Source organism: Salvelinus namaycush, chromosome 13, assembly GCF_016432855.1.
Source record: "Salvelinus namaycush isolate Seneca chromosome 13, SaNama_1.0, whole genome shotgun sequence".
Taxonomy (NCBI): Eukaryota; Metazoa; Chordata; class Actinopteri; order Salmoniformes; family Salmonidae; genus Salvelinus; species Salvelinus namaycush.
The window spans coordinates 42,287,002-42,359,090 of NC_052319.1; the positions used below are offsets into that span (position 1 = coordinate 42,287,002).

At 47.0% G+C, this 72,089-nt stretch overlaps 2 protein-coding genes across 53 annotated transcripts; both read left to right on the forward strand.

The window, feature by feature from the left end:
* Positions 1-21,155: 21,155 nt before the first annotated feature.
* Positions 21,156-49,237, forward strand: LOC120058538 (speckle-type POZ protein-like A). 3 transcript variants are annotated; one of them, XM_039007267.1, is made up of 12 exons: positions 21,156-21,388; positions 22,680-22,838; positions 33,539-33,659; positions 35,077-35,198; positions 35,345-35,496; positions 35,628-35,755; positions 40,952-41,129; positions 44,135-44,190; positions 44,288-44,410; positions 46,293-46,435; positions 46,523-46,576; positions 48,615-49,237. In XM_039007267.1, the coding sequence occupies exons 3-12, from the start codon at positions 33,582-33,584 to the stop codon at positions 48,757-48,759; spliced, it is 1,179 nt and encodes a 392-aa protein (XP_038863195.1). In that variant the 5' UTR covers positions 21,156-21,388; positions 22,680-22,838; positions 33,539-33,581; the 3' UTR covers positions 48,760-49,237. The 3 variants fall into 3 exon arrangements, with proteins under 3 accessions (XP_038863195.1, XP_038863194.1, XP_038863196.1); XM_039007266.1 differs by having other exon boundaries at positions 22,680-22,777; XM_039007268.1 differs by lacking the exon at positions 22,680-22,838.
* Positions 49,238-51,736: 2,499 nt separating this feature from the next.
* On the forward strand, positions 51,737-54,639 carry LOC120058539 (galaxin-like). 50 transcript variants are annotated; one of them, XM_039007315.1, is made up of 10 exons: positions 51,737-52,430; positions 52,496-52,648; positions 52,714-52,830; positions 52,896-53,129; positions 53,234-53,344; positions 53,410-53,520; positions 53,583-53,757; positions 53,882-54,005; positions 54,071-54,366; positions 54,470-54,639. In XM_039007315.1, exons 1-10 carry the CDS (start codon positions 52,363-52,365, stop codon positions 54,578-54,580), a joined length of 1,500 nt encoding a protein of 499 aa, XP_038863243.1. In that variant the 5' UTR covers positions 51,737-52,362; the 3' UTR covers positions 54,581-54,639. The 50 variants fall into 50 exon arrangements, with proteins under 50 accessions (XP_038863243.1, XP_038863223.1, XP_038863237.1 ...); XM_039007295.1 differs by having other exon boundaries at positions 51,737-52,469; positions 52,535-52,609; positions 52,675-52,830; positions 53,583-54,005; XM_039007309.1 differs by having other exon boundaries at positions 51,737-52,469; positions 52,574-52,648; positions 53,583-54,005.
* Positions 54,640-72,089: the final 17,450 nt, after the last annotated feature.

Here is a 72,089-nt window from a genome sequence, read left to right on the forward strand (position 1 = left end):
TAATGTACAGTCGCTAGATAATAAGATGGAGGACCTCTGATCGTCCCTCCATTCTACTGGCTAATGTACAGTCACTAGATAATAAGACGGAGGACCTCTGATCGTCCCTCCATTCTACTGGCTAATGTACAGTCACTAGATAATAAGATGGAGGACCTCTGATCGTCCCTCCATTCTACTGGCTAATGTACAGTCACTAGATAATAAGATGGAGGACCTCTGATCGTCCCTCCATTCTACTGGCTAATGTACAGTCACTAGATAATAAGATGGAGGACCTCTGATCGTCCCTCCATTCTACTGGCTAGTGTACAGTCACTAGATAATAAGATGGAGGACCTCTGATCGTCCCTCCATTCTACTGGCTAGTGTACAGTCACTAGATAATAAGATGGAGGACCTCTGATCATCCCTCCATTCTACTGACTAATGTAGAGTCACTAGATAATAAGACGGAGGACCTCTGATCGTCCCTCCATTCTACTGGCTAATATACAGTCACTAGATAATAAGATGGAGGACCTCTGATCATCCCTCCATTCTACTGGCTAATGTACAGTCACTTGATAATAAGATGGAGGACCTCTGATCGTCCCTCCATTCTACTGGCTAGTGTACAGTCACTAGATAATAAGATGGATGTACCTCTGATCGTCCCTCCATTCTACTGACTAATGTACAGTCACTAGATAATAAGACGGAGGACCTCTGATCGTCCCTCCATTCTACTGACTAATGTACAGTCACTAGATAATAAGATGGAGGACCTCTGATCGTCCCTCCATTCTACTGACTAATGTACAGTCACTAGATAATAAGATGGAGGACCTCTGATCGTTCCTCCATTCTACTGGCTAATGTACAGTCACTAGATAATAAGATGGAGGACCTCTGATCGTCCCTCCATTCTACTGGCTAATGTACAGTCACTAGATAATAAGATGGAGGACCTCTGATCGTCCCTCCATTCTACTGGCTAATGTACAGTCACTAGATAATAAGATGGAGGACCTCTGATCGTCCCTCCATTCTACTGGCTAATGTACAGTCACTAGATAATAAGATGGAGGACCTCTGATCATCCCTCCATTCTACTGGCTAATGTACAATCACTAGATAATAAGACGGAGGACCTCTGATCGTCCCTCCATTCTACTGACTAATGTACAGTCACTAGATAATAAGATGGAGGACCTCTGATCGTCCCTCCATTCTACTGGCTAATGTACAGTCACTAGATAATAAGATGGAGGACCTCTGATCGTCCCTCCATTCTACTGGCTAGTGTACAGTCACTAGATAATAAGATGGAGGACCTCTGATCGTCCCTCCATTCTACTGGCTAATGTACAGTCACTTGATAATAAGATGGAGGACCTCTGATCGTCCCTCCATTCTACTGGCTAATGTACAGTCACTAGATAATAAGATGGAGGACCTCTGATCGTCCCTCCATTCTACTGGCTAATGTACAGTCACTAGATAATAAGATGGAGGACCTCTGATCGTCCCTCCATTCTACTGGCTAATGTACAGTCACTAGATAATAAGATGGAGGACCTCTGATCGTCCCTCCATTCTACTGGCTAATGTACAGTCACTAGATAATAAGATGGAGGACCTCTGATCGTCCCTCCATTCTACTGGCTAATGTACAGTCACTAGATAATAAGATGGAGGACCTCTGATCGTCCCTCCATTCTACTGGCTAATGTACAGTCACTAGATAATAAGATGGAGGACCTCTGATCGTCCCTCCATTCTACTGGCTAATGTACAGTCACTAGATAATAAGATGGAGGACCTCTGATCGTCCTTCCATTCTACTGGCTAATGTACAGTCACTTGATAATAAGATGGAGGACCTCTGATCGTCCTTCCATTCTACTGGCTAATGTACAGTCACTAGATAATAAGATGGAGGACCTCTGATCGTCCCTCCATTCTACTGGCTAGTGTACAGTCACTAGATAATAAGATGGAGGACCTCTGATCGTCCCTCCATTCTACTGGCTAATGTACAATCACTAGATAATAAGACGGAGGACCTCTGATCGTCCCTCCATTCTACTGACTAATGTACAGTCACTAGATAATAAGATGGAGGACCTCTGATCGTCCCTCCATTCTACTGGCTAATGTACAGTCACTAGATAATAAGATGGAGGACCTCTGATCGTCCCTCCATTCTACTGGCTAATGTACAGTCACTAGATAATAAGACGGAGGACCTCTGATCGTCCCTCCATTCTACTGGCTAATGTACAGTCACTAGATAATAAGACGGAGGACCTCTGATCGTCCCTCCATTCTACTGGCTAATGTACAGTCACTAGATAATAAGATGGAGGACCTCTGATCGTCCCTCCATTCTACTGGCTAATGTACAGTCACTAGATAATAAGATGGAGGACCTCTGATCGTCCCTCCATTCTACTGGCTAATGTACAGTCACTTGATAATAAGATGGAGGACCTCTGATCGTCCCTCCATTCTACTGGCTAGTGTACAGTCACTAGATAATAAGATGGAGGACCTCTGATCGTCCCTCCATTCTACTGGCTAATGTACAGTCACTAGATAATAAGATGGAGGACCTCTGATCGTCCCCCCATTCTACTGGCTAATGTACAGTCACTAGATAAGATGGAGGACCTCTGATCGTCCCTCCGTTCTACTGGCTAATGTACAGTCACTTGATAATAAGATGGAGGACCTCTGATCGTCCCTCCATTCTACTGGCTAATGTACAGTCACTAGATAATAAGATGGAGGACCTCTGATCGTCCCTCCATTCTACTGGCTAGTGTACAATCACTAGATAATAAGACGGAGGACCTCTGATCGTCCCTCCATTCTACTGACTAATGTACAGTCACTAGATAATAAGATGGAGGACCTCTGATCGTCCCTCCATTCTACTGGCTAATGTACAGTCACTAGATAATAAGATGGAGGACCTCTGATCGTCCCTCCATTCTACTGGCTAATGTACAGTCACTAGATAATAAGATGGAGGACCTCTGATCGTCCCTCCATTCTACTGGCTAATGTACAGTCACTAGATAATAAGACGGAGGACCTCTGATCGTCCCTCCATTCTACTGGCTAGTGTACAGTCACTAGATAATAAGACGGAGGACCTCTGATCGTCCCTCCATTCTACTGGCTAATGTACAGTCACTAGATAATAAGATGGAGGACCTCTGATCGTCCTTCCATTCTACTGGCTAATGTACAGTCACTTGATAATAAGATGGAGGACCTCTGATCGTCCTTCCATTCTACTGGCTAATGTACAGTCACTAGATAATAAGATGGAGGACCTCTGATCGTCCCTCCATTCTACTGGCTAATGTACAGTCACTAGATAATAAGATGGAGGACCTCTGATCGTCCCTCCATTCTACTGGCTAATGTACAGTCACTAGATAATAAGACGGAGGACCTCTGATCGTCCCTCCATTCTACTGGCTAATGTACAGTCACTAGATAATAAGACGGAGGACCTCTGATCGTCCCTCCATTCTACTGGCTAATGTACAGTCACTAGATAATAAGATGGAGGACCTCTGATCGTCCCTCCATTCTACTGGCTAATGTACAGTCACTAGATAATAAGATGGAGGACCTCTGATCGTCCCTCCATTCTACTGGCTAATGTACAGTCACTTGATAATAAGATGGAGGACCTCTGATCGTCCCTCCATTCTACTGGCTAGTGTACAGTCACTAGATAATAAGATGGAGGACCTCTGATCGTCCCTCCATTCTACTGGCTAATGTACAGTCACTAGATAATAAGATGGAGGACCTCTGATCGTCCCCCCATTCTACTGGCTAATGTACAGTCACTAGATAAGATGGAGGACCTCTGATCGTCCCTCCGTTCTACTGGCTAATGTACAGTCACTTGATAATAAGATGGAGGACCTCTGATCGTCCCTCCATTCTACTGGCTAATGTACAGTCACTAGATAATAAGATGGAGGACCTCTGATCGTCCCTCCATTCTACTGGCTAGTGTACAATCACTAGATAATAAGACGGAGGACCTCTGATCGTCCCTCCATTCTACTGACTAATGTACAGTCACTAGATAATAAGATGGAGGACCTCTGATCGTCCCTCCATTCTACTGGCTAATGTACAGTCACTAGATAATAAGATGGAGGACCTCTGATCGTCCCTCCATTCTACTGGCTAATGTACAGTCACTAGATAATAAGACGGAGGACCTCTGATCGTCCCTCCATTCTACTGGCTAATGTACAGTCACTAGATAATAAGATGGAGGACCTCTGATCGTCCCTCCATTCTACTGACTAATGTAGAGTCACTAGATAATAAGATGGAGGACCTCTGATCGTCCCTCCATTCTACTGGCTAATGTACAGTCACTAGATAATAAGATGGAGGACCTCTGATCGTCCCTCCATTCTACTGGCTAATGTACAGTCACTAGATAATAAGATGGAGGACCTCTGATCGTCCCTCCATTCTACTGACTAATGTACAGTCACTAGATAATAAGATGGAGGACCTCTGATCGTTCCTCCATTCTACTGGCTAATGTACAGTCACTAGATAATAAGATGGAGGACCTCTGATCGTCCCTCCATTCTACTGGCTAATGTACAGTCACTAGATAATAAGATGGAGGACCTCTGATCGTCCCTCCATTCTACTGGCTAATGTACAGTCACTAGATAATAAGACGGAGGACCTCTGATCTCGGATTTGCTACCAATGGGACTCTCGAAACTGCAATATTCTCTGAAACATGGAACTCGAACAAAATACCCCCCATGGCTATCCAACTCAATGGATTCTCCATTCAAAGTGTGGACAGACCAGTGGAATTAGGGAAATCGAGAGAGGGAGTGGTTTGCCTCTTCATCAACAACAACTGGTGTGCTGACTCGAGAGCGGTGGAAGTGTCGACCAATTGTTCACCCGTCTTGGGTTACATGATGGTCAAATGCTGATCTTTCTACCTCCTGAGGGAGTTTTCAGCTGTTATCGTGACTGTTTTATACATTCCACCTCAGGACAAGAAAAATAACAAGCTGGCTCTTAACAAACTGTATGAGGCTATAAACAATCAGGAAATCTTACATCCAGAGGCTGCTTTTTACACATATCTACCTCCATCACTCCAGTATCCCTGTCCCCTTCCCCTATACATATCTACCTCCATCACTCCAGTATCCCTGTCCCCTTCCCCCTATACATATCTGCCTCCATCACTCCAGTATCCCTGTCTCCCTCCCCCTATACATATCTACCTCCATCACTCCAGTATCCCTGTCCCCTTCCCCCTATACATATCTACCTCCATCACTCCAGTATCCCTGTCTCCTTCCCCCTATACATATCTACCTCCATCACTCCAGTATCCCTGTCCCCTTCCCCTATACATATCTACCTCCATCACTCCAGTATCCCTGTCCCCTTCCCCCTATACATATCTACCTCCATCACTCCAGTATCCCCTTCCCCCTATACATATCTACCTCCATCACTCCAGTATCCCTGTCCCCTTCCCCCTATACATATCTACCTCCATCACTCCAGTATCCCCTTCCCCCTATACATATCTACCTCCATCACTCCAGTATCCCTGTCTCCTTCCCCCTATACATATCAACCTCCATCACTCCAGTATCCCTGTCTCCTTCCCCCTATACATATCTACCTCCATCACTCCATTATACCTGTCACCTTCCCCCTATACATATCTACCTCCATCACTCCAGTATCCCTGACCCCTTCCCCTATACATATCTACCTCCATCACTCCAGTATCCCTGTCTCCCTCCCCCTATACATATCTACCCCCATCTCTCCAGTATCCCTGTCTCCTTCTCCCTATACATATCTACCTCCATCACTCCAGTATCCCTGTCTCCTTCCCCCTATACATATCTACCTCCATCACTCCAGTATCCCTGTCCCCTTCCCCTATACATATCTACCTCCATCACTCCAGTATCCCTGTCTCCTTCCCCCTATACATATATACCTCCATCACTCCAGTATCCCTGTCTCCTTCTCCCTATACATATCTACCTCCATCACTCCAGTATCCCTGTCCCTTTCCCCCTATACATATCTACCTCCATCACTCCAGTATCCCTGTCCCCTTCCCCCTATACATATCTACCTCCATCACTCCAGTATCCCTGTCTCCTTCCCCCTATACATATCTACCTCCATCACTCCAGTATCCCTGTCCCCTTCCCCCTATACATATCTACCTCCATCACTCCAGTATCCCTGTCTCCTTCCCCCTATACATATCTACCTCCATCACTCCAGTATCCCTGTCTCCTTCCCCCTATACATATCTACCTCCATCACTCCAGTATCCCTGTCTCCTTCCCCCTATACATATCTACCTCCATCACTCCAGTATCCCTGTCTCCTTCCCCCTATACATATCTACCTCCATCACTCCAGTATCCCTGTCCCCTTCCCCTATACATATCTACCTCCATCACTCCAGTATCCCTGTCTCCTTCCCCCTATACATATATACCTCCATCACTCCAGTATCCCTGTCTCCTTCCCCCTATACATATCTACCTCCATCACTCCAGTATCCCTGTCCCTTTCCCCCTATACATATCTACCTCCATCACTCCAGTATCCCTGTCCCCTTCCCCCTATACATATCTACCTCCATCACTCCAGTATACCTCCCCCTTCCCCCTATACATATCTACCTCCATCACTCCAGTATCCCTCCCCCTTCCCCCTATACATATCTACCTCCATCACTCCAGTATCCCTGTCTCCTTCCCCCTATACATATCTACCTCCATCACTCCAGTATCCCTGTCTCCTTCCCCCTATACATATCTACCTCCATCACTCCAGTATCCCTGTCTCCTTCCCCCTATACATATCTACCTCCATCACTCCAGTATCCCTGTCCCCCTGTACATATCTACCTCCATCACTCCAGTATCCCTGTCTCCTTCCCCCTATACATATCTACCTCCATCACTCCAGTATCCCTGTCCCCTTCCCCCTATACATATCTGCCTCCATCACTCCAGTATCCCTGTCTCCCTCCCCCTATACATATCTACCTCCATCACTCCAGTATCCCTGTCCCCTTCCCCCTATACATATCTACCTCCATCACTCCAGTATCCCTGTCTCCTTCCCCCTATACATATCTACCTCCATCACTCCAGTATCCCTGTCCCCTTCCCCTATACATATCTACCTCCATCACTCCAGTATCCCTGTCCCCTTCCCCCTATACATATCTACCTCCATCACTCCAGTATCCCCTTCCCCCTATACATATCTACCTCCATCACTCCAGTATCCCTGTCTCCTTCCCCCTATACATATCAACCTCCATCACTCCAGTATCCCTGTCTCCTTCCCCCTATACATATCTACCTCCATCACTCCATTATACCTGTCACCTTCCCCCTATACATATCTACCTCCATCACTCCAGTATCCCTGTCCCCTTCCCCTATACATATCTACCTCCATCACTCCAGTATCCCTGTCTCCCTCCCCCTATACATATCTACCCCCATCTCTCCAGTATCCCTGTCTCCTTCTCCCTATACATATCTACCTCCATCACTCCAGTATCCCTGTCTCCTTCCCCCTATACATATCTACCTCCATCACTCCAGTATCCCTGTCCCCTTCCCCTATACATATCTACCTCCATCACTCCAGTATCCCTGTCTCCTTCCCCCTATACATATATACCTCCATCACTCCAGTATCCCTGTCTCCTTCTCCCTATACATATCTACCTCCATCACTCCAGTATCCCTGTCCCTTTCCCCCTATACATATCTACCTCCATCACTCCAGTATCCCTGTCCCCTTCCCCCTATACATATCTACCTCCATCACTCCAGTATCCCTGTCTCCTTCCCCCTATACATATCTACCTCCATCACTCCAGTATCCCTGTCCCCTTCCCCCTATACATACCTACCTCCATCACTCCAGTATCCCTGTCTCCTTCCCCCTATACATATCTACCTCCATCACTCCAGTATCCCTGTCTCCTTCCCCCTATACATATCTACCTCCATCACTCCAGTATCCCTGTCTCCTTCCCCCTATACATATCTACCTCCATCACTCCAGTATCCCTGTCTCCTTCCCCCTATACATATCTACCTCCATCACTCCAGTATCCCTGTCCCCTTCCCCTATACATATCTACCTCCATCACTCCAGTATCCCTGTCTCCTTCCCCCTATACATATATACCTCCATCACTCCAGTATCCCTGTCTCCTTCCCCCTATACATATCTACCTCCATCACTCCAGTATCCCTGTCCCTTTCCCCCTATACATATCTACCTCCATCACTCCAGTATCCCTGTCTCCTTCCCCCTATACATATCTACCTCCATCACTCCAGTATCCCTGTCTCCTTCCCCCTATACATATCTACCTCCATCACTCCAGTATCCCTGTCTCCTTCCCCCTATACATATCTACCTCCATCACTCCAGTATCCCTGTCCCCCTGTACATATCTACCTCCATCACTCCAGTATCCCTGTCTCCTTCCCCCTATACATATCTACCTCCATCACTCCAGTATCCCTGTCCCCTTCCCCCTATACATATCTACCTCCATCACTCCAGTATCCCTCCCCCTTCCCCCTATACATATCTACCTCCATCACTCCAGTATCCCTGTCCCCTTCCCCCTATACATATCTACCTCCATCACTCCAGTATCCCTGTCTCCTTCCCCCTATACATATCTACCTCCATCACTCCAGTATCCCTGTCTCCTTCCCCCTGTACATATCTACCTCCATCACTCCAGTATCCCTGTCTCCTTCCCCCTATACATATCTACCTCCATCACTCCAGTATCCCTGTCTCCTTCTCCCTATACATATCTACCTCCATCACTCCAGTATCCCCTTCCCCCTATACATATCTACCTCCATCACTCCAGTATCCCTGTCTCCTTCTCCCTATACATATCTACCTCCATCACTCCAGTATCCCCTTCCCCCTATACATATCTACCTCCATCACTCCAGTATCCCTGTCTCCTTCTCCCTATACATATCTACCTCCATCACTCCAGTGTCCCTGCACATTGTAAATATAGTATTGAACTGATCCTGTATATAGCTTACTTACTTCTCATGTTCTTCTTATTTCTTAGTTTTATTTTTTTGTATGTTTTTGTTCTACCTTGTAATTTTTAGTGCTACATTGATATTGATTGCTGCATTGTTGGGTTTGGAGCTTGCAAGAAAGGCATTTCCTTATACTTATGCATGTGACATTAAACTTGAAACTGAAAACCCCATGTCTGTTAAAGCACTGTTTTTCCTGTAGATATAGGCCAATCCCCTCAGACTTAATTTATATTCATAACAGCCTGTGAGTTCCCAGAAACAGAACAGCAGAGGCAGACTGATCTCACAATGAAGCCATGTTTATCATCTAACCAATCCCCAGTAATATTACCTGTGATACTACATTGAAAAAATATAATTGGAAGTTACAGTAATGTATTCTATACTAATTTACTGTAAGAACCCTTGGACCATAACTTATGGTACAAGCATGTTCTCCAGACTACCATGAATTAGAGGTCTTCACAGGTTGAAGTTGGACCCATTCCGAAATAGACCTGAGGCTTTCCCACCCGGACCGGATATGCATAAATTAATTGTTTTAATATAAAGACCCTTTCCGAACGCGAAGACAACTAGACCAGTTCCGTATAGACCTAGTCAGATCCAGACCCAGTCCGATCTGAGTGGGGGAAGCAGCAGAAAGGTCCTTTATTAACCGGAGCTGATAAAACACGAAAGGAGGGAGAGAGGTGAGCAGGCGGGGGAGGGGCCATACTGGGAGTGAGTGACACTGGGAGCAACCATCCAAGCCAACTCACGCTATAATGGACTAATAACTGCCATACTTAGGTTTTTTATTGTCAAATATAATTATGTAGTACCTGTCTTGACTGCATCAAACTGGGAGACGCTAACATTAGCTAGCTAGGCTAATTGAAGCTGCAGTGCATTCGCTTTCTCATCCGACAGTTACGAACAACAACTCCATTCAGAATTTCAAGTAGCAGCCCTGTTGGCTCTTGGTCGTTGTAGTCTTTCCTTGTCCTTTAAAAGTTAATTCTGTCATTTTAATTCCATCTTCCATTGTTTAGATTTCTCCTAACTTTTGACTGACCCACGGAGGCTCTATGATTGTAGCCTATTGCCGCTTTGTTGACTTCTGATTGGCTAACAACAACAAGCTACAAGCGCTACGCTCCACTATGAGCTGCAAGAGCAGCGTCATCATTTCTCTCTCCCTTTAGTGCAGCAATCGCGTTCAGATCTGTACGGGCTCATCCGGACAAGCCATTTAATATTACACATACCGAGACCCGTGACATTCAGATCAGATCCAGACACATGACATTATTTAGAATTCTGAATCCGTTCCGGATTCCACTCAGGTCCCGGATCTGGTCTCGATTTGAGGTGAATCCTTGAAGACCTCTACCATGAATGCCAGCCGATTGGGGCAGATTTGCCATTCTAGCTAATTCTGAGGAGAATCCATCCAGTAAGAAGTGAATGGGCAAATTCGATTATACTGAGCCGTGAGGCACTGGTCAAAGGTCTGTTACATCATCGGGCAAAAGGGGGAGGGAGGAGTAGGTGCACCCTTCTCAAATGGAACAGTAATCTGTGCCGCTCGGTCATTTACTTCATTTTTTTATTGACCTTTTTTTAAAAATTGTTAACATGCATTGGTCAAAACTGAAGCCACATTGTCAAAACTCTTCACACAGTCAGAAGAACAGAAGTGTATGGGGCCAAAAGGTGAATAATTTTTCATTGCTTTCACACAAAATGCATTCAATGACCACATTCTCTGAAATCCATTAACTCTTTTCTCATTCATACTCCACCACCTGCTAAACTATGTATTTGCAGCACATGTTTTCAAATGCTAACACACATTTTCCAAAACTGTTACAGTTTTTCCCAATTGTTTACACACTAAAATTGGAACTTGAAACACAATCACCAAAACCTGAAATTCATGTACCAAATCCCTAAACCAAGTCTGCAAAATTGCAAGCACAATACCTGCTTTACACTCAGTTTTCAATTCTATATCACACTTTTTGCAAAACACTACACACATTTCTCTACATTAGGCACAACATTCAAAATTAAAATCTCTTTAGTCCCTTTGGAAAGCAACGCCAATCACAATGCCAAGCTCTATACACCAATTGGCAACACCCACTCCTCACAGGTGTAAACACTAGTTGCTGAATTGTTCACTTTGAAATCAGAGCTTTAGCCTTATAAAAGGCCACAGATGAGCTTTCCTGTTCTGGAGGAAAATGGAGGTCAATGGTGAAGCAAGAGCTAGAGGTGAAGGAGTGAGAGGAAGAGGAGGAACAGGAGGGTGAGGAAGGACAGTCATCTCAGATTAGATCAGGGCCACATTGGTTGACCATGTGCTCAACCATGGATTGAGTATGAGGGAGGCTGGGCAGAGTTCAGCCCAACCTGAGCCGCTACCTATCCGGTTGCATCTATCATCCGTACATTCAGAAATGAGAACCGGTAAGTTACCTACCATCTACACTATGCTCTTTATGTATATATACTGCAGTCCGACATATCAGGAGGCCTATGTTACTCAGTGATTGTTGGCCAATGTTACAGTAACGTCATTTATTCCTGCCTTTTTAAAATAGATTATTTTAGTTTACTGTAACCGATCATATCATATTTGTGGATCATCTGCAGAACAGGAGACGGTCAGGCCATGGTAGAAGACACTGGCTGTCCACACCAGAACAGGAGACGGCCAGGCCATGGTGGAAGACACTGGCTGTCCACACCAGAACAGGAGACGGTCAGGCCATGGTGGAAGACACTGGCTGTCCACACCAGAACAGGAGACCTCCAGGCCATGGTGGAAGACACTGGCTGTCCACACCAGAACAGGAGACCTCCAGGCCATGGTGGAAGACACTGGCTGTCCACACCAGAACAGGAGACGGCCAGGCCATGGTGGAAGACACTGGCTGTCCACACCAGAACAGGAGACGGCCAGGCCATGGTGGAAGACACTGGCTGTCCACACCAGAACAGGAGACGGCCAGGCCATGGTGGAAGACACTGGCTGTCCACACCAGAACAGGAGACGGTCAGGCCATGGTGGAAGACACTGGCTGTCCACACCAGAACAGGAGACGGCCAGGCCATGGTAGAAGACACTGGCTGTCCACACCAGAACAGGAGACGGCCAGGCCATGGTAGAAGACACTGGCTGTCCACACCAGAACAGGAGACGGCCAGGCCATGGTAGAAGACACTGGCTGTCCACACCAGAACAGGAGACCTCCAGGCCATGGTGGAAGACACTGGCTGTCCACACCAGAACAGGAGACCTCCAGGCCATGGTGGAAGACACTGGCTGTCCACACCAGAACAGGAGACCTCCAGGCCATGGTGGAAGACACTGGCTGTCCACACCAGAACAGGAGACGGCCAGGCCATGGTAGAAGACACTGGCTGTCCACACCAGAACAGGAGACGGCCAGGCCATGGTGGAAGATACTGGCTGTCCACACCAGAACAGGAGACGGCCAGGCCATGGTAGAAGACACTGGCTGTCCACACCAGAACAGGAGACGGCCAGGCCATGGTAGAAGACACTGGCTGTCCACACCAGAACAGGAGACGGCCAGGCCATGGTAGAAGACACTGGCTGTCCACACCAGAACAGGAGACCTCCAGGCCATGGTGGAAGACACTGGCTGTCCACACCAGAACAGGAGACCTCCAGGCCATGGTGGAAGACACTGGCTGTCCACACCAGAACAGGAGACCTCCAGGCCATGGTGGAAGACACTGGCTGTCCACACCAGAACAGGAGACGGTCAGGCCATGGTGGAAGACACTGGCTGTCCACACCAGAACAGGAGACCTCCAGGCCATGGTGGAAGACACTGGCTGTCCACACCAGAACAGGAGACGGCCAGGCCATGGTAGAAGACACTGGCTGTCCACACCAGAACAGGAGACCTCCAGGCCATGGTGGAAGACACTGGCTGTCCACACCAGAACAGGAGACGGCCAGGCCATGGTGGAAGATACTGGCTGTCCACACCAGAACAGGAGACGGCCAGGCCATGGTGGAAGACACTGGCTGTCCACACCAGAACAGGAGACGGCCAGGCCATGGTGGAAGATACTGGCTGTCCACACCAGAACAGGAGACGGCCAGGCCATGGTGGAAGACACTGGCTGTCCACACCAGAACAGGAGACCTCCAGGCCATGGTGGAAGACACTGGCTGTCCACACCAGAACAGGAGACGGCCAGGCCATGGTGGAAGATACTGGCTGTCCACACCAGAACAGGAGACGGCCAGGCCATGGTGGAAGACACCGTCTGTCCACACCAGAACAGGAGACGGCCAGGCCATGGTGGAAGATACTGGTTGTCCACACCAGAACAGGAGACGGTCAGGCCATGGTGGAAGACACTGGCTGTCCACACCAGAACAGGAGACAGTCAGGCCATGGTGGAAGACACTGGCTGTCCACACCAGAACAGGAGACGGTCAGGCCATGGTGGAAGACACTGGCTGTCCACACCAGAACAAGAGACGGTCAGGCCATGGTGGAAGACACTGGCTGTCCACACCAGAACAGGAGACGGTCAGGCCATGGTGGAAGACACTGGCTGTCCACACCAGAACAGGAGACGGTCAGGCCATGGTGGAACCATGCAACCATGACCAGATCGGAAACCGGAGCATAGCATAGTGGAGAAGGTACGGTGGGATTCGAAATGGTCGGTGATCTGTTTGTTAACTTGGCTTTCGAAGACCTTAGACAGGCAGGGTAGGATACATATAGTTATGTAACAGTTTGGGTCTCAAGTGTCACCCTGTTTGAAGAGGGGGATGACCGCGGCAGCTTTCCAATCTTTAGGGATCTCAGACGATACAAAAGAGAGGTTGAACAGGCTAGTAATAAGGGTTGCAACATTTGCGGCGGATAATTCTAGAAAGAGAGGGCGCCGATTATCTAGCCCAACTGATTTGTATTGGTCCAGATTTTGCAGCTCTTTCAGAACGTGAGCTATCTGGATTTGGGTGAAGGAGAAATGGGGGAGGCTTGGGCAAGTTGCTGTGGGGGGTGCAGAGCTGTTGACCGGGGTAAGGGTAGCCAGGTGGAAAGCATGGCCAGCCATAGAAAAATGTTTATTGAAATTCTCGATTATCGTAGATTTATTGGTGGTGACAGTGTTTCCTAGCCTCAATGCATTGGGCAGCTGGGAGGAGGTGCTCTTGTTCTCCATGGACTTTACAGTGCCCCATAATTTTTGGAGTTTGTGCTACAGGATGCAAATTTCTGTTTGAAAAAGCTAGCCTTAGCTTTCCTAACTGCCTGTATATATTGAATCCTAACTTTCCTGAAAAGTTGCATATCGCGGGGGCTATTCGATGCTAATGCAGTACGCCACAGGATGTTTTTGTGCTGGTCAAGGGCAGTCAGGTCTGGAGAGAACCAAGGGCTATATCTGTTCCTGGTTCTACATTTTTTGAATGGGACATGCTTATTTAAGATGGCAAGGAAAGAATTTTTAAAGAATAACCAGGCATCCACTACTGACAGAATGAGGTCAATATCCTTCCAGGATACCCGGGCCAGGTCGATTAGAAAGGCCTGCTTGCTGAAGTGTTTTAGGGAGCGTTTGACAGTGATGAGGGGTGGTCGTTTGACCGCGGACCCATTACGGATGAAGGCAATGAGGCAGTGATTGCTGAGATCCTGGTAGAAGACAGTAGAGGTGTATTTAGAGGGCAGGTTGGTCAGAATGATATCTATGAGGGTGCCCGTGTTTACGGATTTAGGGTTGTACCTGGTGGGTTCCATGATAATTTGTGTGAGATTGAGGGCATCTAGCTTAGATTGTAGGACGGCCGGGGTGTTTAAACATATCGCAGTTTAGGTCACTTAACAGTACAAACTCTGAAGATAAATGGGGGGCAATTAATTCACATATTGTGTCCAGGGCACAGCTGGGGGCAGAGGGTGGTCTATAGCAAGCAGCAACGGTGAGAGACTTGTTTCTGGAAAGGTGGATTTTTAAAAGTAGAAGCTCAAATTGTTTGGGTACAGACCTGGATAGTAAGACAGAACTCTGCAGGCTATCTCTGCAGTAGATTGCAACACCGCCCCCTTTGGCAGTTCTATCTTGTCAGAAAATGTTATAGTTAGGGATGGAAATTTCAGGGTTTTTGGTGGTCTTTCTAAGCCAGGATTCAGACACGGCTAGGACATCCGGGTTGGCAGAGTGTGCTAAAGCAGTGAATAAAACAAACTTAGGGAGGAGGCTTCTAATGTTAACATGCATGAAACCAAGTCTTTTACAGTTACATAAGTCAACAAATGAGAGCACCTGGGGAGTAGGAGTGGAGCTAGGCACTGCAGGGCCTGGATTAACCTCTACATCACCAGAAGAACAGAGGAGGAGTAGGATAAGGGTACAGCTAAAGGCTATCAGGACCGGTCGTCTAGTGAGTTCGGAGCAGAGAGTAAAAGGAGCAGGTTTCTGGGCGCGATAGAATAGATTCAAGGCATAATGTACAGACAAAGGTATGGTAGGATGTGAGTACATTGGAGGTAAACATAGGCATTGAGTAATGATGAGAGAGATATTGTCTCTAGAGACGTTTAAACCAGGTGATGTCACCGCATATGTGGGTGATGGAACTAATTGGTAGGTTAAGGCATATTGAGCAGGGCTAGAGGCTCTACAGTGAAATAAGACAATAATCACTAACCAGGACAGTAATGGACGAGGCATATTGATATTAGGGAGAGGCATGCGTAGCCGGGTGATCATAGGGGTCCAGTGAGTGGTTGGGCTGGCTGGAGACACGGCGATTCAGACAGCTAGCAGGCCGGGGCTAGCAAGCTAGCAGCCTTAGAGGGACGTCTCGACGGAGGAAAGTCTGTTTTAGACTCCTCGTGCGGTGACGTCGATAGACCAGTCGTGATGGATTAGTAGGGTTCTGAGTAGCAGAGGGGTCCAAGTCCAATTGGCAAAGTAGGTATAGTGGTCCAAGAAATTGGGTTAGCAATTAGCATCCAAACAGTTTGGCCTATAAACTATTATGACCCTATGGAAAGATGAGACTCTCATGAACACGTACATGGTGTTCTCTGTTTTGCTCTACAACCCCAACAAGCGTCTCGGTACAGCCGATCTGCCAACTTCTGTCTGTAGCGTCCGAACAGTTCGGGCTGCACACTAATATGACCCCTCTGTGGAAAGACTCACAAACACATACATGTCAGAACGGAAGTATATATGGAGACGGTTTAGTGCGAAAAATAAGGGGTTAAATACATATAAAAAAATAACAAATCCTGATCTTCTTACAGTGCATTTGGAAAGTGTTCAGACCCCTTGAGTTTTTCCACATTTTGTTAAATTCTCAAAGATTATGGATATACTGACAGGATACATATTTCTCCACCCTAACAATGGAAGTCCAGCTCCTGCCTATCCTTTCTTTAGATTGGTGGATACATCTCATTATTGTAATCCTTTTTGAATATTCAATGAGGGTTGCTGATGTCAACCACCTGTATTCAATGGAGATGCTATTCTACTAGCCTCATTCCATCTCGAGACAATTCCAATATAAAGTGTTTTTTATCAAAGTTGCCGGGATGTCACGTGTCCTACTTATATCAGTACACTCGTAACAACTTAAGCATTACGAAACTTACAGTGGGGAGAACAAGTATTTGAGACACTGCCGATTTTGCAGGTTTTCCTACTTACAAAGCATGTAGAGGTCTGTAATTTTTTATCATAGGTACACTTTAACTGTGAGAGACGGAATCTAAAACAAAAATCCAGAAAATCACATTGTATGATTTTTAAGTAATTAATTTGCATTTTATTGCATGACATAAGTATTTGATCACCTACCAACCAGTAAGAATTCAGCTCTCACAGACCTGTTAGTTCTTCTTTAAGAAGCCCTCCTGTTCTCCACTCATTACCTGTATTAACTGCACCTGTTTGAACTCGTTACCTGTATAAAAGACACCTGTCCACACACTCAATCAAACAGACTCCAACCTCTCCACAATGGCCAAGACCAGAGAGCTGTGTCAGGACATCAAGGATAGATACAATTGTAGACCTGCACAAGGCTGGGATGGGCTACAGGACAATAGGCAAGCAGCTTGGTGAGAAGGCAACAACTGTTGGCGCAATTATTAGAAAATGGAAGAAGTTCAAGATGACGGTCAATCACCCTCGGTCTGGGGCTCCATGCAAGATCTCACCTCGTGGGGCATCAATGATCATGAGGAAGGTGAGGGATCAGCCCAGAACTACACGGCAGGACCTGGTCAATGACCTGAAGAGAGCTGGGACCACAGTCTCAAAGAAAACCATTAGTAACACACTACGCCGTCATGGATTAAAATCCTGCAGCGCACGCAAGGTCCCCCTGCTCAAGCCAGTGCATGTCCAGGCCCGTCTGAAGTTTGCCAATGACCATCTAGATGATCCAGAGGAGGAATGGGAGAAGGTCATGTGGTCTGATGAAACAAAAATAGAGCTTTTTGGTCTAAACTCCACTCGCCGTGTTTGGAGGAAGAAGAAGGATGAGTACAACCCTAAGAACACCATCCCAACCATGAAGCATGGAGGTGGAAACATCATTCTTTGGGGATGCTTTTCTGCAAAGGGGACAGGACAACTGCACCGTATTGAGGGGAGGATGGATGGGGCCATGTATCGCAAGATCTTGGCCAACAACCTCCTTCCCTCAGTAAGAGCATTGAAGATGGGTCGTGGCTGGGTCTTCCAGCATGACAACGACCCGAAACACACAGGGCAACTAAGGAGTGGCTCCGTAAGAAGCATCTCAAGGTCCTGTAGTGGCCTAGCCAGTCTCCAGACCTGAACCCAATAGAAAATCTTTGGAGGGAGCTGAAAGTCCGTATTGCCCAGCGACAGCCCCGAAACCTGAAGGATCTGGAGAAGGTCTGTATGGAGGAGTGGGCCAAAATCCCTGCTGCAGTGTGTGCAAACCTGGTCAAGAACTACAGGAAACGTATGATCTCTGTAATTGCAAACAAAGGTTTCTGTACCAAATATGAAGTTCTTCTTTTCTGATGTATCAAATATTTATGTCATGCAATAAAATGCAAATGAATTACTTTAAAATCATACAATGTGATTTTCTGGATTTTTGTTTTAGATTCCGTCTCTCACAGTTGAAGTGTACCTATGATAAAAATGACAGACCTCTACATGCTTTGTAAGTAGAAAAACCTGCAAAATCGGCAGTGTGTCAAATACTTGTTCTCCCCACTGTATGTTCGATCAAATAAACCTCACGTAGCAAATAAGCCATACATTTTTTTGTTGACCAAATTTAACAATCTCTCATTGACCTCCATACAAAACCTCCTTGCTTTGAGGGCCAAACAACAAACCCGCCACCTGCTGGAGGGAGATATATTTTCCCACGAGTTGGGCCTCTTCTTCCTCTCTGTAGTTCTGTGTGATAGCCACATTAACAGCTAAGTAGCATTTCATTTTTGTCTAATATATTGATAAAAGTTACCTTGTCCAAGAGAGATTTACACAATTATCAAAACGTCACGCCAGGGTAAGCCTACACGAAACACAGCCCTTATTTTAAGTGTTTCTAAACTCCCCTATGGGAAAAACGAATGGTGGAAAAACGATTGGAACCATTTTCCTGTTTGACCACTAGGTTTTATGGGTATTATGACACCTTCACTTCGGGGCTCTATTGGGTTAACCCTACTGTTGACCAATCACCAACTAAGGGGCTTAAATTTTGGCTACCGACTACAGCTTGCCTCAACGTTTTTTGGAAAAGCCGAAAAAAACCTTGCAGAAGACCAAAAGTCACAAAATGTTGTCATAATATACTGTACGCACGAACTGTTTGGGATGCGAAGCATGCGGACGCCTAGTTATCACAGGCCTAGAGGGTGTCATTTTACTGTATTGTTTCTGAGTGGCTTATGCCTCGTTCAAACCAACTGGGAGCTCAGATATCGGAAATCTCCGACTTCTGATTTCAGTGCGTTCAAATAAACTGCGAACTCGGAAAAAACAAGCGCCGACTGGGATTATTTTTTTTTTATCTGTCTTTCAAAACGGAATTCCAAGTCGGAAACTCTGGCATCTTTCTAGAGCTCCGACTTTCCAGCATGACGTCATGATTTGACCTTTTTAATTCTGAGTTCCCAGTTGTCTTGAAAGCGGCATTACCCAATCTGCTTCGTGTTCACTATGCGAGTAATGTCAGCTGAGTGCAAACAAAACAGTTAGGGATTCCAATAAACTGGACTTATTTTGTTTGCCAGTAAAATAAACACTTGAAGACACTTAAAATGTGAAGAAATGTTGTAGCTCCTACTCATAGTAGTACTTTCACAAGACTAGAGTATTTACCTGCAGGTTCCTCATTCTTTAATGCTTTTAACATTTTAGGCTACAAACATTTTGAACAGTAGTGATGCCAGTGGTGTAAAATACCTCAGTAAAAATACTTTAAAGTACTACTTAAGTCGTTTTTACGGGTATTTAAAAAAAAATATTTGACAACTTTTACTTTTACTTCACAAAATTCCAAAAGAAAATAATGTACTTTTTACTCCATACATTTGACAGGAAAATGGTTCAATTCACGCACCTATCAAGAGAACATCCCTGGTCATCTCTACTGCCTCTGACCTGTCGGACTCACTAAACACAAATGCTTTGTTTGTAAATTATGTCTGAGTGTTCAAGTGTGCCCCTGGCTATCTGTAAATAAATTTAAAAAACTAGAAAATTGTGCCATCTGGTTTGCTTAATATAAGGAATTTTAAATTATTTATACTTTTAGTATATTTTAGCAATTCCATTTTCTTTGGAATCTTAAGTACATATAAAACCAAATCCTTTTCGACTTTTACTTAAGTAGTATTTTACTGGGTGACTTTCACTTTTACTTGAGTCATGTTCTATTATGGCATCTTTACTTTTACTCAAGTACTCAAGAACACAGCCAATGACTGGAACTAATTGCAAAAATCGCTGAAGTTGGAGACTTATATCTCCCTCACTAACTTTAAGCATCAGCTATCTGAGCAGCTTACCGATCGCTGCAGCTGTACACAGCCCATCTGTAAATAGCCCATCCAACCACTTACCTCATCCCCATGTTGTTTTTATTTACTTTTTTTGCTCTTTTGCACACCAGTATTTCTACTTGCACATCATCATCTGCACATCTATCACTCCAGTGTTAATTTGCTAAATTGTAATTACTTCGCTACTATGGCCTATTTATTGCCTTAACTCCTTACTCCATTTGCACACACTGTATATAGATTTTTCTATTGTGTTATTGACTGTACTTTTGTTTATCCCATGTGTAACTCTGTGTGGTTGTTTTTTGCTTTGCTTTATCTTGGCCAGGTCGCAGTTGTAAATGAGAACTTGTTCTCAGCTAGCCTACCTGGTTAAATAAAGGTGTTCTCAGCTAGCCTACCTGGTTAAATAAAGGTGTTCTCAGCTAGCCTACCTGGTTAAATAAAGGTGTTCTCAACTAGCCTACCTGGTTAAATAAAGGTGTTCTCAACTAGCCTACCTGGTTAAATAAAGGTGTTCTCAGCTAGCCTACCTGGTTAAATAAAGGTGTTCTCAGCTAGCCTACCTGGTTAAATAAAGGTGAATTTTAAAAAAATTAAATGACAATTGAGTACTTTTCCCTCCACTGAGTAATGCCGCGTTCAAAACAACTGGGAACTCTGAAATCTCCGACTTCCGACTTCAGTGCGTTCAAAACATTAGGGAACTCGGAAAAAGCGACATCCGACTGGGAAAATCGATTTGAACTCGGAATTCCATCTCGGGAACTCGGGTCTCTTTCTAGAGCTCCAACTTTCCGACCCGAAGATCACTGACGTCATGATTTGACCTTGTATTTTTCGTGGTTCCCAGTTGTTTTGAAAGCGGCATGAGCGCTGAACATGAGCAGGATAAAACATACCACAGAAATGCTGATGAGACCAGGAAGTTTGCCATTTACAACTACCGCGCACGCGTTGTCTGCAGGGAGAAGCTAGCTGATCTGCCGCCACCACACAAGGCTACAACTAGCCTAGCATGGTAGACTTTGAAAAACATATAGCTATCAATCTTACGTATCTAGAATGTTTCAAACGCAGTTTTACATTGTTTAGCAAAATAACTGATGGTGAAATGAATGGCTGAGATACGATTCGTTGCATTTAGTGGAAGCATGGAAATGAAAGGTTCGTAGTCAAAACATTGTATTTTTCCATTTCCCCTAGCTAGTTAACCTTTTCCATTAGAATAAGCATTTCGTTGGACCCTAACCCTAAAACATTATTATCGAAGAAGTCTTGTAGTTCAGTTACCAATCATTGTGTTTGTATTTGAGCATCTGTAACTAGTGTACCAATGGTAACGTTAGTTGGTAACACCAGTGTTTTTCAAGAATATGCTGAAGCGCCTTTGTTTCGAAGCTTGATATTGACCAATTAGATTAGCAACAGTGATTTTTAAGCTACTGTTAGCTAGCCAGGCCTGGTCAAGCATAACAACAGTGTACGCTAACGCTAGCTAACTATACTTCCCAGTTAGCCATTAGTTGTGCCACCATGTTATTGTTAACGTTAAGTTAGTCAACCAGTTATTTAGTTGGAGTTTTGATAGCTATCTCGCAGAGGAATCAACTATTTAGACGTTAGCTAGCGTGAAGCTATGCTAAAGTACATAGTCATAATACAGCTTCGCCAGTTTACCAAACATTTAACAAGCTAGCTAGTTCTAACTAGTTAAAGGGCAGTCTAGGTAGCTATTTTGAATCTTGCTGATTTAACGTTAGCTTCAAAACAGCTAACGTTAGCTAGCCAACACAAACCTCAGCACCGATTCTGGGCCAAATAAAGATGACATCTTCTGGCTGCATATTGTCAAATTAACCGTAGGCGGACAGCAAATACGTTTGTCCTAAAACAAAAGGATTAACAAAGGTAAACTAGCCGGCTATATTGCTAGCTGACATGTCAGTAATGATAAGAGACCGGTCCTTAGCTGGCTAGCTATGCGCGACTAACCAACCCGGGATGGCTAGCTAACTAGCTAGTTTTGTTTGAAAGATGTGGCACTTATAAAGCAAACTAATTCTCACTTTTCACCAACTGACATTCATAAAGCTCTTAGCTACAATTATGTTTTATGTGGGATCCCAGGTAAACATTAAGTGAACATTTTGAGAGCTAACATCCAGTAACGTTAGCTAGCTAGCTTGTTCCAAAACGTCAAATGACACAGCTGTAGTCTGATAAGTCCTACATGCTTCTAAGAGATATGACAAGATATATGGAATAGAATTATCTTATTCTGACATTATTTATGTTGGTTATTATCAGGGTGTTGGTTGATCTGTAGCCATGTCAGGACACTGCTGCTTTTTGAAAGTCACTTCTGTTCAGGCCCAGGCGACAAAAGGGTTTCCATCCAACTGATTTTTGATTGGTCCCAACAAGTGTCTAATTGTTGGTTATGTTCTTTCCTCAGAGTGGGATCTCCAGACAGCACCATGAAGCAGTCAGTGATAACCTAGGTCCTAGGGAACTCTGATCTTTAACCATTACTTTGATCACCCGTCCTGAGAGGTGCGTACATGGGATTCCCATCAATAGCATGAAATATAAGCATTCCTATCAACATCTGCTGGTGAGTACAGTACAAGTTCGACAGGTCTGACTTCTTACCAACTTAACGTCATGATAGAAACGTAGTGGATATGTTACAATGCATATCAAGTTATTCATAGTCTGGTGGATTTGTATTATATCATCACCAGTCTAAATAAGAAGGGTCAGGGATGATGGGTGTGTTTTGTTGTCCTCACCAGTCTAAATAAGAAGGGTCAGGGATGATGGGTGTGTTTTGTTGTCCTCACCAGTCTAAATAAGAAGGGTCAGGGATGATGGGTGTGTTTTGTTGTCCTCACCAGTCTAAATAAGAAGGGTCAGGGATGATTGCTGTGTTTTGTTGTCCTCACCAGTCTAAATAAGAAGGGTCAGGGATGATGGGTGTGTTTGGATTCTATCCTAACCAGTCTAAATTAGAATAGTATGCCCGTGCAAATAAGAAGCAAGCAGAAGTTTGAAAGTTTCAGTTGACACAGGGCAGCTCAACGTCAGTATTGTCTTCCAGAGCTGTTGAGACATGAAACACAGCTAGATGATGATGATGAGACTGTTGAGATGGGTCGTGCATCGCGACGTTGAGATGGGTCGTGAAACGCGACGTTGAGATGGGTCGTGCATCGCGACGTTGAGATGGGTCGTGCAACGCGACGTTGAGATGGGTCGTGCAACGCGACGTTGAGATGGGTCGTGCAACGCGACGTTGAGATGGGTCGTGCAACGCGACGTTGAGATGGGTCGTGCAACGCGACGTTGAGATGGGTCGTGCAACGCGACGTTGAGATGGGTCGTGCAACGCGACGTTGAGATGGGTCGTGCAACGCGACGTTGAGGTGGGTCGTGCAACGCGACGTTGAGGTGGGTCGTGCAACGCGACGTTGAGGTGGGTCGTGCAACGCGACGTTGAGGTGGGTCGTGCGTCGCGACGTTGAGATGGGTCGTGCGTCGCGACGTTGAGATGGGTCGTGCAACGCGACGTTGAGATGGGTCGTGCGTCGCGACGTTGAGATGGGTCGTGCGTCGCGACGTTGAGATGGGTCGTGCGTCGCGACGTTGAGATGGGTCGTGCGTCGCGACGTTGAGATGGGTCGTGCGTCGCGACGTTGAGATGGGTCGTGCGTCGCGACGTTGAGATGGGTCGTGCGTCGCGACGTTGAGATGGGTCGTGCGTCGCGACGTTGAGATGGGTCGTGCGTCGCGACGTTGAGATGGGTCGTGCGTCGCGACGTTGAGATGGGTCGTGCGTCGCGACGTTGAGATGGGTCGTGCGTCGACGTTGAGATGGGTCGTGCGTCGACGTTGAGATGGGTCGTGCGTCGACGTTGAGATGGGTCGTGCGTCGAGACGTTGAGATGGGTCGTGCGACGCGACGTTGAGATGGGTCGTGCGACGCGACGTTGAGATGGGTCGTGCGACGCGACGTTGAGATGGGTCGTGCGACGCGACGTTGAGATGGGTCGTGCGACGCGACGTTGAGATGGGTCGTGCGTCGAGACGTTGAGATGGGTCGTGCGTCGAGACGTTGAGATGGGTCGTGCGTCGAGACGTTGAGATGGGTCGTGCGTCGAGACGTTGAGATGGGTCGTGCGTCGAGACGTTGAGATGGGTCGTGCGTCGAGACGTTGAGATGGGTCGTGCGTCGAGACGTTGAGATGGGTCGTGCGTCGCGACGTTGAGGTGGGTCGTGCGTCGCGACGTTGAGGTGGGTCGTGCGTCGCGACGTTGAGGTGGGTCGTGCGACGCGACGTTGAGGTGGGTCGTGCGACGCGACGTTGAGGTGGGTCGTGCGACGCGACCCAATAATCTTCTTTCTGCTGAAATTTGCCCTCGTTCACTACTTCACACAAATCTAAAAGAATTGGCTAGAGTGAGTTTCCACCATATTTCTTTTCCCATTCATTTCCTTTCAGATCAGGGAAGTGAACAAGTGCACATTTTGTGAGGAAGGATATTTAATGGTGGTATAGCTTAGTGCATCAGGGCAGTAATAGTGCTCCTGTAATGTGGTCTGGGCTAGTGTGGTCTGGGCTAGTGTGGTCTGGGCTAGTGTGGTCTGGGCTAGTGTGGTCTGGGCTAGTGTGGTCTGGGCTAGTGTGGTCTGGGCTAGTGTGGTCTGGGCTAGTGTGGTCTGGGCTAGTGTGGTCTGGGCTAGGGCTATTGCGGTGACGTGTTACCGCGACACCGGCAGTCATGAGTCACTGGTGTCAAATTCCACTTGACCGTTAACTAGGCTTCTCCAAAACTGCACTCTGATGGTCATTATTAGCCTACCAAATGTACTCTGACATCATTGCAAATGCAGAGACACAGGAGAGGTTCTTTGGTTTAGAGTAAATCTATGAGGTCTTTGATCATGAAATACTATAGATCAACAAGAAGTTGATGCTGGATAGCAAACAATGCCCGGAAAGTCTTTGTGCAAACACACTTACAGAAGTAATAAAGGCATTCTCATGTAGTGGAAAAATGTAAAAGCCTATTTTGTTTTACGGCTTATGCATGGCAAAATAAAAAACACAGACGTGTTGTCTACAACAGCCTTCATCAGGGTGGCAAAGAATGGGGGTGGACAAACAGGTGCCTTCAGAAGGATTCACGCTCCTTGGCTTTTTCCACATTTTGTTACAAGGTGGGATTAAAATGGATTTAATTGTAAAAAAAAAAATTTGCGATCAACACAATACTATGAAGTCAAAGTGGAAGAAAAATTCTAAAATGTGCTAAATATTTATGAAAAATATAACGCTAATATCTTGAATATGTAATTATTCCTATCCCTGAGTCAATACCTGTTAGAATCACCTTTGGCAGCGATTACAGCTGTGAGTCTTTCTGGGTAAGGCTCTAAGAGCTTTAAATACCTGGATTGCACTATATTTGCACATTCTTAAAAATATTATTCAAACCCTGTCAAGTTGTTGATCATTGCTAGGCTGCCATTTTCAAGTCTTGCCATAGATTTTCACGCCAGTTTAAGTCTAAACCGTAACTAGGCAACTCAGGAACATTCACTGTCTTCTTGGTCAGCAACTCCAGTGAATATTTGGCCTTGTGTTTTAGGTTATTGTCCTGCTGAAAGGTGAATTTGTTTCCCAGTGTTTGTTGGAGTGCAGAATGAACCAGGTTTTACTCTAGGATTTTTCCCGTGCTTAGCTCTATTCCATTTATTTTTATCCTAAAAATCTCCCTAGTCCTTTCCGATGACAAACACACCCATAACATAATGCAACCACCACCATGCTTGAAAATATGGAGCATTGTACTAAGTGATGTGTTGGATTTGCCCCAAAAGTAACTTTTTTTATTCAGGACATAAAGTTCATATCTTTGCCACATTTTTTTGCAGTTTTACTTTAGTGCCTTGTTGCAAACAGGATGCATGTTTTGGAATATTTTTATTCTGTACAGGCTTCCTTTTCACTCTGTCAATTAGGTTAGTATTGTGGAGTAACTACAATGTTGTTGATCCATCCTCTGTTTCCTCCTATCACAGACATTAAACTGTAACTGTTTTAAAGTCACCATTGGCCTCATGGTGAAAACCCTGAGCGGTTTCCTTCCTCTCCGGCAACTGAGTTAGGAAGGACGCCTGTATCTTTGTAGTGACTGGGTGTATTGATACACCATCCAAAGTGCAATTAATAACTTCACCATGCTTGGGTAGCCTGGCGGATAGGAGCGTTGGACCAGTAACCGAAAGGTTGCTGGATCGAATCCCTGAGCTGGCAAGGCAAAAATCTGCCATTCTGCCCCTGAGCAAGGCAGTTAACCCACTGTTCCCCGGGTGCCGAAGACGTGGATGTCGAAAGAGGCACTTTGTCCCTGTGTGCAGTTGCAAAATGTAGTCTTGGTTTTTTATGGTGGTTTTGGAGCAGTGGCTTCTTCCTTGCTGTGTAGCCTATCTGGTTATGTCAAAAAAGACTCGTTTTACTGTGGATATAGATACTTTTGTACCCGTTTCATCCAGCATCTTCACAAGGTCCTTTGCTGTTGTTCTGGGATTACTTTCATTTCTAGGAGACAGAATGCGTCTCCTTCCTGGGCGGTATGACAGCTGCGTGGTCCCATGGTGTTTATACTTGCGTACTATTGTTTGTACAGATGAGCGTGGTTCCTTCAGGTGTTGGGAAATTGCTCCCAAGGATGAACCAGACTTGTGGAGGTCTACAATTTTTCCCGAGGTTTTGATTTTCAGATGATGTTAAGCAAAGAGGCACTGAGTTTGAAGGTAGGACTTGAGATACATCCACAGGTACACCTCCAATTGACTCAAATGATGTCAATTAGCCTATCAGAATCTTCTAAAGCCATGACATCATTTTATGGAATTTTCCAAGCTGTTTAAAGGCACAGTCAACTTAGTGTAGGTCAACTTCTGACCCACTGGAATTGTGATACAGTGAAATAATCTGTAAACACTTGTTGGAAAAATGACTTGTGTCATGCACAAAGTAGATGTCCTAACCGACTTGCCAAAACTATAGTTGGTTAACAAGAAATTTGTGGAGTGGTTGAAAAATGAGTTTTAATGACTCCAACCTAAGTGTATGTAAACTTCCGACTTCAACTGTACACCAACCATAAACCATGGATTACAGGCAACATCTGCACTGAGCTAAAGGGTAGCGCTGTCGCTTTCAAGGAGCGGGACACTAACCTGGATGCTTATAAGAAATCCCGCTATGCCCTCCGACAAACCATCAAACAAACATAGCATCAATACATAACTAAGATTTAATGCTACTACACCGGCTCTAATGCTCGCTGGATGTGGCAGGGCTTGCAAACTATTACGGACTACAAAGGGTAGCCCAGCCGCGAGCTGCACCGTGACATGAGCCTGCCAGACGAGCTAAACAATTTCTGTGTGCTTCGAGGCATGCATGAGCCAACAAGCTGTTCCGTACTACTATGTGATCACGGTCTCCGTAGCAGACGTGAATAAGACCTTTAAACAGGTCAACATTCACAAGGCCGCAGGGCCAGATGGATTACCAGGACATGTACTCAGAGCATGCGCGGACAAACTGGCAGCTGTCTTCACTGACATTTTCAAGCTGTCCCTGACCGAGTCTGTAATACCGACATGTTTCAAAAAGATTACCATTGTCCCTGTGCCCAAGAAAGCGAAGGTAACCTGCCTAAATTACTACCTACCCGTAGCACTCACGCCTGCAGCCATGAAGTGCTTTGAAAGGCTGGTCATGGCTTACATCAACACCATTATCCCAGAAACACTAGACCCACTCCAATTTGCCTACCGCCCAAACAGATCCACAGATGATGCAATCTCTATTGGACTCCACACTGCCCTTTCCCACCTGGACAAAAGGAACACCTGCATCAGAATGGTGTTCATTGACTACAGTTCAGCGTTCAACACCATAGTACCCTCAAAGCTCATCACTAAGCTAAGGACCCCGGGACTAAACACCTCCCTCTGCAACTGGATCCTGGACTTCCTGACGGGCCGTCTCAAGGTGGGAAGGGTATGCAACATCTGCCACACTGATCCTCAACACGGGGGCCCCTCAGATGTGTGCTCAGTCCCCTCATGTACTCCCTGTTCACCCACGACTGTGTGGCCAAGCACGACTCGAACACCATTATATCATTATCTGTGATCAAGCCTGAGACAGCCTATAGGGAGGAGGTCAGAGACCTGGCAGTGTGGTGCCAGGACAACAACTTCTCCCTCAATGTGATCAAGACAAAGGAGCTGATCGTGGACTACTGGAAAAGGATGGCTGAGCACGCCACCATTCACATTGACGGGGCAGTAGTGGAGCAGGTCGAGAGCTTCAAGTTCCTTGGTGTCCACATCACCAACAAACTTTCATAGTCCAAACACACCAAGACAGTCGTGAAGAGGGTCGCGACAACGCCTATTCCCCCTCACAAGACTGAAAAGATTTGGCATGGGTCCTCAGATCCTCAAAGTTGTACTGCTGCACCATCGAGAGCATCCTGACTGGTTGCATCCCCACCTGGTATAGCAACTGCTCGGCATCTGACCGCAAGGCTCTACCGAGGGTAGTACATACAGCCCAGTACATCACTGGGGCCAAGCTTTCTGCCATCCAGGACCTCTGTACCAGGCGATTGTCAGAGGAAAGCCTTCAAATTTGTCAGACATCATCCACTCTAGTCATAGACTGCTCTCTCTGATACCGCACGGCGAGCAGTACGGGACCGCCAAGTGTAGGTCCAAAAGGCTCCTTAAAAGCTTCTACCCTCCAAGCCAAAAGACTGCTGAACAGTTAATCAAATGGCCACATGGACTATTTACATTGACCCCCCCCCCCCCCCCCATGCATAGCCACTTTTACCTACCGATGTACAGTACCAGTCAAAAGTTTGGACACCTACTCATCACATTTTTTTAGATATTTTTTTATGTATAACTATTTTCTACATTGTAGAGTAGTGAAGACATCAAAAGTATGAAATAACACATGTGGAATCATGTTGTATCCAAAAAAGTGTTAAACAAATCTTTTCAAATCTATTTCAGATTCTTCAAAGTAGCCACCCTTTGCCTTGATGGGGCTCCCGAGTGGTGCAGTGGTCTAAGGCACTGCATCTCAGTGCTAGAGGCGTCATTAGAGACCCTGGTTCGATTCCAGGCTGTATCACAACCGGCCGTGATTGGGAGTCCCATAGGACGGCGCACAATTGGCCCGGCGTCGTTAGGGTTTGGGGAGGCCGTCATTGTAAATAAGAATTTGTTTTTAACTGACTTGCCTAGTTAAAGGAAAGTTAAATAAAATATAATAATTGACAGCACACACTTGGCGTACTCTCAACCAGCGTCATGAGGTAGTCACCTGGAATGCATTTCAATTAATAGGTGTGCCTTGTTAAAAGTTAATTTGTGGAAATTCTTTCCTTAATGCATTTGACTTTACGACATGGTCAGTCAATCTGGAAAATTTCAAAAACTTTTAACGTTTCTTCAAGTGCAGTCACAAAAACTATCAAGCGCTATGATGAATCTGGCTCTCATGAGGACCGCCACAGGAAAGGAAGACCCAGAGTTACCTCGGCTGCAGAGGATAAGTTCATTAGTTACCAGCCTCAGAAATTGCAGCCCAAATAAATGCTTCAGAGTTCAAGTAGCAGACGCATCTCAACATCAACTGTTCAGAGGAGACTGCGTGAATCAGGCCTTCATGGTCATGGTGCTGCAAAGAAACCACTACTAAAGGACACCGATAAGAAGAAGAGACTTGCTTGGGCCAAGAAACACGAGCAATGGGCATTAGACCGGTGGAAATCTGTCCTTTGGTCTGAGTCCAAATATGACGTTTTTGGTTCCAACCGCCGTGTCTTTGTGAGATGTGCAGTAGGTGAATGGATGATGTCTGCATGTGTAGTTCCCACCGTGAAGCATGGAGAAGGTATGCTTTGCTGTCAGTGATTTATTTAAAATTCAAGGCACACTTAACCAGCATGGCTACCACAGCATTCTGCAGCGATACGCCATCCCATCTGGTTTGCGCTTAGTGGGACTATCATTTGTTTTTCAACAGGACAATGACTCAACACACCTCCAGGCTGTGTAATGGCTATTTGACCAAGATGGAGAGTGATGGAGTGCTGCATCATATGACCTGGCCTCCACAATCAGCCAACCTCAACCCAATTGAGATGATTTGGGATGAGTTGGACTGCCGAGTGAAGGAAAAGCATATGTGGGAACTCCTTCAAGACTGTTGGAAAAGCATTCCAGGTGATGCTGGTTCAGAGAATGCCAAGAGTGTGCAACGCTGTCAAAGGGTTGCTACTTTGAAGAATCTCAAATATGAAATATATTTTGATTTGTTTAACACTTCTTTTTTTTTGTTACTCCATGAGTCCATATATTGTACTGTACATATTACTTCAACTATTCTGTACCCCTGCACATTAACTGGTTACCGGTACGCCCTGTATATATGCTCAATATTATTTTTGTGTTACTTTACATTTTATGTAGGAAATATTTTCTTAACTCTGCATCTTGAACTGCATTTTTGGTTAAGTGCTCGTAAGTAAACATTTCATGGTAAGGTGTACACCTGTTGTATTCAGTGCACGTGGCAAATTATTTTTTGGGGAAACATGGTCGGAGAGCCCATAGCCTACGGAGTGTAGTGAAACATGTTCTTATAAACCCAGTCATTGCGCAATCGCGTGTGAAAGAGTTTTGACTGGCAACTTTTAAAAAGAAGATGCCAGCTTTCTCTTAGCTACTATATATATGACTAAATTCTTAAAATGAAGCACTTTTATCTTCTTTATAAATGGTGTGGCCTACCTGGCATATTCAGACCTTAACCGACCGTAAACTCCAGTCGCTATTCGAGAGAAGGCTACTGATTAGGTTTATATATTAGTAGGCTATATGTAAAGACCAGATTAAATTGAGAATCGTCTGATGGGTGAGAATACTATCAAGTGCTTGTCAAATTATGAATGAGAGACTGATGATGTGTGTGCTGCCTGCGTAAGAATTAGAGCAGAGCTCATGCCTTTAATCAGACTTTTTTCAAATCCTCATTAGTCGCATCGTGCAGCCTTAGAATGTATTAAAAATCAAAACATACAGCCCAGCATTTGTATCACAATTAAGGTTGCATAAATAACTCAAAATAAAGCTTATAGGAGGACCTGTTTCTTTGTTAACTGCTTAACACAGAACAGCCCCATGTGCCCACTCACTCGGACATCGGGGAAAATATCCTTTCTATTTTATTCAGTTATGTTCAATTGCATTGTTCTTACTATGAAATAATGCCACGGAATTCTAAGCAAATCTTGCCTGCTAAATGAACTAGTTTAGCCCACACCCTTATGGCATAGCCATATCAGGACCTAACATAAGGAAGACTCAGAATTATAATCCTGTTCTTCTGAGAGGCTACATTTTCTTAATATCATGTTTCTTTAGACCTTTGAAGGTGTAGGCTATATTAAATAGATTTGACTATTTATAATGTAGATGTTCCAAAGGTCTGCATCAGAGGCTTGTATGCGTGGAAGCCAGAGATGCTAATTATTGGTCAATTACAGTGAGACCGGCAGTTATTTGCTTGACCATCACTAGCTGACAAAGTGCTCTGACTGCCACATCCTTAATCTGGACTGCCTTGTACTAACAGTCAAAAATATATTAATGTTTCCCTGTTGTTGGTGGCTAGCACTTGTGCCATCCCAGTGCCATCTCTCTCCTCCCCCTCTATCGCCCCCCTTGTTCCTTAACCTCTAACCTGGTTTCAGTAGAATTTTGTGACTTCATCTGATGTGGTAATGCAGTGCTGGTGGCTGATGTGGTAATGCTGTGCTGGTGGCCCAGTTTGATGTTGGGTCGAGAAGGTGTTTATTAGTCTGGTGTGGTAATGCAGTGCTGGGGGCCCAGTCTGATGTGGTAATGCAGTGCTGGGGGCCCAGTCTGATGTGGTAATGCAGTGCTGGGGGCCCAGTCTAATGTGGTAATGGAGTGCTGGGGCCCAGTCTGGTGTGGTAATGCAGTGCTGGTGGCCCAGTCTGGTGTGGTAATGCAGTGCTGGGGGCCCAGTCTGATGTTGGGTTGAGAAGGTGTTTATTAGTCTGGTGTGGTAATGGAGTGCTGGGGGCCCAGTCTGGTGTGGTAATGGAGTGCTGGGGGCCCAGTCTGGTGTGGTAATGGAGTGCTGGGGGCCCAGTCTGGTGTGGTAATGCAGTGCTGGAGGCCCAGTCTAATGTGGTAATGCAGTGCTGGGGGCCCAGTCTGGTGTTGGGTTAAGAAGGTGTTTATTAGTGTGGTGTGGTAATGGAGTGCTGGGGGCCCAGTCTGATGTGGTAATGGAGTGCTGGGGGCCCAGTCTGGTGTGGGAATGGAGTGCTGGGGGCCCAGTCTGGTGTGGGAATGGAGTGCTGGGGGCCCAGTCTGGTGTTGGGTTAAGGTGTTTATTAGTCTGGTGTGGTAATGGAGTGCTGGGGGCCCAGTCTGGTGTGGGAATGGAGTGCTGGGGGCCCAGTCTGGTGTGGGAATGGAGTGCTGGGGGCCCAGTCTGATGTTGGGTTGAGAAGGTGTTTATTAGTCTGGTGTGGTAATGGAGTGCTGGGGGCCCAGTCTGATGTGGTAATGGAGTGCTGGGGGCCCAGTCTGGTGTGGGAATGGAGTGCTGGGGGCCCAGTCTGGTGTGGTAATGCAGTGCTGGGGGCCCAGTCTGGTGTGGTAATGGAGTGCTGGGGGCCCAGTCTGGTGTGGTAATGGAGTGCTGGGGGCCCAGTCTGGTGTGGTAATGCAGTGCTGGGGGCCCAGTCTGGTGTTGGGTCGAGAAGGTGTTTATTAGTCTGGTGTGGTAATGGAGTGCTGGGGGACCAGTCTGGTGTGGTAATGCAGTGCTGGGGGCCCAGTCTGGTGTGGGAATGGAGTGCTGGGGGCCCAGTCTGGTGTTGGGTTAAGGTGTTTATTAGTCTGGTGTGGGAATGGAGTGCTGGGGGCCCAGTCTGGTGTTGGGTTAAGGTGTTTATTAGTCTGATGTGGTAATGGAGTGCTGGGGGCCCAGTCTGGTGTGGGAATGGAGTGCTGGGGGCCCAGTCTGGTGTGGTAATGCAGTGCTGGAGGCCCAGTCTGATGTGGTAATGGAGTGCTGGGGGCCCAGTCTGGTGTGGTAATGGAGTGCTGGGGGCCCAGTCTGATGTTGGGTTTAGAAGGTGTTTATTAGTCTTAACCGCTCCTCTGCTCCCCTGTAGGAAAGGTTAAGTGTTAAAGCTGCTGCTGAGGGGGAAGCTGGCCATGTCACGGGTTCCTACCCCTCCTCCACCAGGGGACATGTCTACTGGACCTGTGGCAGAGAGCTGGTGTTACACACAGGTAGGGGTGCCTGTTTCTGACCGTCTGACTCTCTGCCCGCCTCTGTCTGGATGTGTGCCCGCTGTCCACCCGCCTGTCTCCTGTCTCTCTGCCTCTGTCTGGATGTGTGCCCGCTGTCCACCCGCCTGTCTCCTGTCTCTCTGCCTCTGTCTGGATGTGTGCCCGCTGTCCACCCGCCTGTCTCCTGTCTCTCTGCCTCTGTCTGGATGTGTGCCCGCTGTCCACCCGCCTGTCTCCTGTCTCTCTGCCTCTGTCTGGATGTGTGCCCGCTGTCCGCCTGCCTGTCTCCTGTCTCTCTGCCTCTGTCTGGATGTGTGCCCGCTGTCCACCCGCCTGTCTCCTGTCTCTCTGTCTGGATGTGTGCCCGCTGTCCGCCTGCCTGTCTCCTGTCTCTCTGCCTCTGTCTGGATGTGTGCCCGCTGTCCGCCTGCCTGTCTCCTGTCTCTCTGCCTCTGTCTGGATGTGTGCCCGCTGTCCGCCTGCCTGTCTCCTGTCTCTCTGCCTCTGTCTGGATGTGTGCCCGCTGTCCGCCCGCCTGTCTCCTGTCTCTCTGCCTCTGTCTGGATGTGTGCCCGCTGTCCGCCTGCCTGTCTCCTGTCTCTCTGCCTCTGTCTGGATGTGTGCCCGCTGTCCACCCGCCTGTCTCCTGTCTCTCTGTCTGGATGTGTGCCCGCTGTCCGCCTGCCTGTCTCCTGTCTCTCTGCCTCTGTCTGGATGTGTGCCCGCTGTCCACCCGCCTGTCTCCTGTCTCTCTGTCTGGATGTGTGCCCGCTGTCCGCCTGCCTGTCTCCTGTCTCTCTGCCTCTGTCTGGATGTGTGCCCTCTGTCCACCCGCCTGTCTCCTGTCTCTCTGCCTCTGTCTGGATGTGTGCCCGCTGTCCGCCCGCCTGTCTCCTGTCTCTCTGCCTCTGTCTGGATGTGTGCCCGCTGTCCGCCTGCCTGTCTCCTGTCTCTCTGCCTCTGTCTGGATGTGTGCCCGCTGTCCGCCCGCCTGTCTCCTGTCTCTCTGTCTGGATGTGTGCCCGCTGTCCGCCTGCCTGTCTCCTGTCTCTCTGCCTCTGTCTGGATGTGTGCCCGCTGTCCACCCGCCTGTCTCCTGTCTCTCTGTCTGGATGTGTGCCCGCTGTCCGCCTGCCTGTCTCCTGTCTCTCTGCCTCTGTCTGGATGTGTGCCCTCTGCCCACCCGCCTGTCTCCTGTCTCTCTGCCCGCCTCTGTCTGGATGTGTGCCCGCTGTCCACCCATGGCAGACATCTAGGTTAGATTAGTTCACTAGGTCTGCTTATCACTATTGATTGTTTGGCTTTACATTTCGTTTTGGCATCTTTCTGTATTGGATGTTTTATTTTTGCTTGTCAACAGCACAGGCTGTCTTTTGAAATGGATGGAAGCGTTGTGATTGTTGCCTTTCTGTTTCAGGTGAAAGTAGTCAAGTTCTCCTACATGTGGAGCATCAACAACTTCAGCTTCTGTAGAGAGGAGATGGGGGAGGTTTTAAAGAGTTCCACCTTCTCCTCTGGACCCAACGACAAGATGAAATGGTAAACTTAACATTTACTGTATTAATACTGTCACCAGTTCATTATAGCGTCAATGCTTTATGTCAGGAAACTTGTCTGTGTGGGTAATTATGACTGATCTGGCTGAAGAAGAAGGATTCTGTTGTGTTTCTCTGTTTCCTGCCCAGGTGTCTGAGAGTCAACCCAAAAGGACTGGATGATGAAAGCAAAGATTATCTGTCGTTGTATTTACTTCTTGTTAGTTGTCCAAAAAGTGAAGTCAGAGCAAAGTTCAAGTTTTCCTTATTGAACACTAAAAGAGAAGAGACTAAAGCTATGGGTTAGTAACAGACCTGACAGTCTACAACTATATTACTGTAAGGAAATCACCATTCAACATACTGTTTACCTGTATTCTCCTAGTTACAGCCTGAGAGACACTGTGTTCTGGATTCTTCCTCCTCCCTGCAGAAAGCCAAAGAGCCTATCGGTTTGTCCAGGGGAAGGACTGGGGCTTCAAGAAGTTCATTAGAAGAGATTTCCTGCTTGATGAAGGCAACGGGCTGTTACCTGATGACAAGCTCACCCTGTTCTGTGAGGTAACAGTCTACGTGGACACAGTATCACTGTTACACACACACACACACACACACACACACACACACAGTATCACTGTTACACACACACACACACACACACACAGTATCACTGTTACACACACACACAGTATCACTGTTACACACACACACACACACACACACACACACACACACAGTATCACAGTCTATCCACCCGTCTAGAGAAGGGCCCCTACCTCCACCCGTCTAGAGAAGGGCCCCTACCTCCACCCGTCTAGAGAAGGGCCCCTACCTCCACCCGTCTAGAGAAGGGCCCCTACCTCCACCCGTCTAGAGAAGGGCCCCTACCTCCACCCGTCTAGAGAAGGGCCCCTACCTCCACCCGTCTAGAGAAGGGCCCCTACCTCGTAAGACAGTGTATCCACCCGTCTAGAGAAGGGCCCCTACCTCCACCCGTCTAGAGAAGGGTCCCTACCTCCACCCGTCTAGAGAAGGGCCCCTACCTCCACCCGTCTAGAGAAGGGCCCCTACCTCGTAAGACAGTGTATCCACCCGCCTAGAGAAGGGCCCCTACCTCCACCCATCTAGAGAAGGGCCCCTACCTCCACCCGTCTAGAGAAGGGCCCCTACCTCCACCCGTCTAGAGAAGGGCCCCTACCTCCACCCGTCTAGAGAAGGGCCCCTACCTCCACCCGTCTAGAGAAGGGCCCCTACCTCCACCCGTCTAGAGAAGGGCCCCTACCTCCACCCGTCTAGAGAAGGGCCCCTACCTCCACCCGTCTAGAGAAGGGCCCCTACCTCCACCCGTCTAGAGAAGGGCCCCTACCTCCACCCGTCTAGAGAAGGGCCCCTAACTCCACCCGTCTAGAGAAGGGCCCCTACCTCCACCCGTCTAGAGAAGGGCCCCTACCTCCACCCGTCTAGAGAAGGGCCCCTACCTCCACCCGTCTAGAGAAGGGCCCCTACCTCCACCCGTCTAGAGAAGGGCCCCTACCTCCACCCGTCTAGAGAAGGGCCCCTACCTCGTAAGACAGTGTATCCACCCGCCTAGAGAAGGGCCCCTACCTCCACCCATCTAGAGAAGGGCCCCTACCTCCACCCGTCTAGAGAAGGGCCCCTACCTCGTAAGACAGTGTATCCACCCGTCTAGAGAAGGGCCCCTACCTCCACCCGTCTAGAGAAGGGCCCCTACCTCGTAAGACAGTGTATCCACCCGTCTAGAGAAGGGCCCCTACCTCCACCCGTCTAGAGAAGGGCCCCTACCTCCACCCGTCTAGAGAAGGGCCCCTACCTCGTAAGACAGTGTATCCACCCGCCTAGAGAAGGGCCCCTACCTCCACCCATCTAGAGAAGGGCCCCTACCTCCACCCGTCTAGAGAAGGGCCCCTACCTCGTAAGACAGTGTATCCACCCGTCTAGAGAAGGGCCCCTACCTCCACCCGTCTAGAGAAGGGCCCCTACCTCGTAAGACAGTGTATCCACCCGTCTAGAGAAGGGCCCCTACCTCCACCCGTCTAGAGAAGGGCCCCTACCTCCACCCGTCTAGAGAAGGGCCCCTACCTCGTAAGACAGTGTATCCACCCGCCTAGAGAAGGGTCCCTACCTCCACCCATCTAGAGAAGGGCCCCTACCTCCACCCGTCTAGAGAAGGGCCCCTACCTCGTAAGACAGTGTATCCACCCGTCTAGAGAAGGGTCCCTACCTCCACCTGTCTAGAGAAGGGTCCCTACCCACCCGTCTAGAGAAGGGTCCCTACCTCCACCCATCTAGAGAAGGGCCCCTACCTCCACCCGTCTAGAGAAGGGCCCCTACCTCGTAAGACAGTGTATCCACCCGTCTAGAGAAGGGCCCCTACCTCCACCCGTCTAGAGAAGGGCCCCTACCTCCACCCGTCTAGAGAAGGGCCCCTACCTCCACCCGTCTAGAGAAGGGCCCCTACCTCCACCCGTCTAGAGAAGGGCCCCTACCTCGTAAGACAGTGTATCCACCCGTCTAGAGAAGGGCCCCTACCTCCACCCGTCTAGAGAAGGGCCCCTACCTCCACCCGTCTAGAGAAGGGCCCCTACCTCCACCCGTCTAGAGAAGGGCCCCTACCTCCACCCGTCTAGAGAAGGGCCCCTACCTCCACCCGTCTAGAGAAGGGCCCCTACCTCCACCCATCTAGAGAAGGGCCCCTACCTCCACCCGTCTAGAGAATGGCCCCTACCTCGTAAGACAGTGTATCCACCCGTCTAGAGAAGGGTCCCTACCTCCACCTGTCTAGAGAAGGGTCCCTACCTCGTAAGACAGTGTATCCACCCGTCTAGAGAAGGGTCCCTACCTCCACCCATCTAGAGAAGGGTCCCTACCTCCACCTGTCTAGAGAAGGGCCCCTACCTCCACCCGTCTAGAGAAGGGCCCCTACCTCCACCCGTCTAGAGAAGGGTCCCTACCTCCACCCGTCTAGAGAAGGGTCCCTACCTCCACCCGTCTAGAGAAGGGTCCCTACCTCCACCCGTCTAGAGAAGGGTCCCTACCTCCACCCGTCTAGAGAAGGGTCCCTACCTCCACCCGTCTAGAGAAGGGCCCCTACCTCCACCCGTCTAGAGAAGGGCCCCTACCTCCACCCGTCTAGAGAAGGGCCCCTACCTCCACCCGTCTAGAGAAGGGCCCCTACCTCCACCCGTCTAGAGAAGGGTCCCTACCTCGTAGGACAGTGTATCCACCCGTCTAAAGACACCCGGCGGTGGGCCCAGAAACCCGGCGGTGGGCCTGACTGTAGACCCTGACGGCCCTAGACCCCAACACCCGGGGGTAGACCCGAACGGTAGACCCGACACCAGACCAGCTTGTAGACCCGGCGGTAGACTGTGTCCAGAACAATAAGTGTTTTCTGGAATGTAACTTTGGAGGGTCCAGGTAAATTAAGTGTCCAATCAATTTGAAATTAACTGAATACTTCTAGGAATAAGTGCCAGTTTGCCTGACATGGTTTGCAGCAAGGTCTAACATTTTCAGGGAAATTGGCAATTTTATAAACAAATTAGATTCAAATTGGAGATGGAAGGTCTCTTCTCATTTAATTAGGCGTTTCAGGAAGTTAATGAATTAGTTGGATTACAATGTGTTTTCTCTTTAGTTTTAATGGTGTAACAAAGACCAGGAGATACTGCTCCAATATGAACATTTAATTTGTTTAGTCATTAACAACTCTTCATACTGAAACAAACTATTCAAAGGAAGTTCTCTCCAAATCATGAATGTATTGTGTCGACATCGTACATGTATTGTAGTATAGGTGAATGTATTGTAGCTGAGAGTGATGCAAGACTGTTAACGTCTGTGGCCAGTCCAACATTATGTTTTAGTGTAGATTAGCTGGGATGATCAACTGAAAAATACAGACACTGACATTACCCTCGTTTTACCGAAGCCGGTCATTTCAGTGATTAGCCTACACAACATTCCGGCATATTTTTACTTCTAAAACCATTAAAAAAGAGAGACTGCTTTGTGAGTTTAACAGCGATTCATCAACTGTCAATTTAGAGGAAAAGGCAGCACTTCACAAACAGTATGTCATTGAGATGGGTGGGCCATGTGCCTACCACTGGAAAGGTTTGTAGGGTTTTAAATTCACTGTTAGATCAAATTCACTGTTAGATCAATTGCATGGCTATCTAGCAACAATATAATATTTAGAGTTAGCAATCCTGCTCTGTTTTGAGTTCCTACTTCCTCAGATGGTGAATTATGTCAGATATAGCCTCGGACAATATGCACCAAAAACATGCAAGAAATTCATCTCTAAAGAGGCAAAAATAAATCTGGTTATTCTGGTTCCTATTTTGTTTACAAATTAATAAATAATGAAAAGCTGAAATGTCTTGAGTCAATAAGTTTTAAATAAAAAATAATAATAAATAATAAGTCTAAATAACTTCAGGAGTAAAATGTTGCTTAACCAGTCACATGATGAGCTGCATGGACTGTGTGCAATAGTAGTGTTTAACATGATTTTTGAATGACTACCTCATCTCTGTACCCCACACAAAAAATTATCTGTCAGGTCCCTCAGTCGAGCAACCTATTGGTAGATGAAAATAGCAGACATTGAATATCCCTTTGAGCATGGTGAAGTTATTAATTGCACTTTGGATGATGTATCAATACACCCAGTCACTACAAAGATACAGGCATCCTTCCTAACTCAGTTGCCGGAGAGGAAGGAAACCGCTCAGGGTTTTCACCATGAGGCCAATGGTGACTTTAAAACAGTAACAGAGTTTAATGGCTGTGATAGGAGAAAACAGAGGATGGATCAACAACATTGTAGTTACTCCACAATACTAACCTAATTGACAGAGTGAAAAGGAAGCCTGTACAGAATAAAAATATTCCAAAACATGCATCCTGTTTGCAACAAGGCACTAAAGTAAAACTGCAAAAAAATGTGGCAAAGATATTAACTTTATGTCCTGAATAAAAAAAGTTACTTTTGGGGCAAATCCAACACATCACTTAGTACCACGCTCCATATTTTCAAGCATGGTGGTGGTTGCATTATGTTATGGGTGTGTTTGTCATCGGAAAGGACTAGGGAGATTTTTAGGATAAAAATAAATGGAATAGAGCTAAGCACGGGAAAAATCCTAGAGTAAAACCTGGTTCATTCTGCACTCCAACAAACACTGGGAAACAAATTCACCTTTCAGCAGGACAATAACCTAAAACACAAGGCCAAATATTCACTGGAGTTGCTGACCAAGAAGACAGTGAATGTTCCTGAGTTGCCTAGTTACGGTTTAGACTTAAACTGGCGTGAAAATCTATGGCAAGACTTGAAAATGGCAGCCTAGCAATGATCAACAACTTGACAGGGTTTGAATAATATTTTTAAGAATGTGCAAATATAGTGCAATCCAGGTATTTAAAGCTCTTAGAGCCTTACCCAGAAAGACTCACAGCTGTAATCGCTGCCAAAGATGATTCTAACAGGAATTGACTCAGGGGTAGGAATACTTATGGAAATTAGAGATTTGGGGATTTCTTTTTCAATACATTTACAAAAAAATATATATATATATTTTTTCTTTGTCATTATGAAGTATTGTGTGTCAATGGGTGAGGAAAACAGTATATTTAGTCCATTTGGATATCAGGTTGTAACAGAACAAAATGTGTAAATACTTTCTGAAGGAACAGTCAATAATGTATTGATCATCCATTTTATTCTAGGTGAGTGTGGTTCAGGACTCTGTGAACATTTCTGGTCAGTCCAACATGAACATGCTGAAGGTTCCAGAGTGCCAGCTGTCAGATGACCTGGGGAACCTGTGGCAGTGTTCCCGCTTCACTGACTGTTCCCTCTATGTGGGGGGGCAGGAGTTCAAGGCCCACAAATCCATCCTGGCAGGTAAGATTCAGACACTACCTCTCTACCACTACCAGCATCAGCCCCCTCTCTACTGCTACCAGCATCAGCCCCCTCTCTACTGCTACCAGCATCAGCCCCCTCTCTACTGCTACCAGCATCAGCCCCCTCTCTACTGCTACCAGCATCAGCCCCCTCTCTACTGCTACCAGCATCAGCCCCCTCTCTACTGCTACCAGCATCAGCCCCCTCTCTACCGCTACCAGCCCCCTCTCTACCGCTACCAGCATCAGCCCCCTCTCTACCGCTACCAGCATCAGCCCCCTCTCTACCGCTACCAGCATCAGCCCCCTCTCTACCGCTACCAGCATCAGCCCCCTCTCTACCGCTACCAGCCCCCTCTCTACCGCTACCAGCATCAGCCCCCTCTCTACCGCTACCAGCATCAGCCCCCTCTCTACCGCTACCAGCATCAGCCCCCTCTCTACCGCTACCAGCCCCCTCTCTACCGCTACCAGCATCAGCCCCCTCTCTACCGCTACCAGCATCAGCCCCCTCTCTACCGCTACCAGCCCCCTCTCTACCGCTACCAGCCCCCTCTCTACCGCTACCAGCCCCCTCTCTACCGCTACCAGCCCCCTCTCTACCGCTACCAGCCCCCTCTCTACCGCTACCAGCCCCCTCTCTACCGCTACCAGCCCCCTCTCTACCGCTACCAGCCCCCTCTCTACCGCTACCAGCCCCCTCTCTACCGCTACCAGCCCCCTCTCTACCGCTACCAGCCCCCTCTCTACCGCTACCAGCCCCCTCTCTACCGCTACCAGCCCCCTCTCTACCGCTACCAGCCCCCTCTCTACCGCTACCAGCCCCCTCTCTACCGCTACCAGCCCCCTCTCTACCGCTACCAGCCCCCTCTCTACCGCTACCAGCCCCCTCTCTACCGCTACCAGCCCCCTCTCTACCGCTACCAGCCCCCTCTCTACCGCTACCAGCCCCCTCTCTACCGCTACCAGCCCCCTCTCTACCGCTACCAGCCCCCTCTCTACCGCTACCAGCCCCCTCTCTACCGCTACCAGCCCCCTCTCTACCGCTACCAGCCCCCTCTCTACCGCTACCAGCCCCCTCTCTACCGCTACCAGCCCCCTCTCTACCGCTACCAGCCCCCTCTCTACCGCTACCAGCCCCCTCTCTACCGCTACCAGCCCCCTCTCTACCGCTACCAGCCCCCTCTCTACCGCTACCAGCCCCCTCTCTACCGCTACCAGCCCCCTCTCTACCGCTACCAGCCCCCTCTCTACCGCTACCAGCCCCCTCTCTACCGCTACCAGCCCCCTCTCTACCGCTACCAGCCCCCTCTCTACCGCTACCAGCCCCCTCTCTACCGCTACCAGCCCCCTCTCTACCGCTACCAGCCCCCTCTCTACCGCTACCAGCCCCCTCTCTACCGCTACCAGCCCCCTCTACCGCTACCAGCCCCCTCTCTACCGCTACCAGCCCCCTCTCTACCGCTACCAGCATCAGCCCCCTCTCTACCGCTACCAGCCCCCTCTCTACCAGCATCAGCCCCCTCTCTACCGCTACCAGCCCCCTCTCTACCAGCATCAGCCCCCTCTCTACCGCTACCAGCCCCCTCTCTACCGCTACCAGCCCCCTCTCTACCGCTACCAGCCCCCTCTCTACCGCTACCAGCCCCCTCTCTACTGCTACCAGCATCAGCCCCCTCTCTACCGCTACCAGCCCCCTCTCTACCGCTACCAGCATCAGCCCCCTCTCTACCGCTACCAGCCCCCTCTCTACCGCTACCAGCCCCCTCTCTACCGCTACCAGCCCCCTCCCTACCGCTACCAGCCCCCTCTCTACCGCTACCAGCCCCCTCTCTACCGCTACCAGCCCCCTCTCTACCGCTACCAGCCCCCTCTCTACCGCTACCAGCCCCCTCTACCGCTACCAGCCCCCTCTCTACCGCTACCAGCCCCCTCTCTACCGCTACCAGCATCAGCCCCCTCTCTACCGCTACCAGCCCCCTCTCTACCAGCATCAGCCCCCTCTCTACCGCTACCAGCCCCCTCTCTACCAGCATCAGCCCCCTCTCTACCGCTACCAGCCCCCTCTCTACCGCTACCAGCCCCCTCTCTACCGCTACCAGCCCCCTCTCTACCGCTACCAGCCCCCTCTCTACCGCTACCAGCCCCCTCTCTACCGCTACCAGCCCCCTCTCTACCGCTACCAGCCCCCTCTCTACCGCTACCAGCCCCCTCTCTACCGCTACCAGCCCCCTCTCTACCGCTACCAGCCCCCTCTCTACCGCTACCAGCCCCCTCTCTACCGCTACCAGCCCCCTCTACCGCTACCAGCCCCCTCTCTACCGCTACCAGCATCAGCCCCCTCTCTACCGCTACCAGCCCCCTCTCTACCAGCATCAGCCCCCTCTCTACCGCTACCAGCCCCCTCTCTACCAGCATCAGCCCCCTCTCTACCGCTACCAGCCCCCTCTCTACCGCTACCAGCCCCCTCTCTACCAGCATCAGCCCCCTCTCTACCGCTACCAGCCCCCTCTCTACCGCTACCAGCCCCCTCTCTACCAGCATCAGCCCCCTCTCTACCGCTACCAGCCCCCTCTCTACTGCTACCAGCATCAGCCCCCTCTCTACCGCTACCAGCCCCCTCTCTACCGCTACCAGCCCCCTCTCTACCGCTACCAGCCCCCTCTCTACCGCTACCAGCATCAGCCCCCCCTCTGCCGCTACCAGCCCCCCCCCTCTGCCGCTACCAGCCCCCCCTCTGCCGCTACCAGCTCCCCCTCTGCCGCTACCAGCCCCCCCTCTGCCGCTACCAGCCCCCCCTCTGCCGCTACCAGCCCCCTGGTTCTAATCCCTAACCCTGTAACACCTGGTTGTAATCCTGCGGGCCTCTCCAGCCCTCCTAGCTGTGCAGACTGCAGGGTAGGGATAGATTCCTTCACTCCGTGCTTTAGGCATGGCAGCAGTTTGGTTAAGAATGAATCACCACAGACATACTAATGTTGTTTTGCCTTCTTTGATTGACAGCGAGATCTCCCGTCTTTAGCGCCATGTTTGAACATGAGATGGAGGAGAGTAAAAAGGTGTGTTTCACTGAGACCTACAGATTTGAACACATTGTGTTGTACTGCTGCTACTATATTTCTCATAGTAACATAATGATACTGTGTCCTGTCTCAGAACCGTGTGGACATCAGTGATGTGGAGCCAGACGTGTTTAAGGAGATGATGGGATTCATCTACACAGGGAAAGCTCCCAACCTGGACAAGATGGCCGACAACCTGCTGGCAGCTGCTGACAAAGTAAGACTGATCCAATATAACGGAGCTAGTCCATATTGAACCCTGACTCCCACCTTAATGAACCCTGACTCCCACCTTAATGAACCCTGACTCCCACCTTAATGAACCCTGACTCCCACCTTAATGAACCCTGACTCCCACCTTAATGAACCCTGACTCCCACCTTAATGAACCCTGACTCCCACCTTAATGAACCCTGACTCCCACCTTAATGAACCCTGACTCCCACCTTAATGAACCCTGACTCCCACCTTAATGAACCCTGACTCCCACCTTAATGAACCCTGACTCCCACCTTAATGAACCCTGACTCCCACCTTAATGAACCCTGACTCCCACCTTAATGAACCCTGACTCCCACCTTAATGAACCCTGACTCCCACCTTAATGAACCCTGACTCCCACCTTAATGAACCCTGACTCCCACCTTAATGAACCCTGACTCCCACCTTAATGAACCCTGACTCCCACCTTAATGAACTGACTCCCACCTTAATGAACCCTGACTCCCACCTTAATGAACCCTGACTCCCACCTTAATGAACCCTGACTCCCACCTTAATGAACCCTGACTCCCACCTTAATGAACCCTGACTCCCACCTTAATGAACCCTGACTCCCACCTTAATGAACCCTGACTCCCACCTTAATGAACCCTGACTCCCACCTTAATGAACCCTGACTCCCACCTTAATGAACCCTGACTCCCAAGCCCTGATCCCAACCTTAATGAACCCTAACCCCAACCTTAATGAACCCTGACCCTAAGCCCTGATCCCAACCTTAATGAACCCTAACCCCAACCTTAATGAACCCTGACCCTAAGCCCTGATCCCAACCTTAATGAACCCTAACCCCAACCTTAATGAACCCTGACCCTAAGCCCTGATCCCAACCTTAATGAACCCTAACCCCAACCTTAATGAATCCTAACCCCTGACCCCAACCTTAATGATCCCTGACTCCAACCTTAATGAACCCTGACTCCAACCTTAATGAACCCTGACTCCAACCTTAATGAACCCTGACTCCAACCTTAATGAACCCTGACTCCAACCTTAATGAACCCTGACTCCAACCTTAATGAACCCTGACTCCAACCTTAATGAACCCTGACTCCAACCTTAATGAACCCTGACTCCAACCTTAATGAACCCTGACTCCAACCTTAATGAACCCTGACTCCAACCTTAATGAACCCTGACTCCAACCTTAATGAACCCTGACTCCAACCTTAATGAACCCTGACTCCAACCTTAATGAACCCTGACTCCAACCTTAATGAACCCTGTCCCCAACCTTAATGAACCCTGTCCCCAACCTTAATGAACCCTGACTCCAACCTTAATGAACCCTGACCCTAAGCCCTGATCCCAACCTTAATGAACCCTAACCCCAACCTTAATGAACCCTGACCCTAAGCCCTGATCCCAACCTTAATGAACCCTAACCCCAACCTTAATGAATCCTAACCCCTGACCCCAACCTTAATGATCCCTGACTCCAACCTTAATGAACCCTGACTCCAACCTTAATGAACCCTGACTCCAACCTTAATGAACCCTGACTCCAACCTTAATGAACCCTGACTCCAACCTTAATGAACCCTGACTCCAACCTTAATGAACCCTGACTCCAACCTTAATGAACCCTGACTCCAACCTTAATGAACCCTGACTCCAACCTTAATGAACCCTGACTCCAACCTTAATGAACCCTGACTCCAACCTTAATGAACCCTGTCCCCAACCTTAATGAACCCTGTCCCCAACCTTAATGAACCCTGTCCCCAACCTTAATGAACCCTGGCGCCAACCGTAATGAACCCTGACCCCTGACTCCAACCGTAATGAATCCTAACGCTCTCCTCTCTCTCCACCAGTATGCCTTGGAGCGTTTAAAGGTGATGTGTGAAGAGGCTCTGTGCAACAGCCTCTCTGTGGAGAACGTGGCTGATACCCTCATCCTGGCGGACTTACACAGTGCCGAGCAGCTCAAAGCACAAGCCATAGATTTTATCAACAGGCAAGTATCTGTAGAAAGTCCCAGTGATGAATCCCTCCTGCCAGCCGTGTTTACTTTCTCTCAGCGCTGCTCTGTTATCTCCTGTAGGTGCAGCGTCCTCCGACAGCTGGGCTGTAAAGATGGGAAAAACTGGAATAGCAAGTATGTAACTATCTGATATGTGACACCAGATTAATAACAAACTCTTATCTCTCCCAAAGAGATGCATTAGAATTCATTGTTTTAGCCACAGATCCAGGGAGGAGGGAGCAGCAGGGCTAGTATGGGGCTGATCCATGTTATTAATAGACTCTACCTGGATAAGCTTTGTGCACTGTTCTACAATATGAAATGAACATTTGTTTTATTCTGTGTGATGTAGTGTGTTAAGGACACCTTGAGTCATCTCAGTTTTCATAGAGGAGGATGTCTGTTTTAATTAGTTCAGTATTACCGGTGATCTGTTGTCAGGACTAAAGTAGTTTGAATGTCCCCACCACTACTACTGCTGCAGCCCTTTGTCTGAAACACTTCATATCTCTCTGTATACTGGACAACAATAGAAAAGCAACAATTTCAAAGATTTTACTGACTTACAGTTCATATGAGGAAATCAGTCAATGTAAATACATTCGTTAGGCCCTGAAATCTATGGATTTCACATGACTGGGAATACAGATATGCATCTGTTGTCACAGATACGGTAGGGGCGTGGATCAGAAAACCAGTCCGTATCTGATGTGACCACCATTTGCCTCATCCAGCACAACACATCTCCTTCGCATAGAGTTGATCAGGCTGTTGATTTGTGGAGTTTTGTCCTACTCTTCAATGGCTGTGCGAAGTTGCTGGATATTGGCGTGAACTGAAATATTCTGTCGAGCCAGAGCATCCCGAACATGCTCAATAGGTGACATGTTTGAGTATGCAGGCCATGGAAGAACTGGGACATTTTCAGCTTCCAGGAATTGTGTACAGATCCTTGCGACATGGGGCCGTAAATTATCATGCTGAAACATGAGGTGATGGCGGCGGATGAATGGCACGTCAATGGGCCTCAGGATCTCGTCACGGTATCTCTCTGCATTCAAATGACCATCAATGAAATTGTGTTGTCGGTATCTTATAGCTGCCCATACCATAGCCCCACCGCCACCATGGGGCACTCTGTTCACAACGTTGACGTTACCAAACCTCTCGCCCACACTGCGCGATACACTGTCTGGCATCTGCCTGGTACAGTTGAAACCGGGATTCATCCATGAAGCGCACACTTCTTCAGCGTACCAGTGGTCATCGAAGGTGAGCATTTACCCACTGAAGTCCGAACTGTAGTCAGGTCGACTCTGGTGAGGACGACGAGTATGCATTTAAAAATATATATATTCACCTTTATTTAACCAGGTAGGCTAGTTGAGAACAAGTTCTCATTTACAACTGCGACCTGGCCAAGATAAAGCAAAGCAATTCGACACATACAACAACACAGAGTTACTCATGGGATAAACCAAACATACAGTCAATAATACAGTAGCTGAGCTTCCCTGAGACGGTTTCTGACAGTTTGTGCAGAAATTCTTCGGATGTGCAAACCCACAGTTTAATCAGCTGTCTGGTGAAAAGGCCGGATGTGGATGTCCTGGGCTGGTGTCGTTACACGTGGTCTACGGTTGTGAGGCCGGTTGGACATACTGCCTAATTCTCAAAAATTACGTTGAAGGTGGTTTATGGTAGAGAAATGAACATTCCATTATTTGGGAACAGCTCTGGTGGACGCCCCTGCAGTAACCATGCCAACTGCTGCTCCCTCGAGATTTGAGACATCTGTGGCATTGTGTTGTGTGACCAAAACGGCACATTTTAGTGGCCTTTTATTGTCCCCAGTACAAGGTGCACCTGTGTAATGATCATGCCGTTTTAATCATCTTCTTGATATGCCACACCCGTCAGGTGGATGGATTATCTTGACAAAGGGGAAACGCTCACTAACAGGATCTGCACAACATTTGAGAGAAATAAGCTTTTTGTGTGTTTGGAACATTTCTGGGATCTTTTACTTCAGCTCATGAAACCAACACTTTACATTTTGCATTTATATATCTGTACTTCTGTATTTATTCTGTCATTACAGTCCTAAATATTTTTTCCTCTGGTTTCAGATGTTTGGTTAACTTCCTGTGTGTGTGTGGTTGTATTGCAGTCATGCCACGGACATAATGGAGACGGCAGGCTGGAAGTCAATGATCCAGTCCCACCCTCACTTAGTGGCCGAGGCCTTCAGAGCCCTGGCATCGGCACAGTGCCCGCCCTTCGGCCTACCGAGGAAACGCCTAAAACAGTCCTGACTGCTGCAACCCTCTGATCCAGACACTAGGAGCTGAGAGCTGAGACAGCATGGAGACCCCACCCCCCGAGCAGGGATGAACAGAGCTGGGAGGCTAACTGGTTGGGAGGCTAACTGGCTGGGAGCATGGGAGACTGACTCCAACTGGTGGAAAGAAACATTTGGTTTTGGTCCTCAAGTTTTGTCTGCTATTTTTCTGTCATTTCAAATGGCCTTAATCTATCTGCCATTGGAGCTGATCTACTGTGTTCTCTCTATTTGACTGACTGCCCCGTCCCACAGACCAGGCTGCCCCGTCCCACAGACCAGGCTGCCCCGTCCCACAGACCAGGCTGCCCCGTCCCACAGACCAGGCTGCCCCGTCCCACAGACCAGGCTGCCCCGTCCCACAGACCAGGCTGCCCCGTCCCACAGACCAGGCTGCCCCGTCCCACAGACCAGGCTGCCCCGTCCCACAGACCAGGCTGCCCCGTCCCACAGACCAGGCTGCCCCGTCCCACAGACCAGGCTGCCCCGTCCCACAGACCAGGCTGCCTCCAGATTGCACTAGTTCCCATAGTAATTTTGATATGGAATTCTATAGGGACGTGTTAAGGGTTTGATTAATGGGAAATATATATTTGTAATGTTTAGCCCATTTTGTGACTAGACATTAAAGCGTGGACACTTTCAGTGCAAGATCAATTCTTTACACTTTTTAAAAGATGAGTATGCCCCATATTGATGGCACCATTTCTATGTAAATGACAGTTTATCCATCTTCAGAAGACCGGTTTTAAAGCAAGTCTGTTCTATTTTCTGGCATTACGAGACCCTGTGTTGATGCTGTTATTGTATGTAAGACAAACATGTCTATACTCTCTGCCTCTGAACTAGTCACACTATTGGACGAATAGGAAAGGCCATTTCCCCAGACAGTCTCCCATTGGACGATCACTTATGCAAAGACCAACCTATTGTCTTCAGACAGTATTCATACCCCTTATTCCACATGTTGTTACAGGCTGCATTCCACATGGATTAAATCAATTGGTTTTTTTCTCACCCATTTAGTCACAATACCCCATAATAACAAAGTGAAAATATGTTTTTAGAAATGTTTGCAAATGTATTAAATTAAATATGGAAATATATAATTTACATAAGTATTCACACCCCTGAGTCAATACTTTGAAGAAGCACCTTTGGGTATGTCTGGATCAGCTTGGAGTCGTCTTCAGTATGTCTGGATCAGCTTGGAGTCGTCTCAAGCTCTTAAATTAAATGGGGAGTGTTGGGGAACAGGAATCTTCATCTTTCCACAGGTTTTCAATGGGATTCAAGTCTGGTCTTTGGTTGGGCTACTGACGGACTTTCACATTCTTGTTCTGAAGCCATTCCAGTGTTGCTTTGGCTGTATGCTTGAGGTCATTGTCCTGTTGGAACATAAATCTTTGCCCCCAGTGTAAGGTATTTTGCACTCTGAAACAGGTTCTCATCAAGGATTTGCCTCCATTCATTGTTCCCTCCCAGTCCCTTCTGTTGAAAAGCATCCCCATAGCATGATGTTGCCACCGCCATGCTTCATGGTAGGGATGGTGATGCTGCCACCACCATGCTTCACGGTAGGGATGGTGATGCTGCCACCACCATGTTTCACGGTAGGGATGGTGATGCTGCCACCACCATGCTTCACGGTAGGGATGGTGATGCTGCCACCACCAAGCTTAACGTTAGGGATGGTGATGCTGCCACCACCAAGCTTAACGTTAGGGGTGGTGATGCTGCCACCACCAAGCTTAACGTTAGGGGTGGTGATGCTGCCACCACCGTGCTTCACGGTAGGGATGGTGATGCTGCCACCATCCTGCTTCACGGTAGGGATGGGGATGCTGCCACCACCCTGCTTCACGGTAAGGATGGTGATGCTGCCACCACCCTGCTTCACGGTAGGGATGGGGATGCTGCCACCACCCTGCTTCACGGTAGGGATGGTGTAAGACGGGTTATGTGTCTGGTTTTCTCCAGACATGGAGCTTTGCATTCAGGCCAAAGAGTTACATTTTTTGTCTCATCAGACCACATAATCATTTGCCTTATGCTCTGAGTCTTTCACGTGCCTTTTTGCAAACTCCAGGTGTGTTGTCATGTGCCTTTTTTCAGGAGTGTCTTCCATCTGGCCACTCTCCCATAAAGTCCAGATTGGTGAAGTGCTGATGCGACTTATCCTTCTGGCAGGTTCTCCCATGTCAGCCAAGGAAATCGGTAGTTCTGTCAGAGTGGTCACTTCCCTGACCAAGGTCCTCCTTGCCTTGTTGCTCAGTTTGGTCGGACGGCCAGCTCTAGGCAGAGTCTGGGTAGTTCCATATATATATTTTATTTCCCAATGATTGAGACCACTGTGCTCTTCAACCTTTCAACACTCTAGAAATGGTTTCATTCTCTTTCCCAGATATACTCAGTGTATCACACATTAGCAACACCTTCCCAATATTGAGTTGCAACCCCGGCTTTTGCCCTCAGAACAGACTCAATTTGTCGGGACATAGACTCTACAAGGTGTGGAAAGCGTTCAATGGGGATGCTGGCTCATGTTGACTCCAATGCTTCCCACACTTGTCTAGTTGGCCGGATGTCCTTTGGGTGGTGGACCATTCTTGATACACACAGGAAACTGTTGAGTTTGAAAAACCCAGCAGCGTTACAGTTCTTGACACAAACCAGTTCTCCTGGCACCTACCACCATACCCTGTTCAAAGGCACTTCAATATTTTGTCTTGCCCATTCACAATCTGTCACAATTGTATCAAGGCTTAAAACTTCTTCTTTAACCTGACTCCTCCCCTTAATCTATGCTGATTGAAGTGGATTCAACAAGCGACATCAATAAGGGATCGTAGTTCCTTAATTTCTGCTCTGACATGCACTGTCAACTGTGGGACCATGTATAGACAGCCAAATCATGTCCAAACAACTGAATTGGCCACAGATGGACTCCAAGTTGTAGTGACATCTCAAGGATGATCAAGGGAAATTGGATGCACCTGAGCTCAATTTGGAGTGTCAGTGTGAATACTTATGTAAATGAGATTTCCGTATTTGATTTTCAATAAATATGCAATATTTTCTAAAAACTTGTTTTCACTTTGTCATTACGGGTTATTGTGTAGATAGATGGGTGAGATCTATTTTGAATTCAGGCTGTAACTCAGCATGTGGAATAAGTCAAGGGGTCTGAATACTTCAAGGCACTGTATAGATTCAACTTCCAGAGATTTAGCTTTCCATGTTATTACCAACTTGCAAATATTTCTATATTGTCAATATGTTAACAAAAGGAAACGTTGGGGAGACTAATGCATGGTCCTGTATTGTTGAAAACAACTGTTCAGGTTAACATTCTGGCATCAACAATTACATTTTTTGGGGGTGCAAATATCTAAAAGTATCTGTTAAGGATTTAAATGAGTCCTGTCCAGATGCATTAAGCTCAAACAGTGTTGCATATGAAGCCGTATAGGATGCTGTCCCCTTGGCATTTTTACAGTCTGTGTTGTAGGGGTCAGACCAGCTTCACATTCTAACCAGTCAGGACCTGAAACTGATTCAATTCATCAATGAAAAAATGTCATGTTGGTTGTATGGATGGGTCACATGCTGGTACAGTCATGATGTGTTGTATGGATGGGTCACATGTTGGTACAGTCATGATGTGTTGTATGGATGGGTCACATGCTGGTACAGTCATGATGGGTCACATGCTGGTACAGTCATGATGTGTTGTATGGATGGGTCACATGTTGGTACAGTCATGATGTGTTGTATGGATGGGTCACATGCTGGTACAGTCATGTGTTGTATGGATGGGTCACATGTTGGTACAGTCATGATGTGTTGTATGGATGGGTCACATGCTGGTACAGTCATGATGGGTCACATGCTGGTACAGTCATGATGTGTTGTATGGATGGGTCACATGTTGGTACAGTCATGATGTGTTGTATGGATGGGTCACATGTTGGTACAGTCATGATGTGTTGTATGGATGGGTCACATGTTGGTACAGTCATGATGTGTTGTATGGATGGGTCACATGCTGGTACAGTCATGATGTGTTGTATGGATGGGTCACATGCTGGTACAGTCATGATGGGTCACATGCTGGTACAGTCATGATGTGTTGTATGGATGGGTCACATGTTGGTACAGTCATGATGTGTTGTATGGATGGGTCACATGCTGGTACAGTCATGTGTTGTATGGATGGGTCACATGTTGGTACAGTCATGATGTGTTGTATGGATGGGTCACATGCTGGTACAGTCATGTGTTGTATGGATGGGTCACATGCTGGTACAGTCATGATGTGTTGTATGGATGGGTCACATGTTGGTACAGTCATGATGTGTTGTATGGATGGGTCACATGTTGGTACAGTCATGATGTGTTGTATGGATGGGTCACATGCTGGTACAGTCATGATGGGTCACATGCTGGTACAGTCATGATGTGTTGTATGGATGGGTCACATGTTGGTACAGTCATGATGTGTTGTATGGATGGGTCACATGTTGGTACAGTCATGATGTGTTGTATGGATGGGTCACATGCTGGTACAGTCATGATGGGTCACATGCTGGTACAGTCATGATGTGTTGTATGGATGGGTCACATGTTGGTACAGTCATGTGTTGTATGGATGGGTCACATGCTGGTACAGTCATGTGTTGTATGGATGGGTCACATGTTGGTACAGTCATGATGTGTTGTATGGATGGGTCACATGCTGGTACAGTCATGTGTTGTATGGATGGGTCACATGCTGGTACAGTCATGATGGGTCACATGCTGGTACAGTCATGATGTGTTGTATGGATGGGTCACATGTTGGTACAGTCATGATGTGTTGTATGGATGGGTCACATGCTGGTACAGTCATGATGTGTTGTATGGATGGGTCACATGTTGGTACAGTCATGATGTGTTGTATGGATGGGTCACATGCTGGTACAGTCATGATGTGTTGTATGGATGGGTCACATGCTGGTACAGTCATGTGTTGTATGGATGGGTCACATGTTGGTACAGTCATGATGTGTTGTATGGATGGGTCACATGCTGGTACAGTCATGTGTTGTATGGATGGGTCACATGCTGGTACAGTCATGATGTGTTGTATGGATGGGTCACATGTTGGTACAGTCATGATGTGTTGTATGGATGGGTCACATGTTGGTACAGTCATGATGTGTTGTATGGATGGGTCACATGTTGGTACAGTCATGATGTGTTGTATGGATGGGTCACATGCTGGTACAGTCATGATGGGTCACATGCTGGTACAGTCATGATGTGTTGTATGGATGGGTCACATGCTGGTACAGTCATGTGTTGTATGGATGGGTCACATGTTGGTACAGTCATGATGTGTTGTATGGATGGGTCACATGCTGGTACAGTCATGATGTGTTGTATGGATGGGTCACATGTTGGTACAGTCATGATGTGTTGTATGGATGGGTCACATGCTGGTACAGTCATGATGTGTTGTATGGATGGGTCACATGCTGGTACAGTCATGATGTGTTGTATGGATGGGTCACATGCTGGTACAGTCATGATGGGTCACATGCTGGTACAGTCATGATGGGTCACATGCTGGTACAGTCATGTGTTGTATGGATGGGTCACATGTTGGTTGTACAGTATGATGTGTTGTATGGATGGGTCACATGCTGGTACAGTCATGTGTTGTATGGATGGGTCACATGTTGGTTGTACAGTATGATGTGTTGTATGGATGGGTCACATGTTGGTACAGTCATGATGTTTTGCGATGTTGAAAAAAGTGTCTGCAAAAATGCCTGCATTAACCCATTAAAAATGTTTTACAGCAGTTGGTACTTTATTTACCTGAGTACGCTACTTTTATTTACCTGACATTACTTTCTTGACCTGAATACACTACTTTACTTAGCTGAATACACTACTTTACTTAGCTGAATACACTACTTTACTTAGCTGAATACACTACTTTACCTGTGTACACTACTTTACTTAGCTGAATACACTACTTTACCTGTGTACACTACTTTACTTAGCTGAATACACTACTTTACCTGTGTACACTACTTTACATAGCTGAATACACTACTTTACTTAGCTGAATACACTACTTTACCTGTGTACACTACTTTACTTAGCTGAATACACTACTTTACTTAGCTGAATACACTACTTTACTTAGCTGAATACACTACTTTACTTAGCTGAATACACTACTTTACTTACCTGAGTGCACTACTTTACTTAGCTGAATACACTACTTTACTTAGCTGAATACAATACTTAGCTGAATACACTACTTTACTTAGCTGAATACAATACTTAGCTGAATACACTACTTTACTTAGCTGAATACACTACTTTACTTAGCTGAATACACTACTTTACTTACCTGAGTGCACTACTTTACTTAGCTGAATACACTACTTTACTTAGCTGAATACACTACTTTACTTACCTGAGTGCACTACTTTACTTAGCTGAATACACTACTTTACTTACCTGAGTGCACTACTTTACTTAGCTGAATACACTACTTTACTTAGCTGAATACACTACTTTACTTAGCTGAATACACTACTTTACTTAGCTGAATACACTACTTTACTTACCTGAGTGCACTACTTTACTTAGCTGAATACACTACTTTACTTACCTGAGGGCACTACTTTACTTTATTTACTGTACACTACTTTTTTAAAACCTTTTTTTATTTAACCAGGCAAGTAAGTTAAGAACAAATTATTATTTACAATTTGTAGAGGGTTCCTGATGAACAGAACATGGTAGTGTAGAGAGGGTTCCTGATGGACAGAACATGGTAGTGTAGAGGGTTCCTGATGGACAGAACAGAACATGGTAGTGTAGAGAGGGTTCCTGATGGACAGAACAGAACATGGTAGTGTAGAGGGTTCCTGATGGACAGAACATGGTAGTGTAGAGAGGGTTCCTGATGGACAGAACAGAACATGGTAGTGTAGAGAGGGTTCCTGATGGACAGAACAGAACATGGTAGTGTAGAGAGGGTTCCTGATGGACAGAACAGAACATGGTAGTGTAGAGGGTTCCTGATGGACAGAACAGAACATGGTAGTGTAGAGGGTTCCTGATGGACAGAACATGGTAGTGTAGAGAGGGTTCCTGATGGACAGAACAGAACATGGTAGTGTAGAGAGGGTTCCTGATGGACAGAACAGAACATGGTAGTGTAGAGAGGGTTCCTGATGGACAGAACAGAACATGGTAGTGTAGAGGGTTCCTGATGGACAGAACAGAACATGGTAGTGTAGAGAGGGTTCCTGATGGACAGAACAGAACATGGTAGTGTAGAGGGTTCCTGATGGACAGAACAGAACATGGTAGTGTAGAGAGGGTTCCTGATGGACAGAACATGGTAGTGTAGAGAGGGTTCCTGATGGACAGAACATGGTAGTGTAGAGGGTTCCTGATGGACAGAACAGAACATGGTAGTGTAGAGGGTTCCTGATGGACAGAACATGGTAGTGTAGAGGGTTCCTGATGGACAGAACAGAACATGGTAGTGTAGAGGGTTCCTGATGGACAGAACAGAACATGGTAGTGTAGAGAGGGTTCCTGATGGACAGAACAGAACATGGTAGTGTAGAGGGTTCCTGATGGACAGAACAGAACATGGTAGTGTAGAGAGGGTTCCTGATGGACAGAACATGGTAGTGTAGAGGGTTCCTGATGGACAGAACAGAACATGGTAGTGTAGAGAGGGTTCCTGATGGACAGAACAGAACATGGTAGTGTAGTGAGGGTTCCTGATGGACAGAACAGAACATGGTAGTGTAGTGAGGGTTCCTGATGGACAGAACAGAACATGGTAGTGTAGAGGGTTCCTGATGGACAGAACATAACATGGTAGTGTAGAGAGGGTTCCTGATGGACAGAACAGAACATGGTAGTGTAGAGAGGGTTCCTGATGGACAGAACAGAACATGGTAGTGTAGAGAGGGTTCCTGATGGACAGAACAGAACATGGTAGTGTAGAGAGGGTTCCTGATGGACAGAACAGAACATGGTAGTGTAGAGAGGGTTCCTGATGGACAGAACAGAACATGGTAGTGTAGAGAGGGTTCCTGATGGACAGAACAGAACATGGTAGTGTAGAGAGGGTTCCTGATGGACAGAACATGGTAGTGGAGAGGGTTCCTGATGGACAGAACAGAACATGGTAGTGTAGAGAGGGTTCCTGATGGACAGAACAGAACATGGTAGTGTAGAGAGGGTTCCTGATGGACAGAACAGAACATGGTAGTGTAGAGGGTTCCTGATGGACAGAACAGAACATGGTAGTGTAGAGAGGGTTCCTGATGGACAGAACATGGTAGTGTAGAGAGGGTTCCTGATGGACAGAACAGAACATGGTAGTGTAGAGAGGGTTCCTGATGGACAGAACAGAACATGGTAGTGTAGAGAGGGTTCCTGATGGACAGAACAGAACATGGTAGTGTAGAGAGGGTTCCTGATGGACAGAACATGGTAGTGTAGAGAGGGTTCCTGATGGACAGAACAGAACATGGTAGTGTAGAGGGTTCCTGATGGACAGAACAGAACATGGTAGTGTAGAGAGGGTTCCTGATGGACAGAACAGAACATGGTAGTGTAGAGAGGGTTCCTGATGGACAGAACATGGTAGTGTAGAGAGGGTTCCTGATGGACAGAACAGAACATGGTAGTGTAGAGAGGGTTCCTGATGGACAGAACATGGTAGTGTAGAGAGGGTTCCTGATGGACAGAACAGAACATGGTAGTGTAGAGAGGGTTCCTGATGGACAGAACATGGTAGTGTAGAGAGGGTTCCTGATGGACAGAACAGAACATGGTAGTGTAGAGGGTTCCTGATGGACAGAACAGAACATGGTAGTGTAGAGAGGGTTCCTGATGGACAGGACAGAACATGGTAGTGTAGAGAGGGTTCCTGATGGACAGAACAGAACATGGTAGTGTGGAGAGGGTTCCTGATGGACAGAACATGGTAGTGTAGAGGGTTCCTGATGGACAGAACAGAACATGGTAGTGTAGAGAGGGTTCCTGATGGACAGAACATGGTAGTGTAGAGGGTTCCTGATGGACAGAACAGAACATGGTAGTGTAGAGAGGGTTCCTGATGGACAGAACAGAACATGGTAGTGTAGAGGGTTCCTGATGGACAGAACAGAACATGGTAGTGTAGAGGGTTCTTGATGGACAGAACAGAACATGGTAGTGTAGAGAGGGTTCCTGATGGACAGAACATGGTAGTGTAGAGGGTTCCTGATGGACAGAACAGAACATGGTAGTGTAGAGGGTTCCTGATGGACAGAACAGAACATGGTAGTGTAGAGAGGGTTCCTGATGGACAGAACAGAACATGGTAGTGTAGAGAGGGTTCCTGATGGACAGAACAGAACATGGTAGTGTAGAGGGTTCCTGATGGACAGAACAGAACATGGTAGTGTAGAGAGGGTTCCTGATGGACAGGACAGAACATGGTAGTGTAGAGAGGGTTCCTGATGGACAGAACAGAACATGGTAGTGTAGAGAGGGTTCCTGATGGACAGAACAGAACATGGTAGTGTAGAGAGGGTTCCTGCACGGGAGATATAATGTATGGAGGCTATCACCTCTCTTCTGGACACATCTAGCAAATCATAGAAATCATAGAAATGTATACTTTAAAAACGTTTATACCATTAATACAAATCTTCATAGTTTATAGTAAGCAGAACCAATTCCATCGCACTCTGTGTGCCAAGTTCAATTCATGTTTAATGTCATAAAAACCGAAGTAGATTTTACAAACAATTTTTACATTTAATTTTAATTAAATAATCCCTATTAAAGTAAATCGTTTTAAATTAACATTTTAGTTACCCAATGCACATAACATAACTTACAGAACAATAACTAACTAGAAACCAGAGAAAGCAAATAATCTAATCATTTCATCTCTGCAATAAATAGCAATGTTGCTACATCTACTAGATGTTACTGGCAAACACCAAAACTAAGGAACAATGAATATCTATATTATACATTTATGGAAAATAGAAAGAAATTGACATTTATTTTTAAGCCATATGTAAACTCGTACAGTTTTATCTTTGCTGAAACATACACATATTGAACAATTCACATGGATTAGAACTAAAACATTAACATAGATTAACTTAGATTCAGTTCGCTCATAATACAGTTCTTGTCATTTGTAAAATATTAGAGTTTAAATTACAGTTAAGACATCAGAAACATAATGCTTTCTTTCCAACTCAACCTACATGTCTTTGACTCCAGTGATTGACATACATTACATGAGGTGAGAGGCTGTAGCAGCCTCTGGATATGTATGAGCCAAGATGACTGGACATTTCATATATTTGGAACCAGAGAATCCTAATGATCTGTTCCAAATGTTTGTCCCCATAGGTCTTAAAACATCACAATACGGAGCAGAGCATTCCATTTGGCTGCTGGAGAGCAAGAAGACCGCCAGCTCTGCTTAAACCATTGACAACTGTGTGCCGTTTTCAAGGGATTGTTAGACATTTTTTTAAGACCTTTATTTAACTAGGCAGGTCAGTTAAGAACAAATTCTTATTTACAATTACGGCCTAGGAACAGTGGGTTAACTGCCTTGTTCAGGAGTAGAACGACACATTTTTACCTTGTCAGCTCGGGGATTCAATTTAGCAACCTTTCGGTTACTGGCCCAACGCTCTAACCACTAGGCTACGTGCCTCCCCAACGCTCTAACCACTAGGCTACCTGCCGCTCTAACCACTAGGCTACGTGCCTCCCCAACGCTCTAACCACTAGGCTACCTGCCGCCCCAACACTCTAACCACTAGGCTACCTGCCGCCCCAACGCTCTAACCACTAGGCTACGTGCCTCCCCAACGCTCTAACCACTAGGCTACGTGCCTCCCCAACGCTCTAACCACTAGGCTACCTGCCGCCCCAACGCTCTAACCACTAGGCTACGTGCCTCCCCAACGCTCTAACCACTAGGCTACCTGCCGCCCCAACACTCTAACCACTAGGCTACCTGCCTCCCCAACGCTCTAACCACTAGGCTACCTGCCGCCCCAACGCTCTAACCACTAGGCTACCTGCCGCCCCAACGCTCTAACCACTAGGCTACGTGCCTCCCCAACGCTCTAACCACTAGGCTACCTGCCGCCCCAACACTCTAACCACTAGGCTACCTGCCGCCCCAACGCTCTAACCACTAGATTATCTGCCTCCCCAACGCTCTAACCACTAGGCTACCTGCTGCTCTAACCACTAGGCTACCTCCCGCCCCAAGGCTCTAACCACTAGCCTACCTGCTGCTCTAACCACCAGGCTACCTGCTGCTCTAACCACTAGGCTACCTGCCATCCCAATGCTCTAACCACTGGATTATCTGCCTCCACAACGCTCTAACCACTAGGCTACCTCCCGCCCCAACGCTCTAACCACTAGATTATCTGCCTCCCCAACTCTCTAAAAACTAGGTTACCTCCCACCCCAACGCTCTAACCACTAGGCTACCTCCCGCCCCAACGCTCTAACCACTAGATTATCTGCCTCCCCAACTCTCTAACCACTAGGTTACCTCCCACCCCAACGCTCTAACCACTAGGCTACCTGCTGCTCTAACCACTAGGCTACCTCCCGCCCCAAGGCTCTAACCACTAGGCTACCTGCTGCTCTAACCACTAGGCTACCTGCCATCCCAATGCTCTAACCACTAGGCTACCTGCTGCTCTAACCACTAGGCTACCTGCTGCTCTAACCACTAGGCTACCTCCCGCCCCAATAATCAACTACCCGTCTGATTATTCCACATTTAGCTCTCTCAGAGTTATACTGTAAGTAGCTGCATGCTGTTCATGATCAGTAACATCAGTTGATCATGTAGTTTCAGATACCTGAGGGTAGCCTATCCATTTGGCATGTAGCTAACTAAGAATGTAGCTAACTCAGAGATTAGGCTTTTGGAAAGACCTTGACATCAGCAAGTCCTCGTCCTGGTAAAGTTGTCAGTCGGACTTCTGTCATCACCACTATAGATGGCAAGCAAATCAAGTTCAAGTTTATCCCCAGAACGTTAGCTAGTTAACCAGCCATATTGATCCGATCTGTTATTAGCTAGCTAGCCAATTTGACGTGATACATCAATCAATGAAGCCTATCATGTCTGTCAGCAGCAATCGTGACTAAACACTTAAAAAACACTGTTGAAAAGTGGATAATGTTAGCTAACTTTGCTAGGTAGGCCTGCGTTGGTTGGAGAAAGAAGTACAGTAGGTCTATTTACCTCTGTTTAGCCTGTAACAAGTTTATACCGGTAGCTTGTAAATATTATCAGCTAACTACATCGGTAAAATGAGTCCTTCTGCTGCTTGACAGGAAGAGCCCACAAAAGACGGGAAATGAACCTAAACCACTCATTCTTGTCGGGAATAGTTTACTTTTATTTTATATCACTCAAATATCCAATCATTGGTGACCAATATTGAGAGATATGGTCAGCCTACCCTTACGTATCTGAAATGACCATGAACAGTATGCAGTTACTGCTGTATAACTGATACAGCAGAATGTGGAATTATCTGACATTTTGTGTTTCTATGCTCTTCCAGAGGTGATGATACCGAACGCTCTGCACCTGATTGTGACGTTTTATTGATAACCTATTCTAACCATTCTAAACATTCTAGCCAGTCTAAGGGTCGTTCCATTAAATGAGTGCCCTATGATTATTTTAAGTAGAAATCGTGTGGAAATATCGAATTTTAAAAGCCTGTTATATTAAATGAAGTGCCCTTTAATAAAACCCGCTGGGCACAGACGTCAATTCAATGTCTATTCCACATTGGTTGAATGTAATTTCACTGAAATGATGTGGAAAGTGAGTTGATTCAACCAGTGTACACCCAGTTGGAGACCACATGGAAATTCAATAAATCTGCTTTTTTTTTTTATATATATATATATGAATAAAGACTTGCTAAAGTGCCAGTGACATGTCCCTCTGTACGCCTTCATGTCCCTCTGTACGCCTTCATGTCCCTCTGTACGCCTTCATGTCCCTCTGTACGCCTTCATGTCCCTCTGTACGCCTTCATGTCCCTCTGTCCCTTCTGTGACTTCTAGGGTTACCTAACCCTAACCCTAAAGTGCCAGTGACATGTCCCTCTGTACGCCTTCTGTGACTTCTAGGAAGATTTCAACCCACTATCCCCAAAATGTCTAAATGTTCAGCATCATTGTAAAGCCCTAGTTATTTTATGTTGCTTTGACAGTCATTTCTGCTGATGTATTATTTAATGTGATTAGTGATTCATTTCAAGGTTTAAAAAAAAGTCCCTAATTTTAAGGTCAACCCTGTTACGTGGACTGAACTCTCGTTTTAATCCTTAAGTCTGTTGACACATCCGTGCGTAAATCTAAGTAACATAATAAAACCCATCAAAATCTGTCAGTTTAAACTACAGACATCAGGTTGTTGTCATCCGCTCTCAGTCCACCCATCTGCTCTCAGTCCACCCATCTGCTCTGTCCACCCATCCGCTCTCAGTCCACCCATCTGCTCTCAGTCCACCCATCCGCTCTCAGTCCACCCATCCGCTCTCAGTCCACCCATCCACTCTCAGTCCACCCATCTGCTCTCAGTCCACCCATCTGCTCTCAGTCCACCCATCCGCTCTCAGTCCACCCATCCGCTCTCAGTCCACCCATCCGCTCTCAGTCCACCCATCTGCTCTGTCCACCCATCCGCTCTCAGTCCACCCATCCGCTCTCAGTCCACCCATCCGCTCTCAGTCCACCCATCCGCTCTCAGTCCACCCATCCGCTCTCAGTCCACCCATCCGCTCTCAGTCCACCCATCCGCTCTCAGTCCACCCATCCGCTCTCAGTCCACCCATCCGCTCTCAGTCCACCCATCCGCTCTCAGTCCACCCATCCGCTCTCAGTCCACCCATCCGCTCCCAGTCCACCCATCCGCTCTCAGTCCACCCATCCGCTCTCAGTCCACCCATCCGCTCTCAGTCCACCCATCCGCTCCCAGTCCACCCATCCGCTCTCAGTCCACCCATCCGCTCTCAGTCCACCCATCCGCTCTCAGTCCACCCATCCGCTCTCAGTCCACCCATCCGCTCTCAGTCCACCCATCCGCTCTCAGTCCACCCATCCGCTCTCAGTCCACCCATCCGCTCTCAGTCCACCCATCCGCTCTCAGTCCACCCATCCGCTCTCAGTCCACCCATCCGCTCTCAGTCCACCCATCCGCTCTCAGTCCACCCATCCGCTCTCAGTCCACCCATCCGCTCTCAGTCCACCCATCCGCTCTCAGTCCACCCATCCGCTCTCAGTCCACCCATCCGCTCTCAGTCCACCCATCCGCTCTGTCCACCCATCCGCTCTCAGTCCACCCATCTGCTCTCAGTCCACCCATCCGCTCTCAGTCCACCCATCCGCTCTCAGTCCACCCATCCGCTCTCAGTCCACCCATCCGCTCTCAGTCCACCCATCTGCTCTGTCCACCCATCCGCTCTCAGTCCACCCATCCGCTCTCAGTCCACCCATCCGCTCTCAGTCCACCCATCCGCTCTCAGTCCACCCATCCGCTCTCAGTCCACCCATCCGCTCTGTCCACCCATCCGCTCTCAGTCCACCCATCCGCTCTGTCCACCCATCCGCTCTCAGTCCACCCATCCGCTCTCAGTCCACCCATCCGCTCTCAGTCCACCCATCCGCTCTCAGTCCACCCATCTGCTCTCAGTCCACCCATCCGCTCTCAGTCCACCCATCTGCTCTCAGTCCACCCATCCGCTCTCAGTCCACCCATCCGCTCTCAGTCCACCCATCCGCTCTCAGTCCACCCATCCGCTCTGTCCACCCATCCGCTCTCAGTCCACCCATCCTCTCTCAGTCCACCCATCCGCTCTCAGTCCACCCATCCGCTCTCAGTCCACCCATCCGCTCTCAGTCCACCCATCCGCTCTCAGTCCACCCATCCGCTCTCAGTCCACCCATCCGCTCTCAGTCCACCCATCCGCTCTCAGTCCACCCATCCGCTCTCAGTCCACCCATCCGCTCTCAGTCCACCCATCTGCTCTGTCCACCCATCCGCTCTCAGTCCACCCATCTGCTCTCAGTCCACCCATCCGCTCTCAGTCCACCCATCCGCTCTCAGTCCACCCATCCGCTCTCAGTCCACCCATCCGCTCTCAGTCCACCCATCCGCTCTCAGTCCACCCATCCGCTCTCAGTCCACCCATCCGCTCTCAGTCCACCCATCCGCTCTCAGTCCACCCATCCGCTCTCAGTCCACCCATCCGCTCTCAGTCCACCCATCCGCTCTCAGTCCACCCATCCGCTCTCAGTCCACCCATCCGCTCTCAGTCCACCCATCCGCTCTCAGTCCACCCATCTGCTCTCAGTCCACCCATCTGCTCTCAGTCCACCCATCTGCTCTCAGTCCACCCATCCGCTCTCAGTCCACCCATCTGCTCTCAGTCCACCCATCTGCTCTCAGTCCACCCATCCGCTCTCAGTCCACCCATCCGCTCTCAGTCCACCCATCCGCTCTCAGTCCACCCATCTGCTCTCAGTCCACCCATCTGCTCTCAGTCCACCCATCCGCTCTCAGTCCACCCATCCGCCTATGTCGACCTCTTCAGCTGTGTTGCTCACACCATGAGCCACCCTGAAGCGTCTGAACGGTTTGGCCTACAAAACTATTATGACTCCTCTATGGAAATGGGAGACTCTGAAGGTCATGACTCCTCTATGGAAAGGGGAGACCCTGAAGGTAACCCATACATGACTCCTCTATGGAAAGGGGAGACTCTGAAGGTTATGACTCCTCTATGGAAAGGGGAGACCCTGAAGGTAACCCATACATGACTCCTCTATGGAAAGGGGAGACCCTGAAGGTAACCCATACATGACTCCTCTATGGAAAGGGGAGACCCTGAAGGTTATGACTCCTCTATGGAAAGGGGAGACCCTGAAGGTAACCCATACATGACTCCTCTATGGAAAGGGGAGACTCTGAAGGTTATGACTCCTCTATGGAAAGGGGAGACTCAAGGTCATGACTCCTCTATGGAAAGGGGAGACTCTGAAGGTCATGACTCCTCTATGGAAAGGGGAGACTCTGAAGGTCATGACTCCTCTATGGAAAGGGGAGACCCTGAAGGTAACCCATACATGACTCCTCTATGGAAAGGGGAGACCCTGAAGGTTATGACTCCTCTATGGAAAGGGGAGACCCTGAAGGTAACCCATACATGACTCCTCTATGGAAAGGGGAGACCCTGAAGGTAACCCATACATGACTCCTCTATGGAAAGGGGAGACTCTGAAGGTAACCCATACATGACTCCTCTATGGAAAGGGGAGACTCTGAAGGTTATGACTCCTCTATGGAAAGGGGAGACCCTGAAGGTAACCCATACATGACTCCTCTATGGAAAGGGGAGACCCTGAAGGTTATGACTCCTCTATGGAAAGGGGAGACCCTGAAGGTAACCCATACATGACTCCTCTATGGAAAGGGGAGACCCTGAAGGTAACCCATACATGACTCCTCTATGGAAAGGGGAGACTGAAGGTAACCCATACATGACTCCTCTATGGAAAGGGGAGACTCTGAAGGTAACCCATACATGACTCCTCTATGGAAAGGGGAGACTCTGAAGGTAACCCATACATGACTCCTCTATGGAAATGGGAGACTCTGAAGGTTATGACTCCTCTATGGAAAGGGGAGACTCTGAAGGTAACCCATACATGACTCCTCTATGGAAAGGGGAAACCCTGAAGGTTATGACTCCTCTATGGAAAGGGGAGACTCTGAAGGTTATGACTCCTCTATGGAAAGGGGAGACCCTGAAGGTTATGACTCCTCTATGGAAAGGGGAGACCCTGAAGGTTATGACTCCTCTATGGAAAGGGGAGACCCTGAAGGTTATGACTCCTCTATGGAAAGGGGAGACTCTGAAGGTTATGACTCCTCTATGGAAAGGGGAGACCCTGAAGGTTATGACTCCTCTATGGAAAGGGGAGACCCTGAAGGTAACCCATACATGACTCCTCTATGGAAAGGGGAGACCCTGAAGGTAACCCATACATGACTCCTCTATGGAAAGGGGAGACTCTGAAGGTTATGACTCCTCTATGGAAAGGGGAGACTGAAGGTTATGACTCCTCTATGGAAAGGGGAGACTCTGAAGGTTATGACTCCTCTATGGAAAGGGGAGACTCTGAAGGTTATGACTCCTCTATGGAAATGGGAGACCCTGAAGGTTATGACTCCTCTATGGAAAGGGGAGACCCTGAAGGTAACCCATACATGACTCCTCTATGGAAAGGGGAGACCCTGAAGGTAACCCATACATGACTCCTCTATGGAAAGGGGAGACCCTGAAGGTAACCCATACATGACTCCTCTATGGAAATGGGAGACCCTGAAGGTAACCCATACATGACTCCTCTATGGAAAGGGGAGACCCTGAAGGTAACCCATACATGACTCCTCTATGGAAAGGGGAGACCCTGAAGGTAACCCATACATGACTCCTCTATGGAAAGGGGAGACCCTGAAGGTAACCCATACATGACTCCTCTATGGAAAGGGGAGACCCTGAAGGTAACCCATACATGACTCCTCTATGGAAATGGGAGACCCTGAAGGTAACCCATACATGACTCCTCTATGGAAAGGGGAGACCCTGAAGGTAACCCATACATGACTCCTCTATGGAAAGGGGAGACCCTGAAGGTAACCCATACATGACTCCTCTATGGAAAGGGGAGACCCTGAAGGTAACCCATACATGACTCCTCTATGGAAATGGGAGACCCTGAAGGTAACCCATACAAACCAATGGAAGTATGAAGATACTTTTGTTGGCACAAAACTAAGGGGTTAAATATGTCCTGAGCTTTCTTATATCTCCTAGACGTAGGACAAACACTTCAAAATCTTATTCCTTCTGATTTATTTTTGGACTGTCTTTTTTCCATTTATGAATGCGTAACTCAATACATTTCTATGGGCTATAGTAGTAAATATTTCATTTTGATACCTAAAGGGGTCCTAAAATTCAAAATGAAATAGCTAAATGATCCATTGTATGAACATCTTAAAACAATTCCATATGTTAGCTTAGTATTTTTTTCTTTAACCTCTTGAGATGGGAAAACGTGTTTTTTTTAATTAACAGAATGTTAATGAATGACAGAATGTTAAAATTAGGTGAAACAAAATGTACTTTTTTACACTTTTCAAAAGGAACCCAATTGGTGGAACGACCCCTAAACATTCTAACAATTCTAAATGATCTAAACATCCATTTAAAAACCACAACACTTTGGAGCGTCTGAATTGTCAGCCAGATATTGAGGAGAGTTGGCGCTTGGGTTTTTGTCAGATGGGTTAAGAGAGCGAGGATCTGTCTTTGTGATTATTTTCAGTGTGTTCTGAGTTTGGAGAATTACCTGTCAAGTGCATGTGTGTCCTTAAGAGCAGCAGTTTAACATCAGGACTACCCCACACAACTCCTGTAATATCTCACAATATCTCCAGTTTATCTCTGCTCCATGATCACTAGCATGTTATCATTCCAGAAGAGGAGAATTTTAACTTTGAGCATTTGAGTTTTCTCTGTCACATAGAGTAAATTATAATTCTCCTCTCTAATTAATGTTAATGGAAGCCATGAAGAGTCAGGCTGAGTGTCAGGAAGAGCCAGGAGGTGTCCGGACCGTGACAAAGTGATGTTAACAGCCTGCCAGCTTCACTAAACACTCCTGTTTCTATATATCTGTCCTTTATCTTCTATTGTTATCAGACACCTCTCCTATAACTCCTGTTGTTATATACACTACCGTTCAAAAGTTTGGGGTCACTTAGAAATGTCCTTGTTTTTGAAAGAAAAGTACATTTTTTGTCCATTAAAATAACATCAATTTGATCAGAAATACAGTGTAGACATTGTTAATGTTGTAAATGACTATTGTAGCTGGAAACGGCTGATTTTTAATGTAATATCTACATAGGCGTACAGAGGCCCATTATCAGCAACCATCACTCCTGTGTTCCAATGGCACGTTGTGTTAGCTAATCCAAGTTTATCATTTTAAAAGGCTAATTGATCATTAGAAAACCCTTTTGCAATTATGTTACCACAGCTGAAAACTGTTGCTTTGATTAAAGAAGCAATAAAACTGGCCTTCTTTAGACTAGATGAGTATCTGGAGCATCTGCATTTGTGGGTTCGATTATAGGCTCAAAATGGCCAGAAACAAAGACATTTCTTCTGAAACTCCTCAGTCTATTCTTGTTCTGAGAAAGGAAGGCTATTCCATGTGAGAAATTGCCAAGAAACTGAAGATCTCGTACAACGCTGTGTACTACTCCCTTGACAGAACAGCGCCAGCTGGCTCTAACCAGAATAGAAAGAGTGGGAGGCCCCGGTGCACAACTGAGCAAGAAGACAAGTACATTAGAGTGTCTAGTTTTAGAAACAGACACCTCACAAGTCCTCAACTGGCAGCTTCATTAAATAGTACCTGCAAAACACCAGTCTCAACGTCAACAATGAAGAGGCGACTCCGGGATGCTGGCCTAATGGATTATCTACAGTGAGCTCCAACAGTATTGGGACAGAGACACATGTCTTGTTGTTTTGTCTCTGTACTCTAGCATTTTGGATTTGAAATGATACAATGACTCTGAGGTTAAAGTGCAGACTAGAAATTAATGGGCAATAATATATTGTGTTATTTTGGAGTAACTTTTATTGTAAAGAAGAATAGAATATGTTTCTAAACACCTACATTAATGTGGATGATACCATGATTACGAATAATCCTGATAGAATCGTGATTAATGAGGAGTAAGAAAGTACAAATATCATACCCCCAAGATATGCTAACCTCTCACCATTACAATAACAGGAGACGTTAGCATTTTTTGTGGTTATTCTATTTATGCCCCTAACTTTCTCACTCAAGTGTTTGTCAAGTAAACTGGTCATCTCTGTATACCCGTCGCAAGTCCCACTGGTTGATGCTTATTTATAAAACCCTGTTAGGCCTCACTCCCCCCTATGTGAGATATCTACTGCAGCCCTCATCCTCCACATACAACACCCGTTCTGCCAGTAACATTCTGTTAAAGGTCCCCAAAACACACACATCCCTGGGTCGCTCCTCTTTTCAGTTCGCTGCAGCTAGCGACTGGAACGAGCTGCAACAAACACTCAAACTGGACAGTTTTATCTCAATCTCTTCATTCAAAGACTCAATCATGGACACTCTTACTGACAGTTGTGGCTGCTTCGCGCAATGTATTGTTGTCTCTACTTTCTTGACCTTTGTGCTGTTGTCTGGGCCCAATAATGTTTGTACCATGCTGTGCTGCAGCCATGTTGTTGTCATGTTGTGTTGCTACCATGTTGTTGTCATGTTGTGTTGCTACCATGTTGTTGTCATGTTGTGTTGCTACCATGTTGTTGTCATGTTGTGTTGCTACCATGTTGTTGTCATGTTGTGTTGCTACCATGTTGTTGTCATGTTGTGTTGCTACCATGTTGTTGTCATGTTGTGCTGCTACCATGTTGTTGTCATGATGTGTTGCTACCATGTTGTTGTCATGTTGTGTTGATACCATGTTGTTGTCATGATGTGTCGCTACCATGTTGTTGTCATGTTGTGTTGCAGCCATGTTGTTGTCATGTTGTGTTTCTACCATGTTGTTGTCAAGTTGTGTTGCTACCATGTTGTTGTCATGTTGTGTTGCTACCATGTTGTTGTCATGTTGTGTTGTTACCATGTTGTTGTCATGTTGTGTTGCTACCATGTTGTTGTCATGTTGTGTTGCTACCATGTTGTTGTCATGTTGTGTTGCTACCATGTTGTTGTCATGTTGTGTTGCTACCATGTTGTTGTCATGTTGTGTTGTTACCATGTTGTTGTCATGTTGTGTTGCTACCATGTTGTTGTCATGTTGTGTTGCTACCATGTTGTTGTCATGTTGTGTTGCTACCATGTTGTTGTCATGTTGTGTTGCTACCATGTTGTTGTCATGTTGTGTTGCAGCCATGTTGTTTTGCTACCATGTTGTTGTCATGTTGTGTTGCTACCATGTTGTTGTCATGTTGTGTTGCTACCATGTTGTTGTCATGTTGTGTTGCTACCATGTTGTTGTCATGTTGTGTTGCTACCATGTTGTTGTTATGTGGGGTTGCTACCATGTTGTTGTCATGTTGTGTTGCTACCATGTTGTTGTCATGTTGTGTTGCTACCATGTTGTTGTCATGTTGTGTTGCTACCATGTTGTTGTCATGTTGTGTTGCTACCATGTTGTTGTCATGTTGTGTTGCTACCATGTTGTTGTCATGTTGTGTTGCTACCATGCTGTTGTCATGTTGTGTTGCTACCATGTTGTTGTCATGTTGTGTTACTACCATGTTGCTACCATGTTGTTGTCATGTTGTGTTGCTATCATGTTGTTGTCATGTTGTGTTGCTACCATGTTGTTGTCATGTTGTGTTGTTACCATGTTGTTGTCATGTTGTGTTGCTACCATGTTGTTGTCATGTTGTGTTGCTACCATGTTGTTGTCATGTTGTGTTGCTACCATGTTGTTGTCATGTTGTGTTGCTACCATGTTGTTGTCATGTTGTGTTGCAGCCATGTTGTTTTGCTACCATGTTGTTGTCATGTTGTGTTGCAGCCATGTTGTTTTGCTACCATGTTGTTGTCATGTTGTGTTGCAGCCATGTTGTTTTGCTACCATGTTGTTGTCATGTTGTGTTGCTACCATGTTGTTGTCATGTTGTGTTGCTACCATGTTGTTGTCATGTTGTGTTGCTACCATGTTGTTGTCATGTTGTGTTGCTACCATGTTGTTGTTATGTGGGGTTGCTACCATGTTGTTGTCATGTGGTGTTGCAGCCATGTTGTTTTGCTACCATGTTGTTGTTATGTGGGGTTGCTACCATGTTGTTGTTATGTGGTGTTGCTACCATGTTGTTGTTATGTGGGGTTGCTACCATGTTGTTGTCATGTTGTGTTGCTACCATGTTGTTGTTATGTGGGGTTGCTACCATGTTGTTGTCATGTTGTGTTGCAGCCATGTTGTTGTTATGTGGGGTTGCTACCATGTTGTTGTCATGTTGTGTTGCTACCATGTTGTTGTCATGTTGTGTTGCTATCATGTTGTTGTCATGTTGTGTTGCTACCATGTTGTTGTCATGTTGTGTTGCTACCATGTTGTTGTCATGTTGTGTTGCTACCATGTTGTTGTCATGTTGTGTTGCTACCATGCTGTTGTCATGTTGTGTTGCTACCATGTTGTTGTCATGTTGTGTTACTACCATGTTGCTACCATGTTGTTGTCATGTTGTGTTGCTATCATGTTGTTGTCATGTTGTGTTGCTACCATGTTGTTGTCATGTTGTGTTGCTACCATGTTGCTACCATGTTGTTGTCATGTTGTGTTGCTACCATGTTGTTGTCATGTTGTGTTGCTATCATGTTGTTGTCATGTTGTGTTGCTACCATGTTGTTGTCATGTTGTGTTGCTACCATGCTGTGTTATATGTTGCTTGCCTTGCTATGTGGTTGTCTTGGGTTTCTCTTTATGTAGTGTTGTCTCTCTAGTCGTGATGTGTGTTTTGTCCTATATTTTATTTATTTATGTTTAATACCAGCCACTGTCACCAGCCTTTTGCCTTTTAGTAGGCCGTCATTGTAAATAAGAATTTGTTCTAAAAATAGATAAAAATTAATAAACAAAGTGTTTAGAAACGAATTCTATTCTTATTTAAAATAAAATGGACTCCAAAACTCCATTATTTACTGTTCATTTCTATTGGCCACAACATAATATGAAACACAACCAAAGCAAACAGCAAATGTGTAGTCACAAGCTTGATGTACCAAATACTTAACATTTTACTACTTTTATACATAAAGTGAATTTGTCCCAATACTTTTGGTCACCTAAAATGGGGGGGGACTATGTACAAAAAGTGCTGTAATTTCTAAAAGATTCAACCAATATGGATGACAATAAAAATGAAAGCTGATAGTCTATATTTTAACATCATAGTCATTGTATCATTTCAAATCCAAAGTCCTGAAGAGCCAAAACAACAGCACTGTCCCAAAACGTTTGGAGCTCACTGTATCTGACTCTTCTGTTGTTATCAGGCACCTGTCCAGGATTGATACAATGGTATCATTTTACCCAAACAGTCAGCATGTTGTATCAAA

Excerpts from the sequence above, each read along its gene's own strand:
- LOC120058539 (XM_039007270.1), top strand. The coding sequence starts at position 52,363 with ATGTCATGTTGGTTGTATGGATGGGTCACATGCTGGTACAGTCATGAT. Across the intron at positions 54,045-54,109 it reads GTGTTGTATGGATGGGTCAC|ATGCTGGTACAGTCATGTGT; the intron begins ATGCTGGTACAG and ends TGGATGGGTCAC. Across the intron at positions 54,367-54,469 it reads GTACAGTCATGATGGGTCAC|ATGCTGGTACAGTCATGTGT; the intron begins ATGCTGGTACAG and ends TGGATGGGTCAC.
- LOC120058538 (XM_039007267.1), top strand. The coding sequence starts at position 33,582 with ATGTCACGGGTTCCTACCCCTCCTCCACCAGGGGACATGTCTACTGGA. Across the intron at positions 41,130-44,134 it reads CCACAAATCCATCCTGGCAG|CGAGATCTCCCGTCTTTAGC; the intron begins GTAAGATTCAGA and ends TTTGATTGACAG. Across the intron at positions 44,191-44,287 it reads AGATGGAGGAGAGTAAAAAG|AACCGTGTGGACATCAGTGA; the intron begins GTGTGTTTCACT and ends GTCCTGTCTCAG.